Source organism: Oryzias latipes, chromosome 6 (genome assembly GCF_053564925.1).
Source record: "Oryzias latipes strain Hd-rR chromosome 6, Olatipes_Hd-rR_3.1".
Taxonomy (NCBI): Eukaryota; Metazoa; Chordata; class Actinopteri; order Beloniformes; family Adrianichthyidae; genus Oryzias; species Oryzias latipes.
The window spans coordinates 30048317-30108989 of NC_136242.1; the positions used below are offsets into that span (position 1 = coordinate 30048317).

The 60673-nt window shown below is 40.7% G+C and overlaps 7 protein-coding genes across 13 annotated transcripts; 4 read left to right on the forward strand and 3 right to left on the reverse strand.

The window, feature by feature from the left end:
- Positions 1–4026: 4026 nt before the first annotated feature.
- cd59b (CD59 molecule (CD59 blood group) b) lies at positions 4027–9645 on the forward strand. Its single transcript, XM_004070149.5, has 3 exons — positions 4027–4381; positions 7175–7276; positions 9310–9645. Exons 1-3 carry the CDS (start codon positions 4144–4146, stop codon positions 9507–9509), a joined length of 540 nt encoding a protein of 179 aa, XP_004070197.2. The 5' UTR covers positions 4027–4143; the 3' UTR covers positions 9510–9645.
- Positions 9646–11222: 1577 nt separating this feature from the next.
- kcnj11l (potassium inwardly rectifying channel subfamily J member 11, like) lies at positions 11223–16040 on the reverse strand. Of its 2 annotated transcripts, none has more exons than XM_078948969.1 (6): positions 15901–16040; positions 14005–14170; positions 12834–13073; positions 12492–12761; positions 12205–12412; positions 11223–12107 (listed from the first exon to the last, which is right to left on the reverse strand). In XM_078948969.1, exons 2-6 carry the CDS (start codon positions 14161–14163, stop codon positions 11674–11676), a joined length of 1311 nt encoding a protein of 436 aa, XP_078805095.1. In that variant the 5' UTR covers positions 14164–14170; positions 15901–16040; the 3' UTR covers positions 11223–11673. The 2 variants fall into 2 exon arrangements, with proteins under 2 accessions (XP_078805095.1, XP_011474711.1); XM_011476409.4 differs by lacking the exon at positions 15901–16040 and adding an exon at positions 14782–14921.
- A 226-nt stretch (positions 16041–16266) lies between these two features.
- On the forward strand, positions 16267–29403 carry zgc:171459 (uncharacterized). Of its 5 annotated transcripts, none has more exons than XM_078948967.1 (13): positions 16267–16408; positions 16482–16575; positions 16741–16828; positions 17522–17858; positions 17954–18047; positions 19605–19692; positions 19763–20069; positions 20357–20450; positions 20557–20644; positions 21329–21647; positions 21722–21815; positions 21890–21977; positions 29250–29403. In XM_078948967.1, the coding sequence occupies exons 1-13, from the start codon at positions 16357–16359 to the stop codon at positions 29280–29282; spliced, it is 1776 nt and encodes a 591-aa protein (XP_078805093.1). In that variant the 5' UTR covers positions 16267–16356; the 3' UTR covers positions 29283–29403. The 5 variants fall into 5 exon arrangements, with proteins under 5 accessions (XP_078805093.1, XP_020559871.1, XP_020559868.1 ...); XM_020704212.3 differs by having other exon boundaries at positions 29272–29403; XM_020704209.3 differs by lacking the exon at positions 29250–29403 and adding an exon at positions 24609–25953.
- On the forward strand, positions 29370–37482 carry LOC101161236 (protein FAM3C). Its single transcript, XM_078948971.1, has 10 exons — positions 29370–29402; positions 33195–33233; positions 34020–34103; positions 34453–34515; positions 34602–34747; positions 34894–34952; positions 35729–35779; positions 35854–35938; positions 36537–36663; positions 36776–37482. Exons 5-10 carry the CDS (start codon positions 34713–34715, stop codon positions 36863–36865), a joined length of 447 nt encoding a protein of 148 aa, XP_078805097.1. The 5' UTR covers positions 29370–29402; positions 33195–33233; positions 34020–34103; positions 34453–34515; positions 34602–34712; the 3' UTR covers positions 36866–37482.
- A 2692-nt stretch (positions 37483–40174) lies between these two features.
- On the forward strand, positions 40175–44184 carry actr6 (actin related protein 6). The gene is made up of 11 exons (XM_004069777.5): positions 40175–40381; positions 41288–41405; positions 41476–41544; positions 41628–41751; positions 42195–42330; positions 42400–42456; positions 42528–42626; positions 42747–42825; positions 43209–43380; positions 43446–43584; positions 43712–44184. The coding sequence occupies exons 1-11, from the start codon at positions 40314–40316 to the stop codon at positions 43839–43841; spliced, it is 1191 nt and encodes a 396-aa protein (XP_004069825.1). The 5' UTR covers positions 40175–40313; the 3' UTR covers positions 43842–44184.
- Positions 44185–44544: 360 nt separating this feature from the next.
- fcsk (fucose kinase) lies at positions 44545–56927 on the reverse strand. Of its 2 annotated transcripts, XM_078948965.1 has the most exons (24): positions 56816–56927; positions 56548–56730; positions 55808–55959; positions 54468–54518; positions 54259–54384; positions 54007–54079; positions 52349–52446; positions 52189–52269; positions 51927–52046; positions 50923–51109; positions 50511–50617; positions 50227–50328; positions 49955–50128; positions 49371–49444; positions 48313–48668; positions 47885–48119; positions 47642–47808; positions 47352–47579; positions 46384–46527; positions 46009–46128; positions 45724–45911; positions 45529–45628; positions 45138–45361; positions 44770–44944 (listed from the first exon to the last, which is right to left on the reverse strand). In XM_078948965.1, exons 2-24 carry the CDS (start codon positions 56627–56629, stop codon positions 44867–44869), a joined length of 3267 nt encoding a protein of 1088 aa, XP_078805091.1. In that variant the 5' UTR covers positions 56630–56730; positions 56816–56927; the 3' UTR covers positions 44770–44866. The 2 variants fall into 2 exon arrangements, with proteins under 2 accessions (XP_011474713.1, XP_078805091.1); XM_011476411.4 differs by having other exon boundaries at positions 44545–44944; positions 50938–51109; positions 56548–56883.
- Positions 56928–57526: 599 nt separating this feature from the next.
- Positions 57527–59448, reverse strand: pclaf (PCNA clamp associated factor). Its single transcript, XM_004069793.5, has 4 exons — positions 59288–59448; positions 58303–58386; positions 58049–58229; positions 57527–57727 (listed from the first exon to the last, which is right to left on the reverse strand). Exons 1-4 carry the CDS (start codon positions 59331–59333, stop codon positions 57685–57687), a joined length of 354 nt encoding a protein of 117 aa, XP_004069841.1. The 5' UTR covers positions 59334–59448; the 3' UTR covers positions 57527–57684.
- Between the last annotated feature and the right edge of the window lie 1225 nt (positions 59449–60673).

Sequence of the window (60673 nt, forward strand, 5' to 3'; positions counted from 1 at the left end):
GCCTCAAAACTCGTCAGAGAGAGAACAGAAATGTGGAGAACACATTTGGAACTTTAAATTTCATTTTAAATACGTGCGGCAAACAACAAAAACCAGCCTTGGACGCACTTAAAATGCACACTGGAAGGGGGAAATCACAGAGGGTGTGCAATGCGCATGCGCCATTTTAACGTCACAAAAGCTCATTAATTTAAATGGAGAGTCTTTGTGACCGTTTGATTGACAGCGTTTTAAGAGGAGAAATACTCAGAAATGCAAAAATGAGATGATTTCTTTATTACATTTGTTTCGCAAGAAAAATTCCACACGTACATGTAAAAACTCAAAGAACATGATTTTCTTTAGAGGGGGGCTTTAATAATTAAATCATTAAATAATCAATTTTGTAATGATCCACAAGTGATCGAAAACATTGGTAACTTTGTACATCCCTATACAAAAAAGAATCTAAAATATGCTGTTTGGAAAATGCATCCAAACACAAAAATACGCACAATAGGGTTGTTAAATACTAATTCATATTCAAAACAGGCATCTTCAGTGAACAAAGATAAGTGTTTTAGCATGTTTTTTTCTTTTTTTTTGGAACTGTCTGTGTGTTCAGCTGATCTTCATCACTGTACACTGTTTGTCCTTTGAGCTGCTGTCATTTGATAAAGCAGCGCTTGTTGTCAGAATAATGGACAGTTGGACCAACTGTCACCGCTGAGCTGAGCCTGGCACAAACATGGGAAGCATCAACATGACAGAACACATGGAACTTCCGATCATGGACTCTTGAAGGAATTTTCTTGCTCTAAAGACAATTTCTGAAATGCACAAAGCAGAACGTAAAGATTCTGTGTCAACATCCTGCATCCATCTTTGTTTAGCTGTTTGCTTTTTGTTTTTATTTCGCTGGTCTCCTCTTGTTCTGGTAACCCATTTTGAGCTGTGCTTTGGATTTTATTAAAGACAATAACGTTTATTGTTGGTTAAATTATGTTTTTACTGTTGTCTAACTAAAACTTTTATCACACGTTGCTCCTTCTGCCTCACCAAGGTCTCTTTTAAATCTGTTGTGTTTGATTTAAAGAAAGGATATTACGGTTACATAACCACAATTTTTTAGATTTTGTTTTGAGGAATTTAGATGGAAGCTTTTTTGATACCCACAGGCGGAACGATCCAGACAGAATAGACCGTTCCGACTATAAAAAACAAAACTTGGAGGCATCTTTTCAGCATTAAGACTCTTGTTTAAGGAACAGAGGAGAGTATAGATAACCGGGCTGAGGTCCCCTTTTTGGCAGGACTGTAACTGATTTGAAAATAAGTAATACATAACCAAAACTTTAAGTTGGTATTGTTATTCAGCTGCTCTGAACTTCAAGTCTGAAGCTTAACTGTCAGATGCGGAGCTGCTCTTTTGTCCAAGATCTGTAGATCCGAGATCTGTGGGGAGACCCTCGCAGGTCAGACACTTTTTGGAGCCAAGTGGCTGTTTTACAAAGAACTCATGCATCAAAGCCTAAAATGATTTGATGCAAAAGTTTGTCTCCCGGAGATGGAAAGCAATATGTTTTCATAAATGAAAGAAGACTGTCAGCTGTTTGTGAACTAGAAAGAACCGAGCTGTGAAGAAGGGGTCGGGTCAGCCAGCAGTGGGTGGAGGACGGGATCTGAAGCTTTTTCCATGTGAAAGGAAATGGTCCGAGCAGTCCAAAGACGATTGTGGGGCTGGCTATCGGGCTGGGTTTTTTCCAAATGTCTGGTGTGGGGTTTAAATCCCAGGCTGGATGGTCTTTGAGTCTTTCGGCAAGACACTTAACCCCAAACTGCCCCCCAGTGGATAAAACCGTTTGCTAAATACTTTTTTTTTTAATTTGAACTCAATCTAAGTTTTTAATTTTTTTTTTCCCATTGTTGGTTTGCATTTAAACCAAATATTTGTCAGATTACAGCTCCTCTGTTACTGTGAGGGAAATCTTGTGAACAAACAGAGCAGCAGACAGTGAGCAGCTTCAGGCAGCAGCTGCTGGCAGACACTCGCTGCTCTGTGAGCTGCAGATGACGGTGCTGTCTGTCACCAGCTGGACCTGGAGTCTGCGTCACACAGCTAGCGGCTTCCAAACCGGGACGTTTTCTGATAGATGCTGACGAGCTGTCACTCTGAATGACGCATGTGAGCAGCAGCATCGTTCTGCGGTCGCTTTGGCTTCACGTGCAGTTAAATCTTTGTTTGTGTGCAGCTTCATGAAATCCCTGAGTCTTCATCACTGCTGTCATGTCAGAGAAGCTTGACTGTTTCAATCAATCCTTTTACTATTTGATTGCTAGTTTAGATCGTCAACCTTTGAGCTGGTCTGCGCACTGCAGACGTGGTTAGCAATCTCTCCACACAGTGAGAAGACCCTGGTTCAAATCCCATCTTGGTCCTTTCTGTGAGACGTTTTCCTTGAGCATGTTTGTGTTTTCTCCATGCATCCAGGCTTCCTACTATAGTCCAAGGTAATGCTTCATGGGTTAATTGTCTATATTGTTCCGTAGGTGTATTTGTGAGTGTGCGTGACCCTGGGACAGATTGGCGAGCTATCCGTATTGCACCCTACCCTTCCCAAACAGTAGCTGGGATAGGCTCCAGCATCCCTGTCATCCCAAAAGAGATTAGCTGGGTTTATGCCGTGGTCTAGGCGAATACTCAATTCTAAATGACTGCAGGGTGTCCATTAACCCTTGTGCTGTCCTATGACCCCACCCTTACATTGACATCCCTACCATGACAAAGGTGTATAAAGGTGAAGAGGATTTCATGTAATCCATGGACAGCAGTGAAGATCACAAATCATCGAAGAAAAAAGGTTCAGCGCACTGTCTAGTGGGTCTAGATGACCCAACTCCCAATGTTAAAGTGCCTAGGATAGCAAAAGGGTTAAAAAGGGATATTGGACATCTCCAAACGAAGTTCTGAATGTTCTATATTATTGTGGCAGCCTAAATGCTAGTCAGTCATCGAAGCAACAAGTAGACAGACGTTTTTCCCGTTTAACAGTAAAGAGGATCGCTGCTCTTCAAATGTCTCTATAATGGACGTGGCAGGATCTCTATCAAATGTTACCATCATCTGCAATGCAAATAAATCATGTTTCAATTGTTCTTACCTTATTGCTTGCCATCCCTCTTCCTCATTTCTCTTCTCTCATGTGAATAATTTATTGACACCTTGAGGGTAATAATGCGATTATTTTTATAAAAAAATACTTTGTCCCATTGATGAAGTCAGCTCCATGCCTGCACAGAAGGTCAAGGTTTAGTGTTTATGCCTTTGTCTCCAGAAGATCAGAAGTACTCGCATACCAGAGCATTGCCAGCTTCTCCCACACGGCAGAGGTGACAGCTGAAGAGCTGCTCTGTCCTCAAAGGACTCCCAAACTCTTTCTGTGAAGAAAAGATGCTTCAGGGACAACAGAGACGACTGAAGAAGAAGCATCTGAAGATTATTGCACACCTCCAACCTGAACCAAAATAGCGAGCAATATTGAAGCGATCAAGCAGTACAAATTTAAGCCAGATGCCAGCTCAGAAGAGGAAAACAAAGACGTACATGTATTTATTTGTCTGCAAGTGGATGCATCAGAATAGAGCAGTAAGCTTTGGCTGGGTAGGTCCTATGTCACACTGACAAGCTGGATTTTTTCCGTCTTCCCCTGATTTACAATGATTTAAATAATAAAATACTCAAAAATGCTATTTTAGTCTTAATTTTCTTTATATATGCCATCCATTATGAGGAAAATGCTACAAAAACACGTTAAAAACACCAACAACACAATTGTCACTGGATCTAAAGGTCAAACTTGAACAACGTTCGGTTTGCGTATGCTCGTTAGTGTCATGGGTGAAGCCACGACGAGATGAAAACAAATTAAAACAGAATGGAATGAAGAGAAAAAAAAACGAACAAAATGCAAGACACATTTAAAAAACAGAAAAACAAAAAAGTTAAAAAAGGGAACAGAGATAAAACCTTTAAAAACAAACAAACCGTGATGTAAAAACATGAAGTCCCAGCTGCTGTTGTAGGAATACATGTTATGTATTAATTCAGCACAAAGATGAGAAGCAGTGTAAATAAAGAACATAATAAAAGCCTTAGAGATTCAGATGCTGAGTGATTGTTGGCAGAGGGTTTGCAGAGACAGTGGGTCTTTGTGGACCGTGTGGACAAAGAGCTGCTGTCAGCTGAGCTCCATGCGTCGGGTCACAGTGGAACAGACCCACACCGAGTCGGACGCTCCAACGCTGCCGCCTGCTCCTCTCAGCTGCTCCTGTCCTCTGGCTGCAGGGATGAAGCACCTCCTGGGATCGATCCTTCTGCTCTGCTCTGTGATGCTGCACGAGGGTGAGAGCCGCAAACGCCACACGAATATCACTGTTATAGGAGTTTCTGCAAAGGCTTTACAATGAATAGTGTTAGCCCACCACATCAGCCTCCCCCCTTACTACAGTTTTCATTCAAATTTTAATGTGAAAAGAGTTCGAAAAGGTACTACTAAAAGCAAACTACTTTCTTTGACAAGTAAAAACTAGAAATTATGATATTTAAAGAATGAAGTTAAGTTGAGTGAAGAGTCAAAGCTAAATCATTTTTAAAGAGGTCGTGTGGTCAAATCTAGAAACCATAAAGCAGTCAGCATTTTATTTCCAGACTTGTCAATATAATCCAAATGTTGTCTAATTATCTATAAAAAAGTATGTCAGATTTGAAAAGCTATTAGTAGACATGATACAAAACCTTTCCGATCCCCAGTTCTTCCTCATATTCAATTGCTGATTTTTTTTATTCTTCCAGATTTTGATTAGAATCTTTTTGATAGATAAAGGCCAGACAACTTTAACCTCATAAGACCCAAGCTAACATTTGAGCTAACCTTGTACATATTGTACGTAGTCACAGGGCCTTAAGCATGCAGGAATAACTACTGTGGTAAAATAGCCTCATAAAACTTTGCAATTTTTACTCACACACAAATGTTTTGAGAGTATTTTCTGTCTATAAAATAAAAACCCAAATGTTGTGTTTATGCATGTGGATGCCAGGTTTTAAGAAGCTAAATAGATTTAAGTCTCAAGTTTAGCTTTAATCTTCAAACTGAAGATGGGTTGTTTTGGTTTTTTGTGCAATGCGAAATCCAAAAACGACATTTAGTTCTTCCAAACATTCAGAAGATCTTTGAGAAAGCCTTATAGAGTCTGTAAGAAGGCAAAACTCAGCTGCAGTTTTTTTCGTCTTTAAATCCAACTTCTTTGATCCCACTCATCCTCCTCCCATCGTTCTTATTCAGTATTAAGATCTCCTTCAGGTTGAAATGGAAGACAACAACAGATGTGAGCAGGTTTCTTCACAGGTTTAACACGAATGAGCAAATCGAAGCTTTTTGATTGATTTCAGAGTCACAGCCCCCACACTTGAGCTTTTTAACCCCCCTCCTCGAAGCTCTACGGGTCACAGGACGGACTGGGTTGTTGGTCAAGGTAGCGAGAACCTTTTGTTGGTCATTTGTGAGCACTCCAGACTCCTCTCCTGTGATGTCTTTGGAAAAAAATGCACTCTTCTTGATCTTCCTCTTCCACGTTGTCATGGTAACTCAAACAAGGAGCCACAATACCTCAAAGATCCCCAAAGTTTATTTCTATTTTTATGTCAAGTGACGGATCACTGTGAACCTTACAAAGGAGGCCGTGTCACGCACCCACTACGTGCATTTTGTGCATTTTCCAAGTATGAAATTTCGGTCTTTTGTGATATACGTAATTCATAAGTCTTTTTTTGCGTTTGTCATTGGACAAATGTCTGTTGAGGGTTTCGGCCGGAGGGTCTTTACATGACTTTGATTTAGAGCTGTTCAAAGTTCTTTGTTCAGTTGAGAATTACACAGTTTACGCATATTTTATATAGTTTATACGCAATTGTTACATAAATCGTATGCAATTGTGCCTGATTTTTGCACATGCATATGCGAATTTGTGGCTTTCCACGACCGTTCCACGTATCACACATGTACCACCAATGTCTAACTTTGATATTGTCTATATGGCGCACATATAACATTGAAATTACATAACTGACACATAAGTAACTGATGAATTGCATATATACAGCACAATAAACACGCATGGTTCATGTTTTTCATTAATTTACTTGTTCTTTGCCTGGTTTATTCGTACTTCTTCATCTGTGAAAATTTCACGTAAACTTTTCTCTCTTTTTCCACGTATATCCACGTATGACCAATTTTCATCCCTCCAATATGGGTGCGAGTGGCTGTGTGACACAGCATTTACCACCGGGAGGCAGTATCACTGGACCGCTTGTTGCTCTCTGTCCCACTTGTCTGCACAGAGCTTGGGAAGTAGGCTGTTGTGCATGCAGCTCCCTTGGGCTGGGACTTTTTACAAAAAGGTTGGAGACTAAATAACCTGCAATCATACGGGTCCTCAAAGCCAAGCTCAAAGAAAAACAGAACTCCACAAAATGATTTTCTTAATCACCCTTTCATTTTTTTAATCCTTCACTGTTTTATGGCTCAGTAAGACATTGTTTAAATGTTTTATTTTCTCAATCTTTTAATTTATTTTTGACCAGCCCTGTCTGCCTCTTGACCAGGACCCCTTTGTTAAAGAGGTTTGTAATCTCAATGGGAAAATTCTGGTTATATAAAGGTCAATAAATGAGTAAAGCAAGGATTCAGCTGAATTACCCTTACAAATTTGGCAGGAAAATGTGAAAAATGTGCAAAAACAAAGCTGACATCCATCATTATCATTACTTGTGACAGACGATCCACATCAGAGCTGCTCATCACTGATTTGTGCTTATTTTTCTCTGAACCTTTTAAAGTTTTCTCATTGGTCTGCTGTGTTTTACTGAGTTTGTTCTCATCCAGTTTTTCTTTGGCTGTCTCTTATGTTAGTGTTGTGAGTCTATGCAACTGTCATGACCTTTGGTCACATGTGCCACACTGTTGATGTTACCTAGCCTGCCCGAGTTAATACATCATTTAATTGTTTATTTTATTCGTTTTCATTCCGTTTCAGGAGAAAGCACAGACTTTATGGTTTTACATTGAATGCTGAGCATCTGTGTTTCTTCATCCACTGAGGGGAAATCTGCTCTTTTCCTCTTCTTCTTCAGGTTCTGGACTTCGCTGCTACAAATGCTCAGATTACACGGGACGCTGTGAGAACGTGCAGGAGTGCACTTTTGAAGACTCGTGCATCTCCCTGAGCGAAAGTGGTCAGTTTTTCTTGTAACAGAAAACAGAAAAAAAGAGAGAGGTTTTATTGAAACAGCTGTCTTCTTTGGCTAAATGCACAAAGATTAACACACAAACACACAAGAGCGGCTGTTTGTTTTCAAAAGCTCACTGAGGAATCAGCGCTGCTGTGTGTGTATTTGTGAGCAGAACTTTTTCCTTTTTGCTCTGTTTTTATAGTTTTTGCATCTGTGTTTTGTTAAAATAAGTTAAATCAAATTAAATTAAACATTTTTTATGAAGCAGTTTTCATGGAAAATGTAACACAAAAGTGCTTCTGGCCCCTTTTGCAAAAAAGTTGGACACCCCTGGGTAGTATAGTAGACTTTCTATACTTATATGCTCACTGTACACTCAAGTATACTTAGTAAAATAAATGTCAGGTGTACTACTTTTTGCCAAGGGAAAACAAAGATACACAAAAAAATTGTAAAACACACACAAAAGCCCACAACCCCCGACCCCCACGCACACAACATGAGATTTAAAGTTGCATTCAAGTTAAAGCCCCTTTAATGAAACCCAAAGACCCAGTGCAGAAAATAATAAAGAATACTAAAAAAACTTGTGAAACCACATTTTATGATGGTTTCTATTTTATTTTATTCTATTTTATTTTTATTTATCTTATTTTATTACTATTTTTATTCTTTGATTGTTATTTTATTGCTTGCTTCTTTGCACTGTCATGCTATAGTGAGAAACAACATCTCGTCCCACCTGTGTATTTCTCTGCAAATACTATGTGTGGAATGACAATAAACCAAATCCTGAATCTTGAATTTTAAAAAGCAACACAAAGATTAAATTAATATATGATCTGTCATTATGAAGCAGGAGGACAGTGGCAATTAATCTGCTGACCCTGAAGTTTATTTTGATTAAGTAAACCTCAGTAAATGTATAGCAAGGACTAAAGTTTACTCTCTGGGGGAAATAGTCTTTTTTAAACACCAAAAAGTTTAAACAATGTGGAGTTAACCTGTGGAGAATAGTACAGACATTAACTAACTTAATATCAAACTTAGAAAGAAGGTATTCTTAAAATATATGATGGACGAACAAAAATGATGAAATATCCAATTATTGACTGTGAAATGTTGATTGTGGAAAAAGAGAATATATAATTGTTTAAAATAGTATTGATTGATATGTGAAAAGTAGATAAAAGGATAGCATTGGCTTCTACCTATCCCCTTATTTTTTATTCTGATGGATACTTTGTTTTTAAAGTATTAAAAAAGGTGGTCATATTTGGATTTTTTTTATATTGTTTTCTATAGTAAACTTTTTTAAAAAAGTTTACTATAGATGTGTAGTGTAGGAAGTAACTGCATGCTTAAGACTAAATTGGAAAATTTCAAGTTTACAAATATGATAAGTGAACTTAGTCTACGTATACTTAGTATGGACTAAGTTTACTTAAAAAGAACACTTTTTGCTGAGGGCATCTAAACAGATTAGATTTAAACTACTGGTAGTTTTGTAAAGTGACTGAGTCCATGTCACACAAATGTGTGGAGGAAGAGCATTCAACGCAAAGTATCTTCATCATTTTATGTGAATGTATTGTTGTCATTCTGCTTCTCACTCGTCTAGTTTTTTAGACAATATTTGTGTTGTTACAACTTTGTTTTGTGTTTTCTAGTCTTTTTTGTTCCTTTTAGTTAGATTTACTTTTCAGTCAGCTCTGTGGATGTGAAATGTTTTAAAAATATTTTTAACTTGGACTGTACAGCAGCTGATCAAACATAAAGGAAAGGCGTTAAAGGTTTTTTATGCTAGACAGTTTTTACTGTTACAGTGGTTATTTTTTGCTGTGTTTTTGCATTTTTTTCTTTGTCCCACCTTTATTCTTGGACTTTTTATTGCTCATTTTACACCTTCTGTTCCAAAACGTTTTTTTGTTTGCCTGTTTCTATTTTTTAGACCCGCTTCTGAAATTTTACCTATCGCCTTTTCATGGTTTTGTTGAATTTGTATTGTTTTTCTTGCTCTCCTCATTAACCTCCAGGTGGGAAGACGATCCGTCAGTGCATCAGGTACACGGACTGTGACATTTCCCGCCTCAAGCAGATGTTTCCGGCGATATCCAGCTTCTCGTATCGATGCTGCAACAGCAACCTCTGCAACTCAGGCAGCGCAGTTACCATGGCAACACCTGTCCTGGCCCTGATGGGCTCCCTGCTGAGTGTCTGCTGGTGCTGGCTGTGAACAACCGCTGTCACTCTGCAATTTTAAAAAATCGATTATCTTTAAATAACATCTGCTTCTCAGGTCTAAACACGTGTTTTTATATTTACTTCCAAATTCCTATTTTGTGGGTTTAACAATAAATGAAGAAGTTGAAGGTTTGGTGTGTCTTTCCTTATTAAGTCGATTTGTCGGACATAAAGTGAAAGAAATAAAACTTGGAGGATGGTGGAGTTTGCATAAACCTGAAATTCAAAAACTGGACATTTGGGTATTTTGAATGTTTAAATTCTGTCTTTCAAAAGTAAATAATCAAAAGAAAGCAGATCTGCTCTTTGCAAGAGCTGTGAACAGTATTATTGATGAAGTTGATCAGCTTTCCCCTAAGTGCTCCTCTGTCTGACTGATAATACACTAACATTGGCATCCCCTCTGCACAAAATACAGATGAAAGAATTCAGTCTCTTTAAAGTGTCCAGTTGGCATCATTCCTCCACACACTGCAAAAACAGGCCCCTTAAAAAGTAGTCAAAAATTCTCACCCCATTGGCAGATTTTCTTTAAATATGCAAAAAAAAAGATCTGCCAATCAGGTATAAAAGTCGTCTTACCTGGAATTCTTATTTTACTAAAAACAAGTTGAATCACTGGGACACGTTTTTCTCTAAGGTTATTTTTCTTTGACAGAAAACAGGGCATCTTTCCTTGAAACAAGGGTCTTTTCACATTCTTAAGATTCAGTTTTTAAAGGTCTCCCGCACATCTAATTGAAGCCATTTAATGTTGGGAAATTTTTAGACGTTTATTAGAGTACTTTTTAATTTAATTTTATTATACTGTATTTATCCCACGGGGGGAGTGGTGAGCTTGGGTCTTGCCCAAGGACCCCCACTGGGCGATGTTAGTTACTCGCCATTGATATGGTAATTGCCCCCAGTACTATTGTTCATTCCCCTCCGGGAATCGAACCCTGTATTCCTGCGTGGTAGCTTCCCACCTTACCGCTAAGATATTTACTAGATATAAAACAAACACTGCACCACCAGATCGTCCTTTAACACTGTGGGTCTTGCAATGTCTTTTATGAATACTGTCCTCCGTTGCATTTTCAAATGTTTGAAAGATGGCCTATTAAGCACACAAAAATGGTTGTGGGTGAAAATCCCAGTAGATCAGCAGTTTTCTGAAATCCTCACACCATCCCATCTGCCACCAACTACCATTCAAAGTCCCTTCAATCACCTTCCTTCCCCATTCTGATGCTGGGTTTGAACTGCAGCAGATCGTCTTGACCATGCCTAAATGCATTAACCCCTGTGCTATCTTAGATGACCCCACCCTTACATTGACGTGTTCTCCCTACCATGACAAAGGTGGATAAAGGTGGAAAGATTTCATGTAATCCATGGACACCAGTGAAGATCACTAATCATTGAAGAACAAAGGTTCAGAGCACTGTCTAGTGGGTCTAGATGACCCAACTCCCAACGTTAAAGTGCCTAGGATAGCACAAGGGTTAAGTTGCTGCCATGTGATTGGCTAAATTGAAATTTGTGTCAACGAGCAGCTGAACAGGTTTTGCTTAGTAAAGTGGCAAACGAGTTTGTAATGCATATTTATAGCTGAAAACATCGAAATAGCCAGGATTTAGAAATCTAATACACGTGTCCATGTCCAGTGAGGTATGTTCGGGTCTCTGACATCCTTAACCCTTAACTTTAAAAAAACAGCAGGGAAAATCCAAAATGGTTTTATTAATGTCACAAATATTATCTTAGAGGACTAAAATACATTTTGCAGATCTTTACCCGGTCAGAGCAGCAGGAAACAAAAACAGACAAGATGAAAAAGCATCACAGAGGAACGGTAACAACATTTACCCAAAAACACAACATGTACAATAACTGGAGGCAGGTGAAATTTGTTTGGTTTGTGTGCTGTGTTTGTGTTTTAGGCTTTTGTGTCTCTAGGCTATCCCTCAGGCTGCTCAGCTTTTATTACTTTTTTGATAAATTTGTCCTTATTGTGAGTTCCTGACTTTAAGGCTGTCTGGTCATTTGATAAGTTTGTGTTTTCAATCTGACAGAGACACATTTCCTTCATTTGATAATTGCATTGTGGGACGTGTCCACGAACATCCTCCCTGCCCACCTGAGTGGGATTCTATGTGTTCCTGAGTCTGTCTTCAGTCGCTTATGTCCTCCAGGTCCTCCTCCTCCTCCGCCTTTGGTCCAATCACCTCCAGCCGCACCGTCCTCTTCTGTCCCTTTAGCTCCACCTCTGGCTCCGGTTTCTCCGATTGGGCGTACCAGGGATGCGGGGCTGAGCTGCTGCAGGCCCGGGCTCCCCTGCGAAAGCCTCCTCGGCCAGCTCGGACTAGCCCCCACCCCTGCAGGTTAGCCTCCACCCCCCCGTCCTGGACTCCTTTGGTCTGGTCCAGCTCTTTCGCACTGAGGGACGACATCCGAACCGGAACCGTGTTGCCAAATTTGGAGTAGTTAACGCAATACCTGCCGTCCTCCTCTGTGATGATGGAGACGAAGCGCCGCCCCCACAGGATCTCCTCTGGGATGTAGGAGGTGCGAGCCTGCATGGTGATCCCTGTGGTCTCCACCACACCTAGAAAGTGATGAAAAGTGACAGACTAATGATCTCCTGAGCAACAATGATTTTTGCAGCACAGAATGGTTCCTAGGATCCAGAAGTTCTGACTGACCCTCTAGGATGACGATAATCTCCAAGTCTTCGGAAGCCAGCGACTGGGCGGACAACTCGTAGAGTGGGCTTCCTCGCTCCATGGTGTGGCTGATGATGAGAGGAGATACCAGGAAGATACCATTACTCCTCAGAGGGTTCTCCACCTGGATGTCCAACTGGCACACTGGGATCACCTCACCCTCTGCTGTCACCGTCCGCCGGATCACCTGAGGAGAAACGACGCAGCTCGGATTAACCACAACCTCTTCAGTCGTATGTTTTGGGTCTCTGTTGCAGTTCTGTCACCTGAAGCTGCACAGTGGCTGAGATGATCATGCTTTTTCTCAGGTCTCCAAGTCTAAACATGAAGGTCGGTCGGCCATTTCGAGGAGCGATGACAGCATTTCTGGAGAATATGAGCGTCTCGGCCCGCCGGTTGGCCTGCGCCGTCTTCATGAATACACAGCCGAGCATCACCGCGTTGATGATGAGCCCCAGGATGTTCTGAATGATCAGAACAACAATGGCCGCGGGACACTCCTCCGTCACCATCCGGCCACCAAAACCGATGGTTACCTGGAGCAACAAGAGCGTTACCAAGGCACCGATGGCTCTGCCAGCCTTTGAGCAGCAGTGACCCTCCCCTACCTGGACTTCAATGGAGAAGAGGAAGGCTGAGGTGAAGGAGTGGATGGCAGTGACGCAAGGAACTGGTCCAGGGTCACTGTCCGGATCACTGGGCTTCAGGTCCCCATGAGCAAATGCCATGAGCCACCAGATCATGGCGAAGAGCATCCAGGAGCAAAGGAAGGCAGAGGTGAAGATGAGGAGTGAGTGCTGCCACTTCAGATCCACCATGGTGGTGAAGACGTCCTGCAAGAACCGACCCTGGAAAACAAAACCATACACAAATTTAGTCAAGAAGTTTTATAAAGGGATGTCCAGTTCCAGATGTGACTGGTTAGTTACAGCTCTCAAAGAATGTAGAAAGAAGTGAAGAACACCAGTTACACAACAATAGTTACTAGCTGTGCAGAGGGGAGATGCAAAAAGGATGATCCTCTCTGGCAAAGGGAGTCTTTTATTTTGAGAGTAAGTCGTAAGAGCGTCTGTCATAAGTAAAAGACCATTTGACATTTTGAGAAAATGCTAGTTTCTCTTTATATTTCTGTTTTTATTCATGCTAAAAATGAATATAATTCATATTTGTTATTTAAAAAATAACAATGTAATGAATGCAAAGCTGTATCAAATGTTCCTAAAGGGTAAAATATGACTTTGCGGCTCAGATTAGGTTTAGATCAGTAAAAAACAGGCCCAGATGGCTTTTTTACTGTTAAAGGTTGCAGACCCCTGCCCTAAAAGCAGAAAAGGCATCTGATTGGGTAGAATGGCCACGTCTGTTTTTGACATTGGAAAAATTTGATCTGGGAAATACATTTAATAAATGGGTTAAAAAAATTTAAGTACAATCAATGACAGCAGTCTTAACTAATAAGGTTCAATTGAGAAATGTTGACGTTCAAAGAGGGGATAGGCAAGGATTATGACTTTCTTCAATATAATTTGCAATGGCAATTGAACCGCTAGCTGAGGTGGTCCGTTCTGATCCCACAATAGCCGGATTGGTTGTTGGTCAGAAGTTTCACAAAATTTTCTCAGATACATTTATAATTTTATAAAATATTTCAAGAAAAATAAAGACGTAAAAGCTTTTTCAGTTCCTGTGAACCTTTTATTTTGAAGGAATGACATGGAGCTTCAGTTCTGTCCGTAACTGTATGAACACCGTGAAGGATGGAGTCCGTGTATTGCTCACCTGCTCCCTGATGTTCTTGTGAGCCACATTGCAAGACCCGGTTTTGGTGATGAAGCGGGGTCTCTGACACTTGGCCCTGCTTCGGTTCGGCTGGTTCTGGTCCTCCGCCAGGCGTGTCAGCAGGAAGCCGTCAGGTAATAGGCCCTTCCTGGCCAACATGGTGGTGCTGCAGAGACACACAAGGACATATCTAGAACTGGATCCAAGTTTTTCACAAAGAACTTTTTCAGCCGATTTAAGTGGATGTTAGGGCGGGGGGGGGGGGGGGGGGGGGGGGGTTTAAAGGTGGTTGGAAAAAGTTTTTTTATTTTTATTTTAGAAATCAGCTGTTTATCTGTAAAGAAGCATAAATTATCACTCTGTTGTCAAATCTTTCAATTTGACTCATTCATGCATAAAATTAACAACTATCAAGCAGAAGGTTTTCTTAAATAATAATTTGTTTCCTTTTTTCTAAATTATCTGTATTTTTTGCACCACGGAAACACATTTTCCTGCAGTTTTAAACACAATCTACAGTGATATTGCACCTTGAAGCAGAGTAACGTGGTAACGAAGTACTGCTTGTGCGTGTTTTTAGTTGTATTTACAGGTTCCACCAAGCAGATCAACCGGAAAAGGTGCGGATGAATTTCAGGTGAGGTCATTTGAAAGGTTCGATGTGAATTTCCGGTCACCTTTCAGGTCACCTTACGTTCACATCACAAAAACACGAGCCTCATCCTCCTCCCATCATCATTAACCTTTATCACAAGCCACAAGGTCACGTGACGTTACCTGTGCAGGTACCAGCTTCGATATAATCGGGGGGACGTGGAAAAACTCCCAGTGGACTACGTCGACGTGTACCGCAGCACAGACTCCATCATTTACCGATTACAGTGTTCACACAACCGGAGACAGAACATGATCGACAATGTGATACAACACCGTTTCCGGTTAGTCCTTCAAAATAAAAGGCTAACATACTCTTCTGTCAAGCTTTCACGTTTTGTAGTGTTTACGCAAATAATATATGCAATTATAATTGTATCGGAATACATTTGCAATATATAGATTAAGTACCAGGAATATTTTGTATTATTGTAATTATTTGAAAATTTGGACTTTGTGGAAACAAAGCGCTTTTAACATTTTGAAAGTCCATTTCCGACAAAAGTGTAAACTTGACCACGCTTCAGGATGCTGTGCGGTTTTTCTCCAGATGTGCTCTAATATCAGCTGGTTTCTATTAAAGTTTTCCTCCGGTTATTTGATTTTTAAGGTTTTACTTCTAGGAAAAATGCGAAGCTAAGAAAGATTGCAAATGTGTTCTATTTACAGTTTCCTTTGAATACATTTTACATTGTAACACCTATTTTAATGTTCTTTTTTTATCATCTTCATTGCCTTTAAAGTATTTCATGGTCAAGAGTATCAAAATAGCAAAAATCGTAAAATATTAATGATAAATTACCATGAAATATTGAAATATAATTCTATTCCATAATAACTAAAATCCATTTTGACCAGCAGAAGGCAGCAAACTCACAGCTAGTGAAAGTGCTCAACATTATTAATATTAATGCTATTTATAAACATATTTAAAAATGGTAAAAGTATATAGAGACTAATTTCAATGTCACAGATCGATTCTTTGAGGAAATTATCTTTTTTATAGGCGTTTAGGGTTGGTTTTTTAATTGGTACTCTATTTAAATGATAAAAAACATAAAAATATTGGACTGTTACATATTATTGGACTGTTTAAAGTCCGCATGAAAGCGCGTGCTTGTGTTGAAGGGGAGTGGGTTTAGATACATTTCTTTTATTTGTTTGGTTTTATATCCAGTTCCCGCCCTTCCATGCTGTTGGTCACATGACGGTAAAAAGGCCTGGTGGAAGTATGGAACGTACCCTCTTCTTAGGGCTGCAGATTGTGGAAGCTGTTAAATCCCGGTGACCGGATCTGATTTATTTATATTTCGCGCGCTGCGGGCGCGATGACTTAAAACTCCCTGTGGAGCGCGGGCGTCGTGACCGGCCGCAGGCGGCGGACAGAGGCGTGGCCGCGCAGGGAAAACCCAGCACTGCTCCGTTTTTTAGGCGCTTGGTTAGCAACCTGGCTAAGTAGCAGCCCACTCGTTTTTAACGGTTCCAGTAGGCCGCCCTCGGAGAACGCGGATAACGGCTGCCCGGTAGGAGGGGCGGCACCCGCCTCCGGGACTGACCCCGCAAGATGGTTGTTCGAGCGCCACTGATGGGGAAACGACGCGGTAAGATGCGTTAGGTGGTCGTTAGCTCACGGCCTGGCGGCCAACAGACACCGCCCCCCTCCCTCTTCTCGTTTCCTTCCCGGCCTCCGTCATCAGCATGGAGCAGACCCTGAACCCTCACCCGCAGCTCCCGGAGGGCTCCTACAAGAGTAAGTATCTGTTGTGCTTCTTGGCTGACAGTCAGCGCTGACCTTTGACCTCTGACACCACCGAACCATGCAGTGACCGAGGAGGACGTGAAGAGGCTGATCGAGTTCAGGGCGTCCAACGAGACTTTGTTTACAGGAAAGAGGAACTCTGCCAAGATTGCATGGAGGTAAGATCCTGCATGGACATGATGGTTCTGTGAGGATACTAACATACGAAGCCAATCAGGATGTTTCAGAAGTAAACAGAATCAATCCTGCATTTTCTAACCTTAACCCCATGGTGAGGACAAGCTTTGCGGGTTTGCATCAGCTGGGTCTTGTTTGTTTCTCAGCACTATCTTGAAAGGACTGGGACTGGAAGGGAAGCTGACCGCAGAGCAGATCGCCAAGAAATGGGACAACCTGCGGACGAAGTACAAGGTGAGATGTGAAGATGCAACAGGTGCGGATCCAAAAAAGCTTTTTCTGTTTGGAGACAGGAGCTTAAACTCAGGCTCTGTATATACCCACTCAGATGAAAATCATATTTTGACATGTTCTGGTGGCATTTTTCTGATGATGGAGGACATTTATGAAGCAAATTCAGTTTAAAATAGCATTTCTGACTATTTCTTAGTTCACATTGTTGTGAATCAGGAACAGACAATAAAGCATTTAGAAAAGGATCTTATTGGTGACTTAGAGCGCTGGGCAGGCCCAAAGCGTTCTGCTGTGCTCCGCCACTTGCAGACAAATAGATCCATGCACGTCTTTGTTTTCCTCGTCTGAGCTGGAATCTGGATCAAAACTGTACGGCTGGATTGCTTCAATGTTGCTTACCAATTTTGTTGCACCTGTAATGTTAGGTTGGGGTTGTGAGGGGCTTTAAGTTAGCAGGAGAGTGTGTAAACAGATGTGTGTTGGGAAATGGGGGTGGGCTTACTCTGCACCAACAGTTTTTTTTTTTTTTAATTTTGCCTAAAAACGGCATAATCCTAATTAAAAAAAACAACTAGGAATGCTTTCAAAATAGATTAAACGATGATCAGAGTGGTGACTTTAAAAATGTGATGTTCAGACAGACTGTGGACCTTCCTTTATCAGCCTGCAGGGGTCACTGTTTGTGCGTTTCAGGACCTGAAGCAGCCTTATCAAGGCCAGGACCCCACCGGGGGTGTCATGGAGTCGTGGCCCTGGTTCCACATCATGGATGAAGCCATGCAGGGTCGCCTCTACAACACCAACCTGGTTCTGAGTCCGGAGAGCGCAGACAACGGCGCACAACACAGCAACGGGCAGCCGAACCAAAACCAGGAGAACACAGACATCCTGGAGTTTCTCATCAAGACGGAGATGGAAGACACAGTGGCAGCTGAATCGGCAGAGAGTGATGTGGTGGTTCATTCCGAGGCCGCGCCCACTGAAGGCGTCCCAATGGGGTGGAGGAGAATGACCGAGTGCTCGTACAAAAGTAAGCAGCTTCAGCTCGTGGGAACACGGAGTTCTGCTGATGTTCACGTGGGCTTCCTCGTCTGATGTGTCAAACTGCTTTTCCTCTGCCGACAGTGACTGAACCGGAAACGGAGAGGATGATCAAACTTCGAGCAGCAAACGAAGCGCTCTTTACCGGCAGGAAACACTCAGCCAAGCCCGCCTGGAGGTGAGCTCACCAGGTTTGGAGCTGCAGGCCTTCATCAGGTCAGCAGATGGAAATGCTGCTCTGACGAACTTTCAACAAATTTATGAGGATAATTGAAATGCAGATCAAGCAGATGTAAAAAGTAATCAGAATCAGATTCATTATTGTCATTTAAAGAATTATGCTTCTTTATAACTGAGATTGGTTTAAACTCCCTCTCCAATCCTCTTTTGATCTATTGTAAAAGCGTTCCCAGTGGTCTTTTAGTTATGTTCATGCCGTTTTGACTTTTTGGATGTTGGATTTGATGATGAATATTTTTAAATTTAAAGCTAAATGAGGCGATGCATGGTTCCAGCAAATTAGGACTGTTCATGTAATTGTATTGGCAAATTTCTAATCACAGAGGCTTTGCTTTTGTTTTGGTCACATGACAGAACTGGGACTAATTAATAGAGGAGACGTCAGTTTACGCACCAAATCACTGGTCCCCAACCTTTTTCAGGCCACAGACCAGTTTCATGTCAGACAATATTTTTACGGACCGGCCTGTACCAGGCTGGAGTGGGCATCGGATTTTTTTGGTTTTTATTTATAGCTTCCAGTTTCACTTGGCTTTTGAGGGTAACGTTTATCTTCCTCCTCTGTAAAGTATCTATATTTCATGTAGGAACCATTCAAATGTGAAATATATTTTCCATTAACCCATAACTGTCAAAGTGGAAGCTAAAAAATCAGACTCCAAATTTAAGCACATAAATACAAAACAAAAACAGTCATTAAAACGGGTCTTTATTAAATATAATAATCCAACATTTGAGCAACTTTATTAGTAGAATCCTTCTGAGGTTAGACAGCTGGTTGCTGGACATTCTGAATTATTATTATTATTATAGTCTGTGGGAACAACGGGACCAATAAATCCTTATTTGGAGTTTAAACTTCTGGTTTTGTCTGTTAAATGCAGCTTTCTTTTATTTTGAAGTTGAAGGCTCTTCTTCTGTTTCCTCACTGGCTCTTTTCTGCCAAAAAAAAACTTTCCAAAATACGTTTGCTTTTCTTTTGTCAACTTTTGGGCAGTTGACGCAGCCACTTTTAAGAAAGTAGCAGATGGACTTTCAGCACGTGTTCAAGCAATTTACATTTGGTGTGGTGGAGAGAATCCAGTAGTTTTTCAAAATAAAACGCCCCTCAGAATCAGATCTAAAATGTAGGTTGTGTTTTTTTGGTTCTCAGTGGCCTGATACCATGTATTGTGTCCATTGGATGGGTACCATTCTGTGGCCCTGTGGTTATTGACCACTGTACTATACCTTGTGCCATCCTTGTCTCCAGTGGTAGAACGCAGGTTTAAAACACGAAGGTCGCATCTGCCAGAATTTTAGGTGAGCTAATGATCACCTGACGGGGTTTACCAGGGCTGCAGCAGGGGAACCAGATGGACGCTCCACCACCTCAGTCATTGACACCCCCCTCTGAACTGCTGTGTCCTGCTTCAGTGATGCCGAGCGCGTCAAAGTGCTCGGCAATCAAAGCTGCTGGTAAATTAAACATCTGCTCTGTTGATTTGTTCTGCAGGGCCATCCTGTTTGAGCTGGGTCTGCAGGGAAAGCTGACCACAGACCAGCTGGCCAAGAAATGGGACAACCTAAAGAGGAGATACAAGGTATACCCTGGACCTCAGTGTCGGCTGATGTTAGTGCAGCTCAGTTTCAGTTCTTCTGTTCCTCCTCCAGGAGCTGAAGTTTCCCTCTCGCGGCGTGGACACCAACCCAAGCTCCTGGCCCTGGTTCTACCGCATGAACGACGCCATGGAGGGACGCTTCTCCTGCGCTGCGCCCATCCTCACTCCCATAGTGGAGGACGAAGACGATGACTGCGAGCCACTCTCCCCGACGCCAAAGAAACGAGCCCGCCGGAGCCGAGGAGGGATGGCGGAGTTCCTGACGGAGTCTGAGATGGATCTGCTGGTCGATAACGAGGACAAGAATGGATCCACAGCTTTAGGAGATTTTCACCGACTCACAGAGTTCTCCTACAAACGTGAGAAGATTGATAATCTCATAAACTCAGATTTCTTTCACAAAACTGAACATACAGCTCTTTAGAGGACCTGATTAGACTTAAGCGTTCTTGAAAGAGCTCAAATTTGGTCTGGAAATGCATTTGTAACCTGAATTTTTAGTTCAGATATTTATTCATTTTGTGACTACAATTTTTTTTTTTTATTCAAAAAGAACTGCAGTGTTTGTGTGTTAATCAGACCGAGGTTTTTCTGTGCGAAAGATAATGTTCTGGTTTGATCAGAGTTCTCTTCTTTTTGTCCGCAGTAACAGACGAGGACACTCGGCGGCTGATTGAACTCCGAGCCTCAAACGAGTCTCTGTTCACGGGGAGGAGGAACACCGCCAAGCCTGCCTGGAGGTGAGGCAGCGCTCCCAGCATTCCTCTGAACAGACTGGTCTGCTCGCTGGAGAGCAAAGATCTCCCGCTGACGTGCTTTCTGTGTTTGTGGTTGGCTCTGTCTCAGGGGAATTGTGAAGGAGATGGGTCTGACGGGGAAGATAACACCTGACCAGGTGGCTAAGAAGTGGGACAACCTAAAGACCAAATTCAAGGTTATCCATGTCAGCAGTTTGTTCTGCAGGCTAATACAGAGAGCAGCAAAAAAAACTGTGCATGCTTCCACTGCGAGGGTCATCATACAGTAGCAAGAAAAACTACGGATTTACTTTGTTTTCTGGATCAATTTAAAAAACATGTATTCTGATGATTATCTAGATTACAACATGAGTGTTTAAACTAATACCACACAAACATTAAATACCCACTCTGATAAAAATCATGTTTTTAACATGTTCTTGTGAGATTTTTGTTATGAATTGAGGTTAAAACTGCATTTCTGATTATTTCTTTATTCAAGTTGTTGTGAATCAGAAGCAAATGGCATTTGAAAAAGCTTGTAGGTGTGACGGAGTAGCTACAATCGACAAGCTCCCTGCTCCGCTCTATTCTGATGCATCCACTTGCAGACAAATAGATTCATTACGACTTTGTCTTCCTCATCTGAGCTGGCATCGGGATCAACACTGTACTGCTGGATGACTCCGATACTGTTCATACTGTGTACTGTTATTTGTCAGATATTTCAATTTAAAGAAGACAATATATATAGTATCGTAAAGTTGAGAAAATGCGCTTTTCAAACAGAAAAAAATGTTTAAAGAAAAGACTAAACCTTTAATATTTTACAAGTTTGATGATTGGAGGACAGTGTCGTTTAAGCTCTGTTCTGTCTGAAGGACTTGAAGTTCCCTCCGCGGGGGATGGAGGGGCAGACCAACCCGGCCTCCTGGCCCTGGTTCCAGCTCATGAGCGACGCACTGGAGGGGCGCCTGGTGGGAAAAGCTCCCAAAGTAACCCCCGTGTGGACCAACGATGAAGACGGCGTGTTTGTCTCATCTCCGCCCGTCGACAGGGATTGCTCTGTGGCAGACAGGAGCAGTGTGTCGGAGCTGGACAGCATGGTGGGCGGAGACAACGGCGAAGCTGACGGGAGCATCACGTACATTGACGCCAGTGGAGAGGAGTGTTCAATGCCGTCAGAGCTTTCGTATAAAAGTAAGAGCTAACGCTTAACGATGCAGCGTATCTGTGTAATGGAGGCACCTAACATCTCCGCTGCTGTCTGACAGTGAGCGACCAGGACACCAGGAGGATGATCAAACTCAGAGCCTCCAACGAGTCGCTGTTCACCGGGAGGAGGAATGCTGCCAAAGCAGCCTGGAAGTAAGACCCTTCTGCATGTCGACAGTCACCAGCAGCGTGAGCCGTGTTCATGTCGTGTTCTCCATTCACCCCAGAGCCATACTGAAGGAGCTCGGCCTGCAGGGAAAAGTCTCCACCTACCAGATGGCCAAGAAGTGGGACAACCTGAAGAGAAGATACAAGGTACGTTCTTCATCCTATTGCACAGGTGTCAAACTCCAGACCTTGAAGGCCGGTGTCCTACATGTTGTCCAACCAACCTGCAAATGAAGGTCCTTAGTGGCAAAACGCACCTGATTCAGGTAATGAGCAGCAGATAAGATGAACAGATATGTAAAAAAACTAGCATGATGTCTGCCCTCGAGGCATGGTCTCTGACACCCCTGTTGGGCGTGCTCAGGGGACTGGAGATAGTCTGAAGATGATTAAAGACTCAAGTTAAAAACCCTTCAACAGATGTGTCACCATTGACACCTAAGTAACGCACGCTCTTTGATTTACCATAAATCTTTGACTTTTTACACAAGCAATCAGCTGATTCTGACGCAGGGAGGCGTCCGATACGTTACCAACGTAAAGTATTAATGCCGCAAAGACGCTTTTCTCCATGACAGAATCTGCTGGCTTACATCAGTCGCGTGAGCACTTTACTAGGCTGCTTTTCTACGCTTCAGAATCTGCTAGAATTGTGTTAATTGCATAAACGGTTAAAGAGTCACAGTAGTCAAAAGAATGTCAACATTGGAACTAAAGCTCTGGTGTTAAAGAGTCAAAGTTTTTGTGTTGGATATGATTTAATGTCAAAACCATTTTAGTAGAACTGCTAAATAACAGGCTGCAGAGAACTAATACATATCTGAGACAAGCTGACCATTATGAGTTTTAGAAAGTTGGCCCGATGGATGCAGAACAGTTCTGATCATTGACTGTATCTGAGAACTGGACCAAGAGAGTGTGACGTCACCCACAGAAAAGGACTTACTCTGGCTCTATCTAACCAAGTCTTTTCCGCCTCCTTTGTTTGTTTTTTTGCGATATGGACACTGCCATGTTGGAGCCAGATGTCGTCAGTAAGCAGTGATTGGTCCCAGGTAGTCTCCAGCAACCAGTTTTCGCCACTCAGGAGTGATCTTATTGGAAGTCCACACCCCTACTACTTGAAAGAGAGCTAATCTGTCAATCAAACGTTTCAGATGCTGTTTGTGGGGGCCAGCAGGCACCACCTACTTTTAATTGAGGCATCTTTGCACTACAGAAGAAAATATCATGAAGTAAAAATGAAGATTATCAAGATGTTTTAAAAATAGTTATCGGAGTAAAAATGGTTATTCTGACCAATACAATGACTGAGTTGTAGCTGCCTATGTCTAGGAGTCCATGGGATTTGGCTTCTTAGAACCAGCGGGTACTTCCTGTTTGGAGCGCCAGGGTGAGTAGGAGTCACTGGCTATGTCCAAACTCTCACCCTAAAGGCCTGTTCACACCGGGACGAATTTCGCCGGCGATTTTCGCCGACGTTTAACGCCTCGTGACTAAACAAAGGGCACCAATGAAAGTGTGCACACCGACGCGAAAAAACGCCACGCGTCAAAGCGTCAAAAAAAAAAAACGCCTCTGGTTCGTTTTTTTTTTTTGACGCCTCGCGTCGAAATCCATTCGACCAATGAGAATGGCGCTTTTGCACACGTGTCTGGAGCTTCTGAAGTTACAGTAAAACACAACTTGGGGGCGCTCAAACACAAAACTGCCTTGCTGAGCACACATACCAGCGAAGAAGATAGACGCCAAGTAGCGTCTACACTGCCGCGAAGAAATAATGACGGACATTCTAAAATATCCCCGAACCAAGCACCAGTTGGAGCTACTGGTGCTTGAAATATTCATGTTTTCTTTGTATGATTCTGACAAGCGCGTAAATACTTGCTCTCTTCTTCTGAGTGAAAAGCGACTTTAAGGAGCGTAAAGTTGCGCAGCGCCACCTTGTGTACAGGAGTATTTCTGTTTACATTAAGCGCCATCTAATGTCAGGGAATGAAATTGCATGTTCGCTCGGCTCATCGTCAGCGAAAATCGCCTGGGTGTGAACACAAAAAACGTGGCGAAAAACGCTGGCGAATAACGCCTGGCGAATATTCGTCCCGGTGTGTACGGGCCTTAACCCCTAACTACTAAAAAACGGTATAGTGCGGGACTATGTAGTGTCCTATATTTTAAAAGCAATTCGAACACCATGCTCACTGCTCCAGTGTCTTCTGAAGATGAAAACGTTAATGGTTTAGTTAAAAAATACATTTAGATACATTTTTTTGGCACAAATTGTTCCGATGCAATGCATTCTGGTGTATATTCGCCAATCTAGTGAGCACCGATGCACACTGGCTTTTTGCAGAGACTTCTGGTTAGTTTTCTAGGGCACTCGATTTTATGAAATTTAGATTCGGACATCACTGCAAAATGGTGAACGCACTATATAGTGAGTAATGAAGGAATTTTGATACAACCACTCTCATAAACAGTCTATGGTTGTGATGCTAAGGGAGTGAAGCATGCTGGGTAAAGGTCGCCTGAAAGCCTGACACTGATAGCGAGGTGCTTGTGTTTTTAGGAAATATTTAAAGCAGCTTTTTTTCCTCGGATTCTGACATTTGTACCTTTTAAGGATAATGGACTTCAGCAGGAAATGTATTTATTCTGGAATTCATCTCAAAAGTTTGTATTAAAACAGTATTTCTGTGTAAATGCTGTAGACCTCAGCTTGGCTGCATATTTGTTGGGATGAAGTTGATGTTGAAGTCAAAGGTCTCCTCTCCTCAGGACCTTAAATATCCTCCTGTTGGGATGGAGAGTGTGGTGGATGGCGCCTCCTCCTGGCCGTGGTTTCACCTGATGAATGAAGCTATGGAGGGCCGCCTGGCGAACAGCGCCCCCCTCCTCACCCCCGTCACTCAGGACGATGAGCAGGCCCCTGACCCCGTCCCCAGACAGAGGCCCCGCCCTACCCTTCCTCTGCCCCCCTCTTCCTCCTCAGACTTGGAACAGGATGCGTTTGGGGACAACGCGCAGCCAGACCAGCGGAGCGTGGATCCGTGCGACAGGCCGCTGGGGGAGCTGGACCGGGAGTGGGAGATGGTGGAGCGGGAGCGGGCGGCGCTGGAGAGGGAGAGAGAGATGGTGGAGCGAGAGAGAGCCACAGTGGAGAGAGAGAGGGCAGCGGTACAGGCGGAGCGGCTGTGGCTGGATCGGGAGCGGGCGGCGGTGGAGCGCGACCGCGCCATGGTGGAGCAGGAGCGGTTGGCGCTCGGCCGAGAGAGAGACGTCCTGGACCAGAGGGCGCTGATGCTGAACTCGGTGGGACACTCGGGTCACCTCAGCAGCCTCATGTAGAGCTCATGGGGGCGTGTGCTACCCCAATCCGAACGTCCTATAACAGGAAACGGATCCTGCTCCTCTGCAGTACCACCAGCTGGTCATGGTCGAAAGCACGTTTTAGTGAGTGATGTGAACAGGTCCAGGTCACACCTTCACACCCGGGGCAGAAGTTTCTCTTTTGGACCTCTGCCAAAGACTGGATTCAGTTCAGAACCACAGACGCCACATGCCGACCAGTAGGGCAGCGTTTGAGGAGCCTGGGCTTGAACTAGTTTCTGCACTGACTACCAGACCCAATGAGTCGAGCTCAGTGAAGATGGTGCTCTCAGGGAGGAGGTTTGTGAGGAATGATTTCAGAATCAGACTCTGAGGAACCGCTACGATTGGCTCCACCGTGTGAAGACAGGAAGTGGTTTTGCTGCAAGCAAGAAAGATGCAGAACTGTATTTTATTTACAGACGCACTGTTACTTCAAACCAATAACATTCTTCAGCATTTTCTCTCAGCTCTCCTCTCGTCACTTCATGTTGGATTTTTGACGGCTGACATGTGATGTACAGAAATAATTGGTAATGACATAGTTAATATATAAATAAGGTCATTTTATATAAAAATCTAAAAATGTATAAAAATCTGATCATGATTTCACATTAAATGTGTTTTTTTGAAGATTTTTTTTTTACTTTGAGTCATTTTACTCTGAAGTGTGGCTTCACTGTAAATGTAAAAATAAATTAAACAAACAAAAAAGAATCACTGACCGCAATAAACTTTTAAATTAGCATTGGAACTTGTTTTTTTTTTTTTGCTCCCAACATCTCACTCCTTATAGGTCCCCATGATGATGGGAATACAACATGTGTTTAGTCCAAAGCTATTTTAATGCCATAACAGAAAGAGCTGCTGAATATGAGCCGCAGCACAAGAATGTTAGGAAAAACCGGTCCGTCTGGTTTGAACCTGGGCCTGAGTGTAGATCTTTTGTTCCCAGCTGGAGAACTGCCGTTTGTGATTTGTTTTTTTATAAAATCACCCTCCGCTGTAATTACGTTCACAGTTATGTTTATCTATCTGGAGTAAAATTCAGTTGCATATAAAAAAAAACCCAGCAATAATCCTCCTCTGGTCTGCAGTGCTTCTGTGACCCTGCAGGTAAAAAAAAAACTCTGAATGTTCAACAAAAAATTAGGGGGGTGACGATTCTTTTTAACGATTTGATTCAGATCATAATTGGTGGTTACGGAAACGATTCAGTCATTGTTGGTTTATTTTGAACGATTCGATTTGATCCGTTTCACTGATCTAAAATGGATCCAGGACATCTTTAGCCAAAACTTCAACCAGTGTGACTCAGAGATAAATGCCTGGTACTGAACAGTGCAGGAGCTGAAGGATTTCTTAAGAGAGAATCAAGTATAAGTTAAATATGTGCACAAACAAACAAGTAAACAAGAATTAATAACAAATCCATTCACATTTTAGTTTCCTAAAGTTCTGTTGTTTTTCCCACATCAAAAGAATCCAGAGGAAACATTCTTAGAACATTCTATCACACTGTATGGTCACGTCTTTGCTAAATTCAAAGTGTTTTCACACATTTTCTTGATGTTTTTTGCTTATTTGTGTCAAATTAATTAGTGCAGGATTAAACTCCTAAAATGGTTTAATTAAAATTCATGTTCATTCCTTTATTTCGTGCACTTTGACATGAAACTATCAGCTGCGTGCAGTACCACGCATCACCTGTAGAGGGCCACCGCAAGTTAAAATAAGGAGCAGATCATATAATTACTGACCTCCAGTAATACATGAAGTGAAAATAAAATCTTCAAATTATGATAAGTTAGGGGGCCGAAGTGATGAGAGGTTAGCCCAGATTCCTCTGCAGTGATGTCACATTACAAACCCTGCAGGTATAGTGACCTGTCCTGTCACTCTTGATGCTAAAGATAAAGGTTGTAGGTTCAGCTTCACCTGAGCTCTGGGAGTGGTTCTCTTAAAGTGGGGCAAAAATGTACAATACTATATTTGTCAGTCACAGATTCTGCAAGTTGACCCCTAAATAAGAGAAGAGAGGTCTGTAGCGTTCATTATAGATGCACTTGAACTTTGAGAAAATGTTTTTTAAAAATCCAGGAAATCCCATTGTTCAATTTTTTTAAAGCATTTATTTGCGTAATGGTGCAGAAAATAAGTATTAAGTTAATAAAAACAAGCAGGAATTATATTACTTCTTTAGCTTTTCTGTCCTCCACTCTTTACCTTTATTTATGTCAACTTTTTGAACTGGTTATCTGTATAAAAGACACCTGAAGAATTGTCTTGTTTTATTTTGTCCAAGTTAAGTATTGTGTTAAAGAGTTAAAAACAAACAGCTACGTAGATCTGAATCATTTTTCTATAAAAGAATGAAACCAATCATGCCCGGAACTTGTAAGGATTTGCTCCAAAAATATTTCAAGTTCTCTTTATTCTGGGTTTGCAGTATTTCTGAGAAGTCCAGAACTTTTATTTGTCATTGTCTACTCTGAGACTGCAGACCAGTCTGCCATTTCCGGACCAAATCCCGCCCAATCCAAATGTTTTGCACTAGAGGAATTGGAACAAACACAACCATCTTTGTTGTTCTCATCCTGCAGTGTCAGTCCAGCTCGTATTTCAACATTGTATTCACTGAGAAAGTGACGAACCCATAAACCTTGTCTGTTTTTATCTCACTTTAACAGTTGAAAATCTGTTTTCAAGCCACTCCACCAACAACCCCCATCTAGATAAAATTTTTTAATTAATTATCATTTGACATCTTTGGATCAGTGATTCCCAAATGGATCAAAGAGAAGCAGCTAATATTCTTCAACTATGTGCAAACAGTACCGTTTTTTTCCAGCTTGGCTCTTACCCACCAATTTATTTATTTATTTTAAAGTATTTTCACATTTCCCTTGTGCTTGTATCTATCTCATTTTTCAAAATGCTGAATGGCAGTATAAGGTGTTTTTGTTGTAACTGCAGCACAGTAAAAGTACATCGTGCTATTATGACTACAATGGTTACTTCTAGGGGTGTAACAATTAATCGACTTAATTCATGAATTGATTTATAATCCTACGGTCAAACCAGCTCAACCTGTCTGAGGCAAGTAGTTCATCGAATTGAATAGATATATAAAATTATAAAATCTTTTGAAAATGAAATTAATTATTTATGTTAATCTCAGAAAATACTATTCGGATTGAGACACATTAGGTTTATTTTACTATAACATAAAAATGACCAAGTTCCATCACAGTGGACAACACATATGTGATGACAACAAAACTTCATCATTCGTTGGACTGATCCATATTTTAGTCATGTGACCATACAGATCAGTTTCTACAAGAAGATTATACCTAAATTCAAATATAATCTCAGAATTCTGTTCCGGAAAAGTTTTGCTTTGATCATCAGTTTTTGCTTTCATGTATTCTTTTTACACAATAACGCTTTTTTTGTTTTCAACCTTACTGGTCTTGTTTGGTCCTTATTTCTGCTGATATATATTTATTTTTTATCTGCCAGTCATTTTCCGGGGTGTCCACCTAAAAAATATTGACACCTGTCAAAAAATTGTTCTGATTTATAATGAAGATAGTAAAAAATTATACATACATGAGGCTACAATTTAAAGAGAAGAAAACCAGTATATAAAAATTGCACACAGAAGCTTAACAATGATATGCACGCACCCTTACACACCCAAAATAAATGCATAGGGACGTAGGGAGAGGTTCTTTTTCATCTGAGGTTGTATTTGTCAAACAGTTACAATAATCCTATAAATAAATAGATGCTCAGTTTCTGATCACATCAGTAAAAATGATCAGAAAATGTGGATTTTAGACTTGAAATCTTTTTTGTGTTTGTTTTGCCAGCAGGGTTTTGGACACATTCTGTATTGGGATTCCCCTTGAAACTGCTTACATGTCAAACACTCTTTTCTGTTTAATGTTTGCACACAGTCTTCAGTTTTTCCCTATAGAGACTTTTCAAATAAAAATGTTTGGCATCTTACTGCATTTGTGTGTCTGTTCTCTTCCCTGACAGGCTGTCACATTCTCTTGTCTAGGCTGCTGTTGATTGGCTGCCGGTCGCTTGGAAGAGGCGGAACAGGATCAACCTGTTGGACTTGGATAAGTGCTGCAGCTCCTAGGTGTGAGTGCCAGTTGGATGACAGGGACATGCTTTCCATCAAAGTCGGTCAGTTCCTTCCTATTTTCTGAGCTCTTTCTCTTTGGGTTCTTCTGACCAGGTCCAGCTGTGTTTCTGTTTACGTTCCAAACTCTAACTAGGATGTCAGAAGGTGTTTGGTGTTCGATTCTCTTTCTTTGAACTGTAATTGAAGGACTAGATAAAACACTCTGTTCTGGTCCCTCTTCAATAGCTATAGGTTTCTTTCAAGAATTAAATTATTTCTCTTTCAGCTGTGGGTTATATTTAGATGTTCTGTTTAAAATTCAGCTTCCCTGTAAAGACTATACAGTCAATGCTTCTGATATGCTATTTAGAAAAAAAACAACGTAATTTTTGAAATAAATTCCTTAAAAAACCTTTCTCTGGAAAATTGCAAGGTGTTTGCTGGAATTATTTTGTTTTTATTGTGTTATATTTAAGTTTAAAGTGTTTGTCTGATCTCTGAAGTCTTAGATGTATAAACTTTGACACTTCCTGGACTTTTTTTCTTCATTTTTAGAGGCAGTAAAGGGTTGACAGTGCGTTTGTCATGTTGTGAGGTCAGACTGTTCTCAGTAGAAGGACTAAAGACGAGGGGAGTCAAAACACAGAAGACTGAAATCATTATTACACTTCTTTATTTTCTGAAATCCACCATCGTTGATCTTTTCTTACCGTTGCTCTGCCGTCCTGTAAACACAAGCCTCCCTGGTTCACATGTGTGAAAAATGGGAAAGAAACGGATGAGGATTTGGATTCTGTTTTCACTTAGTGCAACCAGATCTTTAACAAATTTCAGTGTTACTAAAAGAGGTTAATCATTTAGTTGCTCAGTAAAACTCAACACTCCTTTCAGAGAAATGTGAGAACGTTTCAAGTTTAACTAAAGGTATAAACCTTAGAGTCATTTAAAGACTGACAACAAGTACATATTTCACAGAAAATAGAAGTAAACAGAACAATTGAGCCAAAAACAGGAACGGACAGAACTGCATTTTCATAGGAAAAGATTTGGATATTTTCTGATGTAGTTTGGTTTGAGTTGCCCGTTTATTATTAGGAGTTTGAAAAGTTGCTTTATTTTGTAATATGTTCCCATGTGCTTGATAATATTTTCCCTACAGGAAAGGATGAAGCTTTAACCAAATACCTGTTTGGGTTCCTGACAGTTGAGCCCAGAAATCTCTGCGGTTTGTTGGACAAATGAATGTTTTTGGACCGCGACTATAAGCAGCTTTTTTTACTGTTTAATCATTCAAGAAAAATATGCGACAGCATTTTTTTTAATCAAGCAAGATTTTATTTGTCTTTTTATTTTCATTTTTTATTCTGTATATTTGTATTCATTTTTATCGGATTTTGAAGATGACGTACTGATGTGACAGGGGCATTTTTCTGCTAAACTTTGCTAAACCATCAGAATTAGAGCTGCAGCTGTCGTTCAGATAATCTCTCTCTTCCATGCAAAAACTGCAGTTTCAGTTTAGAAAAGAACTTCATGGGTTCCTCTTCTGTTTTCTGGAAAAACACGACTTCATGTTTTAGCCTCCCTATCCTCGTAGATAAGTTCATATACCAATACCCTACCTTCAGCCTTTTTCAGGGTTGAAGTGCTATTTAATTAGATAATATTCCAATTGACATAAACGTGTGCAGCTTTAGTTCACCTGACTGTATTAAAATTGTGCATTTATGCTAAGTGTCCAATTTTGTATATAGATATATAGTTCTGAGGCGCCGTACATTAAAATATTAAAACATTAAAAGCAGAATTTAACAAGTTTAAACCATTTAAAAGTATAAAAGTAAAATTGAAAGTAAGTATCATAGTAAAACTAAAAAAAACGTTTAAAAAAAAAAGGCACCAGCAGAGCCGAGTTTCATACTGTGTCAAAAACAATTTACATCTTTTTATTTTATTTACATTTTTTAAATTCACATTTCATTGGTAGTTAGTCCTTTGGGTTTAAAAGTTGAATAAGGAAGCAGTTAAATCAAAATATCCATATGTAGATTTGTAGAATATAAGGATACATTTCACTTAGAGTAAGGAATAACAGCATGCATTACTCAACACATTTGGGAGAGGACATTCCACACTAAACATCTCAGTGGAAAACCACCTTAACACTTTAGTTGCAAGACAAAAATAAAAAATAAAAGATTTTTTTTTCTGCTCCCTAATTCCTTGGGGTGGTAATACAAACAATGACTGTTTTTAATCCACTGTTTATTTTTATTTGTACATGTCCTCTACTGTTTGGTTGAGCTGGGAGTTAAAAGTTGACCACTTCTCTCAGCTAAGGAATCGCTCAGAGGCTACAGAAAGGAGCTGTGCTCTTTCATTTTGAGTTACTTTCTCTGTTTGTTAGTCTTACCCCTCATATTAGTTAATGATTTCACACGTGCCGTATCGCAGCCACCCCTCCCTGTGCACACTCCTGAGTTTTATTTGTTCCTCCATAAAGGATCTTTGTTTTCCTGCACTTCACAGCTATTGTTTCCTTGTCTTCGTTGTTTAACTAGTCCTCGTAAACCTTCTGCTGTCATCTTTCCTCTGATATCATCTCCTTCACAGCGTGAACTCGCCTCAGCTGTATAACTGTGCCTCACTGACCCAACTTTGCTTCACTATGAAGCTCTTTCTGCTTGTGTTTAAATGCCGACTTCCACACAAAAAAGGGTTTTGGGTGTTTTTAACATGTTCCTGTGACATTTTTCTGAAATAAAGAAAATAAAGACATAGAAGATAGAAGCTCTCTGCTCTGCTCCATTCTGATTCATTCATTTATGGACGTCAAGATCCATGGACGTCTTCTTTTTCCTCGTTCAAACTGTCATCTGGCTCAAAACTGTACAGCTGGATAGCTCCAACGTTGCTCTCTGTTTGTGTTGCACCACTAATGCTGAGTTAGGGTGCGAGGGGCTGTAAGCTAGCGGGAGGGCACATAAACAACTTTTCTACAATTAGTGAAACCTGTTGAGACAACTACGTTGCAATATTGGGCTGTATAAATAAAACTGAATTGAATTGATTTAAACAGAGAGCTTTCAGAAATAGACTTGGGAAAGGGGGAGGGGTTGCTCTGAACAACAGTCTCACTCGGAGGTGAATTTCTAATAAAATACTGCCACTCTGCAGAAACTAAGTCATAGAAAAGGATAGTTGTTATTTTATTTTATCCAAATACATCATAATCTTAATTACAATGGATCAAAAGATGATCGGAGTCTGACTTAAGTATCTATTTAACTACTGTCCAGATGGGAAACCCCAGATACTAAATTTCAGTTTTTCTTCTCTAATTATTTTAAAAAATCTCAAAGTTTTACCAAAGAAGTGATTTAGTTTAAACCTTTGACCCCTGTGTTTAATCACTTATTTAATTCCCAATCCAGATTGTATGAAGCAGCCCATGAACTCTGGATTAGCATGCTAGATCTCCTTTAGACTCATAATGTGTCTAAAGAACCTTAACTGGCCTTAAACGTTTTAAAAAAGAAAGTAACTAGTCTTGGCACAAAAATCATAAAACGTGTTTTGTGGATTTCTTTCTTCTAACGTCTTTGTCCAAAGTGGTTTCTTTGGAAAGGCTGCTTATTTTCCATGTAAATGGTGCTGTTTTTGTAGGGAAATTGTTTTTGGGGAATGAGGAGCCGAGCAAAGCATGTTGGTTTTAGCATTGAATCATTGTACAAACGTTTTTCTCATTCTACAGTGAGAAATAGAAACACCTGAAGCCACAGAGATGCAGTTTGTAGCTTCTGGATGCTGCTGTGGTGACATCTTCACTGAATCTTCTTGTCTGTTTGCTTTAGGAAACAAAATGGGACGGAAAAACTCCAACTATGGAAGATGTGAGTTGTCTTTCAATCCAGAAGCATTTGAATGGAGTTTTTACTTTATTATTTTCTTTGATTGGAACAATACACATTTATAGAAACTCATTTTAACCATTTATCATGTTCTGGGTTAAACTTACCCTTCTTGAAATTTGAATATCTAAAAAGAAAAAAAATACTTACAAAAATTTTTCCACTTTGAAACTTCTCCTTCTTGGCTTATTCAGCGTGATCAACATTTCAAATAATGTATGGTTCAGTTTCTCTTTTTGTAATTCAAAAAGAAGTGTCTGAAAGATCATCTAAATGACACTTTAGATCACATAAAAACATGGGAAAAACAAGTACAATTTGGCTTTGCTGACTGTTAAAGGTGAGTTTAAAGTTGTTAAGATTGTTTTTTTGCTTTTTTCACGTGATCTGTTTCAAATTGGATATGAAATAGAATTTTCTTTCAGACGTCTCTGCCTTTTGCAGATTATAATAGGAGGAAGGTAGCTCTGTTGTTCTACTTACCCACCCTTGACTGGAGCTCTAGTTGCAGCCAAAGTGGGCGGAGCTTCACCAGAACAAGAAATTTTCCGCTAGTAGCTTCCATTGAAGCGTGAACTAAACCAGTAGAGATAGTAGAAGAGAACAAACCTCTTCTGTGAGTCTTAGTATTTCCAAACACATTAATAAAAATGCAAAAAAAAAAATGATTGACATCTGTGGTTTTAACTTTAGAGAAATTTCGGCAGCAGCTGTTGTCAGAACCTCATCTGAAGGTAAACTTTGCATGTTTTTGGTCTGATTCTTTAGGGATCCTGAGGGCATCAATGGTGTTGTTGCCAGTACTGATTATAGTTATTGTCCTCCTGCAGCTGAACACCAACCCACTCAAAGGTAAGGACTTCTATCCATCCTCGCTTCCTGACAGATTTCAGGCTCCTCCATCAGATCTTTTTGGTACAGTTTGATTTTATGTAGCAGCAGTTTGAGGGATGTGGATGTGGGAGGTGTTTGGGGGGGGGTCACTGGGATTCAAACCTGTAGAGGACACAGAGGATCTGTGACAGGAGTACATGGCCTCTAATGGAAAATTCCCAAAGTGTTTCATCTAAACATCAAACTTTAAATTCCTAACAAGAATTTTGACTGGACCTGAAAACTGATGGAAAACGTCAATTAAAGTGTTTTCCCTACGTGACACAGGAACACCCAGCCAACCAAACCTGTCATCTTGTCTTTCCAGTTCTAAGCAGTGCAGACTTGGAGTTTGCCGGTGAACCCACCAATAAACACGTCAAGAAGTCCGGTTAGTGATCCTGGACCTGATCAGGAATCGCTAAAGTTGATTCTTCATGAGATGGTAATTCGTGTCTTCTTCTTCTTCTTCTTCAGCTGGACCATGTTCTCCAAGGAAAGAGTGTCCAGAAGATCATTTCAGCTTCATTGTCCAGAGCGGAGCTGCCAACGTGGTGGCCCCAAAAATCTGCATTGAAAACGACCTGTATGAACTGCCGCTGTATTGGTTTAGAGCTTTCTGGGTTTGTTGGGTTCCCTCGTCTTAGTGCATGAAGAGTTCCTGTCTTCTCTTGTTTGTTCTTGTTTGTGTTTTGTCCTGTCTTTGGCGCTCTCCAATGTCCCCGTTCTCCATCAGGCATTTTTCTTGTTGTTGACTATGTTTTCTTAGGGTTCTAGGAACTGTGCTGAACAATGTGGGAATTGGAATAAACACCGTGTTGGTGGATGGTGAGTAAAAAAAAAAAAACAGCAGTACTGTTCATAATCATTTGAATCACATTTGATACACGGATTTCTAAAACCACCGTCTCATCAGCATGATCCAAACTTTCCATAAAAACCAATTGTACATAACTTGATCCATGTTTCCCGCCCCTGTAGTGGATTATTATAACACTAAAGGCAATAGAAGGGATTTTCCTGCTCTTTCCAAAATAGCTGCTTCCATGAAATCTAAAAACACTTTTGATGGGAAAAGTTTTGTTAATTTTTAAAACCTTATGGTGAGAACGACTCATCCAATATTATTCATTTTATTAAATGACTACTTCCTGTTTTGGAAAAAAAAAAGCAAAATTGATAATTAATTCTTTATAATACAATTACACCATGTTAAAAATGTGTGGATCAAATTTGACTGTGGATAAATAAGGTGATTTTTTCCCTGAACACTCATGGAAATATTTTTGCATCTAAGGCTAAAATTGTGTGCAAAAACTTACCAATTCACCTAAAGTATCATAATTGACACTCTCTCTATCCAAAAAACGTGCTAAAGTCTTTTGTGGATTTCATCAAAGGTTTTAAAAAACACCCTAGATCCTCTAAAATTGAAATTTTCTGTTAATTCGTTGATGTAGTATGCTTTACAGGGTTAAATCAAGTTTATAAATACAATCTTAAACTATTGAATATGACAGGTTTATTGTGCGGCCTCGGAGAGGAAAGTTGCTGCCCTCGATTTTTGGCTGCAGGCTTTTCACACCTTTGCCCTTCTCTGGCAGGTAAAACAGGAAAAGTTCTGAAGACAACATACTTTGATACTTACAGTGGTGGTGAGTACAAAGTAGAGGTTCTGCTCGGCCAGATGTGGACTGAACGTTTGAGTAATGTATTTGTGTTGTTGCAGATGTGAAATATATCATCGACTTCTTGAAGGAAATGAAACCGGGTTCTGTGATTCTGATGGCATCCTTTGATGAACCGTCCTCAAAGTAAACATCTACTTTACTTGGAATAAATAGTTCACAGAGAAATATTTTCCATCAAGGTTTGAGTCAACCTACTTTGAGAATGTCATTAGTAATTTGAGTTGTGGACGGGACCATTGGCATTGAGTAAGCCTGCCCCCAATTAGCATCATCTCCCACTAGCTTACAGCCCTTCACACCTCAATCTAACATTACGGGTGCAACAAAAATGGCGAGCAATATAAAAGCAGTCCACCTGCAAAGTTTTGAGCCAAATGCCAGCTCGGACGAGAAAAACGACGTTTACAAGTGGATGACACCTAATTCAAAATGGAGCGTGGCAGGGAGCTTGTGGCCCATCCAAAGTATTTTCTACATAACAAATAAGCTCTTTTACAAACAGCATTTTTGCATCTGCTTCTGATTCGCAATGATTTGTATAAACAAATACTCAAAAATGACATTTCTAACTAAATTTTCGTTGCATATGTCCTCCATCATGAGAAAAATGCTGCAAGAACACCAAAACCACAATTTTTTATCACTGTGGGTCTAGAAGTTCTTGAGTTTGGAAGGTCAGGTGATGCTTGTCAACTCTTTGATGTCTGATGTTCTTTAACAGGTTAAATGACGAAGCCCGGAATTTAATTGCTGAACTGGGAAGCTCGTCAATCCAGAAACTGGGATATCGAGATAACTGGGTTTTTGTCGGTGCGAAAGGAGGCTTGGTGAAGAGCAGCTTTGAGAAGGTAAAATTAACTTTACTGTTGAAATTTTTTTCAAAGTTCATCAATTGACTGTGAAAAGAGAAGCAAAAGCTGTGTTCACCTGAAATCTTTGTGCATTTTGTTTGTGCTTCAGTATATAAAGAATGACAAACCAAATAATAAATATGACAACTGGCCAGAGCTGATCGACCTGCAGGGCTGCTTCCCCAAAACCCTGGAGTGAAACCTGCAGAGCAGAAGCAGACAAACTCTGGAGCAGCATCTGACTGAAAAGGGAAAGGATCTTGGTAAAACACTGAGATCTGCTTCCTCCTGTGAACTGCTGGTGATGGCTGTGGGGAGGGGTCAGTTTTCTTTTTTTGTGGTGGAGGTGGGGTTTCAGATGTCTGCTATTGAGAGAGTCCTTGCAGCTTCCGGGGAGAACGGAGTCCTCTGCAGGTTACCAGCATCCCGCTCCAGGATTTCATCCTGAAAAACAGGTTGATCTGCAGATGCTGTTGCATCAACCGCCGTCCTCTTTTGGGCTCCAACCTCAGCAGAAAACGCAAACAGGAGTGAAGGACAATGACTTTGTAAACCAGAAAATCTGAAAACACGTAAACCCTCTTCCCTACCTGTTTTTTTTACATGGTAAAATGAGGTGTTTTTAAATGTTTTATAGATGGTATCTCTACACAGGGCATTTCAGGGAGAATAGATTAATTTATTTATTCATCCTCACACAGAGGATTCAGAGAAAGGATTTATAAAGAGTCTTGTTTCTTTAAAATTAAAAAGTCTACAAAATATTTCTTTTTAATATTGTTGTATTTGAAACAATAAAAGTTTAATGTTTACAAACTGCGGACCGGCTATCTCTGATGTGAATGTTTGCAGGATAAGACAGAAAAGATTTTACTAACCTGTCAGTCGTGTAAAAAAATAAATGTCTCAGTCATCACCGAAAATTCATCATGAAACAATGAGGTCTTTGAGATAAGATGAAGTTTATTAATTTAAACTTTATTTGTTTTTAAAAGCATTTTATTTTATTTTGTGGTTTAAACTGACGAGAAAAATCACAGTGGAAAAATTAGATCTTCCCTTTACTCAGGTCTTGCTGTAGGAATAAATGCGTGAACTTACATCTGTGTCACTTTGAGGCAGGTGGAAACATGAAACAGGTAAAGGTGAAAAAAAGGCAGTTTAACAAAACTGCAGTAGCTTCAACTAACTAGAAATTCAACCAACATCAATCTTGTTCCATCTGAGTCATTGCTGGAAATTGGCTTAGTCAGGTATTTCCACATTTTGACTGACAGGACACACCTGGTTTGGGTAATCAGTGATGAAGTGCAAGCAGAGCTAGAATTCAGAGCTAGAATAAGTCTTCCACACTTTTGAGCAACCCGAATGACGTCTAAGCTTAATCAGCTTCTTTACTGGACATGTGAACATGTATGTGCAAGAATTTGATTCTTCTCTAACAGGGGAATTCATGCACAGTGAGAAAGAACAATGATATCCGATCTGAACCAACCCGACTGCCCAGAAGAGGGTGTGGGCGTGATGACTTTTTACAGAACACCTTCTGCCTCAGTGCATTTAATCTGTGGTGCTTTTATACACGACCTTTTTATATATGACCATCTCAAATCCAAGGTTTGTTGTTGATTTTGACTCATCACTCAGCTTAAGATCATTCAATTTGATTATTATTTCAAATTTTAATTGTAAAAAATGTTTCCTGAACAGAATTTTTCACGTGAAGAAGTGAAGGAAGAACTGAGATGTCTTCAAAAGTAGGCAAAGGGATTCAGAGATAATAATAATAATTTCTCTAGTTCACCTGAAAGCCATGAAGTTTCTCCAAATATTGACATAAAACAGTTCAGATGTTGCTTCAAGTCAGCAGCGGTTGTTATCTGAACCAGGAACTCACATAAAAAATGTAGAGGGTAGGATATTCCTGATGATTGTGTGATAAGTACATTGTCTGTGTTGATTGAACAAACATTCTGCAAAGATGCCTCATTGTTCCGTATCAACACAACTGTCTAAACTCTACTCAACCTGAAACTTTTAAAAGTATTTACACAATAAACAGTAGAACATCTCATATTGTTTCTAAGAAAATGTATCCAGAGATGATAAACAAAAACCACACTGTTCATGACCTGCAGAAACAAGTCACCAGAAACATGAGAAATGAGAAAGTAAATCGGTGTCAGCATTGCTTTTATTTCATTGATTTTCAACAGCAAATTTGAATGACTGCTCTTGAGGGTGCTTTTTAAAATTCATATGTTCAGACAGGTATGCTAGAGTAAACAGTGACACCGACATCATGTGTGCCCAATCAATCAGAAGATATAAGTGTAGAATTTGTTGAAAATTGTAAAGACCCCAAATTCCCACTTTTGGAATATGGAATGACGTCCAGCAGCAGGGTAATGGTACATACGCTTGTTCTCTCTCCAAATGTTTGGCCTCAGATACAGTCAATGTGTCTGTTTTTGGAGGAAGTCATCTTACACATTATTTATGTTGAAAAATAAAAATCGGTCTTTACCACAATAAGTCTGTTCAATAAACAAGGTCAAAGAAATTTAATTTACACTACTGGACAAATTTTATCCCGCAAAACATTATCTAAATTTAGAGTTGACTTAAACAACAGCTGTACTTTCTGACAGAAAAATCCTGAAACATGTTCTCATTTATTTTGGTCATGTGAATTTACTGACACATTCTGGAAAAAGAGCCACAAATTCATTACTGACTCTGTTTTTGCTGATTTTTAACTTTATTATAAAAACGTGATTTTTGGTTTTAAACAATTTAATCACAAAGATAGTGGTTCTTTCTTTTTTCTAACTGTGATTCTATTTCTGGAAAAATTTCAAAATCTCAAAGGTAAATTTTCTAATGAAGTACCTTAACTTTTCTTGCTTTTCTTACTGAAAATGGAACTCCAGCAATAAAATGTATTCAATAAAACTAATCTAGTTCCATTGTGGTTTTTTTTTCCTTTCTCTTTGTGGATTTTTTCTTTTGATATACTTTGATGCTAATTTTATAAAATGTTTTTGTTTTCAACAGAAGCTAAAAACGTAAATAATAATAATAACTTCTATTTTGGAGTTGTGTTATGTTCTTACATTGTACTTTTATAGTGTTATATTTTTGTACTGTATTCTTCCAGCATTCAATAAAAAAAAATTAAAAATAAAAAAATAAAAAAAAGATGAGAAAAAAGGCAGATTGTTTGCTAAGTTTGTCAAATCTTCCTATTTGAAGAGAGTCCTAATTTTTTTTAATCATGTTTTTCTTTAATTACTTTATATAGAGAGAGGCGGGGACATGTTAATAGCGTATTTAGTTAGTTTGACAAACGAAAAATTCATTTATGTTAAAATATCTAAAAAGTGGAACTGTGACAGGAATGTGTTTCTGCACGAGCCACTTTTTCAGGAGGTACTTTGGCTTGTTCTTTGATTGGCTGAAAGAAAAAGATTACGCAGATGTGATTGGCTTTCCATCGTCCGGAAGAAAGATGAAAGACTGAATGTGATTGGCTAGAAGGAACAATTCTGAATGGTGGCTGATTTAGCCCGATCAGTTTACAATGTGCTTTTTGTGTAGTTACGACTTAAAAAACTAAATAGTTATTTAAATGTTTTTCTTCTAAAATGGCTACCTTAGTTTTGGATAATGGCGCGTACACGGCGAAGATCGGTTACAGTCTGGAGAAAGTCAGGTGAGGTTACTTTGTTTTAGCAAGGCTAACTTCACAGATGACGATGATGCTTTCAATCAATATTGCGTTTTTTTTTATTTCCCGAAAGATTAAAACCTCATTCCACTGGAAAACGTTTGTTTGTTGCACTGTGACATAAAGTCATGGGACTGAGTGTAGGGGGGTAATAGCAGTAAGCTATAAACGTTACAACAGAGATTTACCCTCGAACGAATCGAATGCGGCAAAATTGCTTTTCTTGTCAGGCAAACACATTATGACTTTTACTTTGGTAAATCAAAGAACAATTTTGCAAAAATGGACATAGGAAAACAAAAGGTTTTTTTTTCCAAGTTCTTTTTGGTACTCAAACCTTAGACTTAGAATACTCCAAATATTTTGTCTGTTACAGGTACTATTAGGTTACAGGTTCCCCTGTTTCTATTATTGGCAACAGTTTTTGTTTGTTTATGCATTTGTGATCTGAGTTTGTGCTAATCTGGTAGCAGAATCTTCAGATCCTAAGATACTTTTATTGTTCGCAAACAAAAGTATTGTGAGGATGTTGTGAAAATATTCTATGTAATAAAAAAAATCTAGCTTTGCATGTGAACACAAACTTAACTTTGTTAGGAAGGGAAACTGTCAATATTTGTGTCGTGATGTTTAGTCTCCGTTATGTTTTTGTCTACTGAATTTCATCTACAAAAGTCTTTGTTTTCTCCATTCTTCTGATTGAACCAGTAGAAGATTTAGTGACACTTTTTTACCCTTTTTCTTCAGATGTGGGAAGTTTATTTAGGTTTTTTTTCACGTTTTTATGCCAGATCTCTAGCATTTGTGTGGGTTGAAGATCTTACTGGATGTGACGTTTTTACATTTTGTTTTTTCCAATTTAACTTGGTTTCTGTCTTTATTTTTCTTCAGCGTGATTCCCAACTGTCAGTTTCGCTCAAAGAATTCCCGGCTAAAAACGTTCACGGCGAATCAGCTGGATGAGATCAAAGATCCGTCGGGTCTCTTTTACATCCTCCCCTTTCAGAAGGTGAGGTTGCCTCTGCAGGTCCAGTGCAGGTTGGGTAACAGTTTCTTACTAGGTGCTCATGTCTGTGCAGGGTTACCTGGTCAACTGGGATGTTCAGAGGAAGGTGTGGGATCACCTTTTTGGAAAGGAGATGTTTAAGGTGCACTTGTCCGTTTTTGTATGTTAGTCATGCATGTAGTTAAGTAGGCTCTTCCAGCTGCTGACTATGAGTTCCTTGTGTAGGTTGACTTTGCAGACACCAGCATCATCATCACAGAGCCATACTTCAACTTCACCTCCATCCAGGAGTCCATGAATGAGATCCTCTTTGAAGAATACCAGTTTCAGTCTGCTCTTCGAATCAATGGTGAGTTCATCAAATGACCAGAATATCAAACAAGCGCATTTAAAAAGAGTTTATAGGAATATGTTTATCTCAAAGAGTCATTTTTATGTAGGAAAAATAGGTTTTGACAGGGAATTTAAAAAACGTTAAGAAGAGAGCATTTTAAAAGTTTGAGCAAAGTTTTAACACAGGTTTTGAAGAATCACGCAGATAAATACTAAAAGATCATTAAGTAAGAACAAGCATCCTCTTTGACTTACAAAAAAAGATTTCCTCCTGGTTTCAAAATAAAAGCAGACATTTTCATTCTGTGGTCCAAAAACGACCACAGTGGCTGCAATGATGTCTCACATGAATTGTGCTGTTAACTCGATGCTCAGACAAAATCAAGGTTAGAATATGGAGTCGTTTTGCTCTAATGAAAGAACAGAGATTTGACATTTACTGCCTTTGTTCTCCTCCAGGTGGCTCTCTGAGCGCTCATCACTGCTTCCACTCCAAACCGTCTGAGCTCTGCTGCCTGGTGGTGGACTCTGGGTTCTCCTTCACACACATCGCCCCCTACTGCCGCAGCAAGAAACTGAATCATGGCATCCGCAGGTAAGACTGTGCTGTCTTATGGCCCTTATGACCGTGAGAATACCAACTGTAAACACTTTTGTGTTTCAGAATCAATGTTGGGGGAAAACTGCTCACCAATCACTTAAAAGAAATCATCTCCTATCGGTGGGTTTGTGTCTGCAGCTTTACGTTTATCAAATAAGTTACTGAATAATTCTTTGCAACGACTTCTCCAGCCAGCTGCACGTGATGGATGAAACTCATGTGATCAACCAGGTGAAGGAGGACGTCTGCTACGTCTCACAGCAGTTTTACAAAGACATGGAGATCGCGCAGTAAGACAGATGCACGTCTATTGTTGCTGGTCCACCTGTGTGATGTTAAACGTGTCTCAGAGACATTCACCAGACTTTTTAAAGAAAAGGAGAACCCTTTCACATTTACTGTGTTTGCAGACTGAGAGGTGAGGACAACGATTTGATGAGAGACTATGTTCTTCCTGACTTCAGCGCCATCAAAAAAGGCTTTTGCAAGGTGAGATGCTCTCATCTCCTCTCCTTTGTGACATAACGGGCATTCAAAATGAAAAATAACCCAAAAGAATATCCATTATATTAATATTTAAACTGTTGCATTGGTTTTCTCTGGGCACTCCGGCTTCCTCCCAGTCCAAAAACATGCTTCAGATGTTTATTGCTTCAGATGTTTATTTGTGACTCTTAATTGCCCCTAGGTGTGCATGTGAGTCACCATGTGACTGGTGACCTGTTCAGGCTGTAGCTTTGCTCCAACAACCTTGTAATTCAGTGGGTTCAGACGATGGACGGATGGACTCCTAAACAATATTTTCATTATGAAAGGTTCATGATGAGTGAAGCCTGTAGTTCTTACATCTTATCATCTGATCTGCCCTTTAGCCACGTGAGGAGATGGTCTTCAGCGGGAAGTATAAGACAGGCGAGCAGATCCTGAGGTTGGTCAACGAGCGATTTGCTGTTCCTGAGACGCTTTTCCACCCGTCAGACATCGGCATCCAGGAGATGGGGATCCCAGAGGCCATCGTAGACTCGGTCCAGTCCCTTCCAGAAGGTCCGTTCCTTAGAATGAAGCCAGCTGCTCTTGGGAACTCAGTAACCGCTTATGTCTGTCCACAGAGATGCAGCCTCACTTGTACCAGAACATTGTTCTGACTGGAGGAAACATGCTGTTCCCGGGCTTCAGAGAGCGTCTGGAGGCGGAGCTACGGTCACTTGTCCCCGCCCACCTCCCAGTATCAGTGCTTCTACCTCCAAAGTAAGAGTCCAGGTTTGCAGACTGTGTCATCATGATATTGCAAATATCTGATCCAGGTTGACCTTGAGAAGTGGTCTGACATTATAGGTTTTCTCAGGATTTTCTCCCGTGTTCTTCCGTTTTTCAGTCCAGTCTGCCACGCGTGGGAAGGAGGGAAGCTACTGGCTCACAGTCCGGACTTTGATGAAATGGTGGTGACGCGGGAGGAATACGAGGAGAATGGACACTGTGTTTGTGAAGACAAGTTTGACATCTGAGGAAACGACACGCAGATGCAGTGTCGAACTGTTTTCCCCGTTCACATGAATCCACTGAATGGGGAACGGGTCAGAAAAGGCGTTTTCTTTGAGCAGCTTCATGTTCCTGCAGGTCCAGTCGAACGTCTCTGAAGGTGTAAAGGTTCAGTGTTAAATCATTCCTAATGTGAGACGATCCACTTCTTTTGATTTTTGTCAAAAAAAAAAAGGATGAACTTTTTTAAACTCCGGCTCCATTTTTATCTAACTATATACCTAAATACCTGTCTTCTATACACGGTCAGAAAGACCCCCCCCCCCCCCCTCTCCCTCATGTAAATATAATAAATGGTAAATGACCCGGTTTGTGTTCTGGCTGTTTTTACCTTAGAACCTGCCCCTGGAGACTCGATTCTAAAGGGATTGATCAAACCTGACAAATATAGAATCGAGATGAAGAATCTTTAAACTATAAATGCTTATTTTTGTGAATGTGATCACCAGAACGGTCACCTGAGGATCCATCAGAGATTAGAAGAAAGAAAATGTAGAAATCTCTAATCTCAAAAATAATTTGAGCCTCCTCATCTTTCATTGAACGCTTGATTCTCTGAGGTGGAAAAAAAAATGTGATCAGAGCCAGAGGAAAAGCACCGCTGATCTCCGCTCTGACCCTGAAGCTCCTCTGCTGATCCTTAAAAGGAAAGGAAATGATTTGATGCCGTCAGGTTAGATAGGAGTTTATTTGATCATATCACAGATGCTCCAGATCAATCCTGGACAAAACATGTATCCTAAAATAGAAACATGCCATCACTATTATCAAAATAGATTCCAGAAATATTTAAAAAAAAGACACTTTTGTACTCAGAACAACTTTGGTCTCCTCGTCATCGCTGTGTGTTTTATCATATTGATCAGCTGTAAAACACTAGTAAAAAACCGTATCTTCCATCATTAAACACATATTGTGTACTTTTATTGTTGGCTGAAGTATGTACTGAAACTGATGAGCTGGAAACTGTTAATCCATTAGGCTTTGGGTTCTAAGTGTCTGTCGGCTGCACCACTGTGATCCCGTCCATGTCCAGCTCCACATAGTGAACGCTGAAGTCTCCCAAACCCTGAAACACATCAGTCAGGATTAGCAGGAGCGGCACAGGTTGACAAGAACCCACTGATTCATTCCTCATATCCCTAAAAGATCTTAAAGAACACAAACATGTGGGCCAAAGGAACTGAAAGCAGTTGGTGGTATCAGCAATTTATGATCTAACTCAGACGCTCAAACTGTTGGAGCGCTCTGCTGGTTCTTACCGTAGTGTTTCTGAGGACCTGCAGCACCACTTCCTGCTGTCGAGGTTCTTTGGTCAGCAGGTACAGGAAACCCCCGCCTCCGGCTCCAGCCAGGCTCTGACCCAGGACGAGGGGCCTGAGGGCGTTCATCAAGACCCGAACTGAGGCCGGCTCGCAGCCGGGCGCCATCAGCTTCTTGTGCTGCCAGGAGCGGTCCAGACACTGACCCAGTCTGGACAGAGAACCTGAGGACAAAGGGCTTGCTAGAGCGGGAGGTGTCTCTGCTGACGTGTGATGCTTTGCAGAAAACTTAAACTGGACACAAGACCAGGACTGGTAGCCTGGTTTAAGACTAGCAGGTCATTTTTTTAGATGTTTGATTGTCGTGCCCCATGTGACCTTTCTATCTCACCGTCTGAGCATGCTCGGGCGCACTCCTCAGAGTTAGACACCAGCTGCTGGGCGTTCTGGACCATCGCCGGCAGACGGCTGTACCAGCTGCGGACCACATCCTGCAAACACACCACATTTTGAAAATACGCAGCCTTTAATATGAGCCCAAACCAGGAGCTAAAGTCAGAACATCGGAAAAGTGTCGAGTAAAAACCTGCAGCAGGTTACGAGCAAGCCGGGTTTTTCCGGTGTAAACCAGCAGGAGGTGCTGTTCCAGAGACGCCAGGAACTGCTCCCTCAGACTGAGACGCTCCACTTCCACCCGAAGAGGCAAGTGCGCTCTGGAACGGCCCACCTTGACTCCGCCCACAAGACCCCCAACTTGGTCCTGCCAGCCCCCACCTGGACAAGAATCAGAAAGAGAAGGAGGCAGCAGAGAAGGTCAGGGAAGTCTAAGCTAAAAAAGAAGCTGGTGTTCAGGAGGCAGGAAGTCTCCGACCTGTGGTCAGAATCTGCTCCAGATACAGGACTGCATGGATCAGGGAGTCCGTGTCGTACGTCTGACCCGTACATCTGTACACTGCAGCCAAAAGTGCCCCCGCCAGGATACTGCTGGTACCTGCACGAGAAGCCCAGCTCTCACAGTCAATTCAGCATGTTCCAGATGTAGTTTTTTTTCTTCTGTTTTGTGTTTCTGGTGTTCAAAATTTTGGATGTTTGTTTTTCTGGATCAATGAACCTCATTTTATTTTGTTTACCGCACAATTTACAGATTTTCATTTATTTTTTGGGCTATATCTAGAGGCTTTGGGAGTTTTTGTGATTTTCTTTTTCTCAGCTGTACGTATGATTTTTGTGTTGGTCAGTTTCTCACCCAACCCAGATCCGGTAGGCAGCTCAGACCAGCTGTGGAGCTCCACCCCTCCACCCCACCTCTGCATCAACTGATGCTCCAGAGGATCCTGGGAGGACAAAGACACCAGACCGCTGCAGACACACACTGCTTTCAGCAGAGCTCCTGCAACAAGAAAACAACTCAATCTTTTTAGGGGAACAATGGACCCGTTTCGCATTTCATTCTTTAATCTGTATTATATCTTAAACCCTGAAATTTTAAACAATGATTTGTCTCTTGTTTAGATCTCAACCTAGCTGTTGTAGCTGCTTCACACTTCCAGGCACTCCAGTCTGCTTATTGTGAAGGTAAATCACACCAAATTGATGGGTCTGAAAATATTCTCACTTGTTCAAACTGAGTTTATGCAACTATTTTGGTGTGATCACAGAAGTAAACCTTCAACAGTTGGTGTCCTGAAGGCTCCTAACCTAATGTCTTATCTGCCAGAGTGATTGCACCCAGAACTGCTCGACTTTTGCAATGAGCTCAGTAAATTTGCAGACACAAGCCCTGTTCTTCAAATCTGAAGGTTTAACCAAATCAGTCTGAGTCTGATGTTTGGAACGAAACGTTTGACTGAATCTGCAGAAGTTTTTCCTCTAACCTATTCCTTAACTTTTGCCGTATCCAGCCGTGCAGTTTTAAACCAGATGCCAGCTCGGATGAGGAAAACAAAGACGTACACGGATCTATTCGTCTACAGGTGGAGGCATCAGAATGTGCGGAGCAGGGAGCCCGCATATTTTCTACGTCACAAATACAATCTTTTTCAAAGGGCACTTTTTTATTTGCTTCAGATTCACAAGGTTTTGTATAAAAATACTCAGAAATGCAAGTTTAGCCTAAATTGTCTTTATATATGTCCTCCATCATCAGAAAAACGACACATGAACCTTTTTAGAAACAACATTTTCATCGGGACTGGAAGAAGCTTGGTTCCGTACCCGGAGCGTGAGGCTGGCAGTAGTCCTTCAGATCCTCCAGGCTCTCACACACCGTCTCCATGGAAACCCTGCTTTCTTGCCCTCCAGAGTAACTGACCAGTCGGAGGTGAGGTTCCAGGATGCGTCTGGCTTTGGCGCCAATTGGACGCCTACCATCGACCTTCACTGCAATGTTTGTCACAGAACCGCCGTGCTCAAAGGCGATGGGTGGGGTGTCGCTCCAGCCACCTAAAACATGAAGACTAGATATCCATGTACTCCGCAGCTTCTAGCCCCCCCCCCAGACACACCTGCTAAGTCCAGCCGGGCTGGACACTGAACTTCCTGCCACTGCTGAAGCGGCGGGACCTCCCCCTGTCCAATGGAGATGAACATCTGCGATGACATCACAGCTTGTCGCAGTAGCACCTGTCCAGCGCCCTCGTAGTGCCGCGCTGCTCTGACCAGCAGGTCGGGTCTGTAGGGGGGCAGCACCACAATAGCTCATGCTCTATTCCTTGCAGTAATGAAGAGGCTGGCGGGAAAAGTCCCACCTGCTGAGCCACAGCTGCCTCTGCACGGCGAGGGCTTTGACTCCGCCTTTTAGATCCCCCTTCTCCAGGAGAGCATAGGCTGAACTCCAGAGCTCGTTAGCAGCTGGTCCACTTCTCAGACCCCCTTTGCCGCCCGCCATGCACACCAAAACATCAGCAATGCAGGACAGACAGCGAGCGGCCGCGCCCAGCTCTGCCTTAGGCTTCGCCGTCTGCCCTTCACTTCCTGCAGCGACTAAAATCAAGGGGAGCCATTTCTCTCAGTCTAACAACCACATCTTTTGTTTCACATGCAGAGGGAACATCAGGGGTGCAGTTTGGGCTTTTAGGGACCATTGTTTGACACAAATCTCCTACACTGCAAATGCCTTTATTCATCCATATTTACTCTTGAGACTTTGGAACTGAACTTTCCCACAAAGACTCACTGTTGTCAAGAGTCTCCAGCAGCGCCCCCTGATGGCCTCTCAGCACCGCGGCTCTGAAGCAAGGCAGCAGGCAGACGTTACTTCGACTCTGCAGGGCATCAGTTACTCGCTTCCTCCCCGCCAGGAACAGCAACTCCTCTCTCCACTGGAGCTCCGCCTCCTGACGAGTGAGGGACAGCACCTCTCGCAAGGAAATCCTCCACGACTCCCTCCACCTTTGCAGGGAGCCAGCCCCCCCCAGGAGCCAGCCAGCACCCCCCTCAGCATTTAAAGTGCCTGCTCTGGGGTGGAGGACTGGGAATAACCGAGCATCCAGGAGGGAGCGCTGTACTCCTTTGACCCACAGCTCCTCAGGCCTGAGGTGGAGTTGGAGGGGCAGAAAATGAGGTGAGTGAGCAAAAAGGATGAGTAAAGGAAAAACATGAGCAGAAATGAAAAGATATCACCTCTGAGCCAAAATTTCACTCCTGTAACAAACTCAAAAACCAGGGTGGAGATTTGCATAAACCTAGTGAACCCGGTGAAAATGAATATCAGAATTTTCAACATGGTGATTTCTATCCAAAAACATGAAACGGGGGCTTGGCGGCTATTCTGTGGCAAAATCTATAATTTGACGATTTTCACATTTTTGCAAAAATATTGGAAAAAACTCTGGCTTAAGCGGTCTTCACAAAATGTTACATACACACACACACACACAAAAGTGCCGTTTCCCTGTTGCTCGCACAGTTTTCACTGGAATGTTGTGAATATTGAATACATGAGTCATTGGTTCAAGCTGAACGAAACAACAAAAACATATTTGTTTTTCACAAAAACGAATACCGGTACGTTATAATAAGTTGATGTTATAAGTATAATATCACAAAAACTTCCACAAAAACAATGCCACTTGAAGCTTTAATTGATCTTACTTTTACTTCTTTTAGGTAAGATGATAAAAAAAAAATAGTATTACATTTTCTATCAATCCAAGTATCACAACAGTTTTTGAAGGCTCTAACCGTTCGTGAGCTATGAGCATGAAAGCCTCCTCATGTGGTTTTAGTTCTTACTGGATTCCTGTTCTGCAGAAGAAGATGCTCCACTTCTGGTTGAGGAAGGAGGCACTGCTGTCATCACATGAGACCTGACGGATAGAGAAGTGACAGAGGGAAAAACGTATTAAATTCATCTTTAGCCTGTGAAAAAACAGAGGTTTTCAGGAACTTCCTTCACTTTCACATGTTTTGTAGACTACAGAATCTCTTTTCTACAGATCAAATGTGTCACCCTATCGTAAATAATCTGTTTTTACAGCCTTAAGTTAGTTTTATGTCCAATTTTAATTGAAAGGAACATTTTTTAAACAAAAATTGTTCAAACGTAGTGCATTGTGGTCTATGCTCTCCAATCTAGTGAGGATCGATGAATTTTGATGATTTTTAAGCTGAGACTTCTGGGAAATTTCCAGGAAACTAGATTTTGGAATTGTATATTCAGTCAGCCTTACAAAATGGCGAACGCATATATTTGCACACAACCTTAGTGTCTAAAATTTACCATAACAACAGCATAACACCCCTTCCGCTGAGGAATATCTCCACAAAAAGTTGAAGGTTTCAGGTGTGGTGACCTCACAGTCGCTCAGTTTGCTCACCTGTAGGTCGTCGTGAGCGCCCATCACAGTGTGCACGGTCAGCCTCAACTCGCCCAGCTCAATCCGATGTCCCTGAATGATGATGTCATTTCCCACAGCCAGTTGCCTGATGAAGGAACACCCTGACGCCTCCAGACCTGACAGCAGGCACCCTGATGGGATGTCCAGAGGACCCTGAGGGACGCCAGAGGAAACCGCACAAACTCTTATATTCAGAATTCTTTTTTAATGAACAAATAGATTTAAACGCTAAAAAGAATCCTAACCCTAACCTGTAGGTGGCAGTGTTGCACCACCGCTCCTGTTGCCACTGCAACATCTCCCTCCACAATGCTGTTAATCACTTGAGCTCCTTCACTCACCTGGTTGAGCATCTGCAGAAAAAAACCCACCATCATGAGAGGGAACAGGAATTTCCTGACTCCTCATCCTCATCCTCGTTCCATCCTCAGAATGGAACGAGTACGAACACAATGAGCTGATTATCTCTGTAAGTGTTTTCAGGATGTTTTCTGTGAAAAACAAAACAATTGTTACTGAAGAGTCAAGGAGCCACCTGGATGTGAGACAGAGTGTTTCTGCTCGTCCGATCATGGCTTAAACGCTCTACATGCTCCTTTCCAGACAGAGTCAGGTAGTCATAGCAACCACCAGGGACATACACTGAGGATGAGAGCAGAGACATATGAAAATTCTTGATGATGTAAACAGAGGTGTACTTGCATGTGTGATTGCACATGAAAAAAAACTCCTATAAGCAGTTGGTCAAAATACTGTGGAGCTGAACAAAACCCCTCTGCAGCAAATAAATGATTGACAGTTCAGTATGTTAATTTTCAGATCTTGGAGAACGTCCCCCTGCTTTTAAAAAAAGGAAATATTCACTTAGCCTCTCTACAGCATCAGCTTTGGATTTTTTCATCCATAAACCAGTCCGAATTGCCTTCCTAGATGAATAAGTTGTTTACAGAGCAGCAGCTGACCAACAGAGAGCGGAGCTCCTCTCAGGATCCTCCACAGCTGTGCCCTGCCGCTCTTCAAGGCTGCCCCCTGTGGGGGAGCTGTGGTACTGCATTCGGCTTTCTCATCACCCACAAACTGATCCAGAGTCAGATCTGAGCAGAGACACTTCAGCAGGTCCAGGAACAGGGAGATCTGTTAAATGAAGAGCGAGCACCAGGATGAAGTTTCGTATAAACATCAGATCTTTTTCTCCAAAAAAAAAAACAGATTCAATGTTTGGCATCATGGCAGTTTATTAAAAAAAAAACTCTTCTTCACTCATTTCCAATTTCCAATTATATTTTACCTCCTTTTAAATGCAGAGTGTGTTTGTGGTTACCATGGTGACCAGGTTCTTCTTTATCCAAACAATATTCATAAATATTTAGTGGATCTTGTGTTTTCTGTCTTATAATATTTCAAAATTGAATTCACCTGAGGTTTTTGAGTAATATCAGGTTTTCTTTAAAAATAAAATAATTATGCACATTTGGAGAGTGACTATAAAAACCTTTAGTTTACATTTGAAATGTTTGTAACTAGTTGTAACTCTTCTCAAATATTCAAAAAAATAATAAAATCAAGGCAAGGTTTAACCTTTTGTTATAGATCTTTGTTTTTGTAACATTTCTGTAAACAAAACAGAAAACAAAATTAGTTGTTCTTTTTTTAACATTAAAATAAATTTAGAAAATTGTTTTAAACTACATTTAACATTTTATGTCTAATTTTAAATCAGTGTTAAAAGTCGTTTTACCTGACACTTTGATTTAAAAATATAAATATGTTTTATGTAAAATGTTTCTTTTATTTCAACTTTTTTTAAACTATATATTTTTAAATAAAAAAAACTTCATAAATAAGAATATAGTGTTTTTATCCTGAAAATCTAAATCAGGAGGGACGTTTTAAATAACTTCATTGTGATGTGGCAGGCGTGCCTTCCAGGTGAGTGATGTGTCAAGGGCACCTGAAGGGGCGGGGCTCCAGAGTCCAGGCCCAGGTAGGTGCATCCGTCGAGGGGAGGTGTGACGTGAGTCTGTAGCAGCTTCTCTGACACTGACCTGCAGAAGAAGACCGGGCCTGAAACCTGCAAACACACGTCACACAAAAAAACAAACATAGATGAACTTCTGATCAGAAAAAGGTTCACAGCAAAAAGCTGCTCCAGAACCTGAGGACGACCAGACAGGTTCAGGTTCTTATGGATCATGATATCACTAAAGACGTACAAGCGGCACTTTCCCGTCAGACATCAAAGCCTGTTGGATCTGCTCCTGGGTTCCCCTGTAGATGATGTTCCTGACCCGCCCCTGTAGACGACCCCATCATGAGTGAAGCAGCAGCAGAGCAGACAGGTGTAGTAGGAAAACCATTGGACAAGGAGCGCACCTGCGGGTCGGTCAGGTAGACACCGTGATTTGCTGCATATGAGACTTCGCCCGGCAACGCCAAAACTCGAACGCCAGAGAAACCCTCCCAGGTCAGAGCTGCCACACAAACACACAGACCCGATTGGCTGTCATGGTTAATGTGTTCTGGTGTTAAAACTACTCAGGTGTAGCATCTTTGGAAACAACAATATTTTTATACACCTTGATGTTTTAAACTTCATTCAAAAACAACAAACTCTGGCAGTTTTATTCTGAGGGGTCTTAAAGTCTGTTTTCAAATCATTCCCAGGTTTCTTTTTTAGTTATGATTGTTGGGGTTTATGTAGTTATCATTTGTTTACACGCTATTATCGCTTCAATATGATGATGTTTTAGTTCTTTCAGTAAAAAACACAGACGTGCTAATTATACAAGATATGATGTGGTTCTCCCTGATTGAATGACCCACTTTTATGTCATCAACCCCAGCTCCCAATAAAACCAGAAGGATACACTGGGACATGATCACAAAGGAGCTATTCATTATTGTAGTTTGTTTCTGGTTGGATTAATATGACTCCATTTATAGGAACAGAGCTGTGAAAACAAAAGGTCTGAAGCAAGAGTTTTTGGGATTTGCCCCGTTTTGATTTTGCGCACCGAGCCTCTTCTTATTATAGGCGCCGGACCGGTAGAGCCCGGAACTTTTGGAGGCTATACCGCCTATAAGGTTACTGTTGTTCTTTACAATCCCAATGCCTGGCTGATGGTTAAAATAATTTAAAATGACAACAACAACAAAAAGACACGCGTCGACAATACCACATTAGCATTGACGATTTTTATAGTCGATTAGTCGTTGACGGAGCAGAGCAGGGAGCGCGTGACCCTCCGACTGTAGCAGCAGCATCACAGCTACAGGCTTTTTCAAACACCATTTTTTCAACACAATTTGAAAAAGAAATACTCAGAAATGCAGTTTTAATCTTAATTTTCATTATATATGCCTCCATCATTAGAAAAATGCAACGAGAACATGTTAAATACAGATGATTTTCATGCGAGTGGGTCTTTAAAGGGCCTAAAGTTTAGGCCCTAAACCATGCAAAAAGTGCACAGAGTGATAACAGCCCCTCCCAGGGAAGAGTCTGCACTGCCAGCACCGTCCCCAGGCTAACAGACACACCCATTTTCTCCACTGAGCTAGTGGTAGTCGGCAACCTGTTCCACTCAAAGAGCCATTTGGATCAGTTTCCCATAGGAATTAAAGCACAGGGAGCCGCAACACTAGAGGTGTTAGGAAAAAAATTGTTTCACCGATATATGGCGATAGTTCATTTGGAGATCCTTGTATTGATTCAAAATGCTGTCAGGATATTTATTTAATTAATTATTTTTATTATTTATGAGCATGAGGTTTCCTTTGATCTTTTGTCCATTTGACACAACCTTGAAAATACTTTTTTCGTCTGTCAAACACCCAGAGGTGTTTGATGAGTGAGATGATGGAAACAAATTCACTTTGATGCAGACTCTTTTCTATTTTTATTTCTTTAAATCCAGTAAACCTAATAAAGTATATGAATGAGGATCCTACAAAAATCCTGATCCAGATTGTCAGATATTGTTTTAGATTCCTTTTTTATCAGAGACTGAATAGTGTGTTTTGGTACAAACCAAAGTCAGGTGGAACAGTGAGGATCATGTCAGTGCTGCAGACCCACACACCAGGAGGAGACCCAGGACAGATCTGAAAAACAAACAATTTAGTGTTTATTTCTAAAAAATTACCATGTCACCCTGAATAACTACAAAGTCACTACAGCTGTAGGTTTCAGTAAAATGGACTTGTTACAAACATTTCTGTATAATTTTTATTTCTTCAGAGGGTTTTGAAGTTATGCTGCTGTGAGGCAGCTCACAGCAAACCTGCATGTTCAGACAGTCCAGCAGCAAGTCCAAGCAGCAAACTGGAGCCTGGATCTGCTGATCGGGGTTCTCCTGGGGCAGCCAGCAGAACGCTCGGCTGCAAGAGCTCCAGGGAAAATCCCGGCCCTGCGCGACAAAAAATCCAAAGTTTTATCCTGACACTCCCAAGGATCTTCCGGAGAAAAGAAAAATCAAGCTACTGGACTCACAGTGTGTAGAATGAGGATGTGGGCTTCATCTAGGACATCAGCTGTAACCACCTGAAGAAAACAGAAGAGGAAGATGGGTGGGTCCTTCGGGCAAAAACCTTCTCCATGTGCCTTGAAAATACAGGGTTGTGTCATGAAAGGCCTCCAGCCTAAAAATTCTCAAACCACAATTGAAATCTGTGAAAGCTGCTGCGCTGTAGCAACCTAGTGGGGTAAGCCGAGAGGTGAACCATATAAGTATCATCACACAGGGTAAAGGAAACTATCAAATCTACTGTCTTGCTGTTGTGATAAACTGTGGGATAAGGATGTCAACAGATGCATAAATAAGAAGTCTGTGCTCAATATTTTTTTAATTGCTCAGAAAGTCTTCCTACTGTTTTTTCGTGTGTTTAAATTGGAGCTTTCTGGACCGGACTGACACCCTCGCCTACAGCGAGAAGGCCCTGATTTGAATCCCGGGCTAGGTCCTCTTTTTGTAGACTTTGCGTGCTCTCCTCCTCCACGCTGTGACTTTCTGCAGGCACTTCAGCTTTCTCCCACATAATAAAAAAAACTTGCTTCTTAGGTGAACTGGTGATTCTAAATTGTCTCTAAGTGTGAATTTGTGTGTGTGATTGTGTAGCTCTGCGACAGACTGTCCAGGGTGTACCCCGCCTTTGTCCTACAGTAGCTAGGACAGGCTCCGGGAACCCCGTGACCCAAAAAGGGATTAAGCCGGTTTGGAAAATGGATGCATATCCATATCTGGAAAAATAAAATCATGACTATGTGACACACATTGCTGGAGTTAAGGCAGTTTATCGGAGAAAAAGTTGTCTTTAAAAGAACCAGAAACGCCAATTTCAAAGGACTGGGTCCCTAACACCCCCCCCCCCCCCCCCTGCACACTCTAAAAGATGATGTCACCATTCTAAACATTGTTGACTTTCATTATAAATCCAGAGAATGATGTAAAATTTCTATAATATATTGGAGCTGAAAAACTATATATATATATAATACAACTGAAATTGTCCAACATGTGCTGAATAAGATAAAGGTTGAAAGCTTTTCTAGTTGAAAGTGTGCAGTTTTGAAAAGGCACAAAGTTGGACAGAGCTGAACACTAAAACTTTAAAAACATAGGCAAAAAAAGTACAAGCAGGAATCTCCAGAATGAGCTGAACATTTTGACACCAAAATGGCTGAAAGTGTGGAGGAGTTATAGGCCAATGTGGCATGAAAAAACTGCTAGGTGGAAAGAGATTCCCAAATGTGTGAACGCTTTGAAGCCTTCGTGCAATAAAAAACTTCAAAAGAGGAGCGTGGCAGACATGTATGTGCGTCCATAAACTCACGGTGTGCCCTGCTCTGCTGCTCAGGTGCTCAGCAGCCACCAGCAGAGCGTTCAGAGTCGCTCCACCACTGCCCAGCGGCTCCTGGCGGTCCCGCACAGTCAAAACCAACGCACTCTGACAGAGAGCGCCCCGCTGCTGCCGCAACTCCAGCTCTGGACAACACATGTAAAACAAAGCACACGTACAAAAACACCATAATATATTCACAAAGTAGTAGATCTCCTATAAAGCAGTGATGTTTTGGGACTGTTGCTAGGCAACACAGACTTTCAACTCCCGCCAAAGATTTTCTATGGGGTTGAGATCTGGAGACTGGCTAGACCACTCCAAGACCATGAAATGCTTCTTACAAACACCACTTGCACAATTGGTGGCTGACTAAATGCTTTTTGCTCCACTATAAGCAAGGAAATAAAATATAGTGTAGAAATTTCTAAAATATGACATGTGGGCCAACCGAAATGTGTATTAATCCTATACTACTGCCCAGTCTACATTTACTTAACACATTGCAACATTGCTTGGGGATGCACTTTTACTACTTATTTACACAAAATAATTCTATTACAAAAAGGTTTGCGATTTACAATGTTCTCCAAATGGAACAAACTTAGTGTAAAAACATACATTTTAGATTTAAAAAAATAGTTATGTTCATCAGCGACATCTGCAGGCCGGAAATAGTACTGCAGGTTAAAGCAGCAGCGTCAGAGATCGTTTATTATGAGGATGATCCTCACCTCTTTGGAAGGCGTACACGCTGTCTTTGTGCTGGCAGGTGAGAACCACCACCGTCCACTGGAACCGGCTGGGCTCCGACATCTTTCCGCAGCACTTGTTTGCTAGTTACTTCCTGAATGACCCCAGACGTCGGGCGCATAACTCGTTTTGCAGCCCCGCGACGGCCTTTTAACTGAAAACGTCTGAAACAAACATCAGCGAAGTTAACACCGATGCCTCCTACCTTAAGACAGAAACCAAACAGGAAGATAACTTAACTAAACTAACACGGCTATTCAGGTTTTACGCATTGAGGCAGAAGTCTGACTGAGCGGGCTTCCGTACTTGCATACTATGACGTAGACCTGTTGTCAACTTTGGCGGAAATGCCTAGAAATAAAAACAGATGGTTGTAAATCTTCTTTTCTATGCTTTAACCTCAAAAATATGTTTGTAAAAACAATATTATCTTGTCTATATGTTAATTAAATTTTAAGTTAGCGGGATGTGCAGTTTATAATTTATTAAAAGATTCCATTAAGTATTCTGTTGTTTTTTTGGTTGATTAGAAAAAAGTCAAACATTGAGGGGAAAATTATCTTCTGATCACATTGAATAAACGCTAAAAAAATGCTAATAGTCTGCATGTAACTATAATTTGGTAAAGAAAAAAAAATCTTTTAAACCATTTGTTTAAAAAAAAAGAAGTTATATTTGAGTCTGTTATTAGGCTTTTACCGTAAAAAATTCTACATGTTCTAAATAAACCTCTAAGAAATAAAGCAGGTTCTGTCAGAAATGCCATGTAAAATTTTGCCACGAAACCATTCAGAATCTTGTTTAATCAGAATGAACTGAAAGTTCTCCATTGTGGAAATTCAAAATATAATATCTGGAGCTGTTATGCTAATATCTGAGGTGTTTTTAATTAAACGTTTTTCAAAAATTGACTTTAAATCAGAATTTTTCCATCATAAAGAAAATCCAACAAAAATTAGGTTTCGTGTTTAAAAGTTTTTTTATTAGAAAATGGTCCAACTGATGACAAAGTTCATTCAAACACCAGTCCAAAAAAAACGGTTAACTATACAAATGAATTCGGTGTAAATTATATACAGATGTACATTGAAAGGGCCAAAACAGAAACAAAAGATGGATCAGTCATCATCCTCTTCATCTTCAGGAGGCAGAGGTCTGGACCTGCAAACACAGGAACAGTTTACAGCTTTTCTAATCTGCACTGCATGCTGGGATTGGATACGAACAATCCCTTTTTGAGGTCATGGAGTTGCTGGACCATACCTCCGCCACTGTAGGTGTCATTCAAAACTGCTGCTATATACATTCAATGTTTATGTGGCTAATTTCTCCTTAGGGTTTTTATTCTAAAGTCATTTTTTTTAGTACTAACGGATTACTTTTTCCCAGTAGAATCTGAGGCAGCGAGCGGAAAAAAAAATCTGACTGGGAGTTTTTAACCAACAGATTGTACTAACAATGCAGAGAACGCAGTAAACATACTTCCTGCTGGCCTTCGTCATCCCACTGCCCCCGGCCTCTTCACCATCCTCAACCTCTTGAGGTATCTGGTTTTCCTTCTCTGGCTTCCTGGGAGGTCCCCCAAAGAAGTCCCCGATGCCCTTCTGCCAGGTTGGGGTAGGGCGAGGGCACACAGGGTTCCCGCCAGCATATTTGCTCTTAGCTGTGAATCACAATTTGACATCAGTTGGTCTGAATGAGCGGGGAACCTGGATGCTTGCGCCCAGAAGGCTCACCGGGGGTGGAGGAGCCACTGCTGGAGGAAGGCGAGTTGGCTGAGCTGGAGCCCAGAGACTTTCGGGGTGCAGACGCTGCAACCGCTGCAGAAAGACATCGCAAAACAGATGAGCGATAAAACAAGGAGGAAAATCCTGAACAGGATATCAGCACAAAGCAGATGTAAAGTGATAGTTGCATAGGAATAGTTTCTCATTTTAAGAATTGTATGATATTAAAATAATAACTGAGTGGCATTTTAACACATTACAGTTTATGTGAAAGAAATAATTAAGCGATGTATATCTTTTATTTAAAAAAAAATTACAAGGAAAAAACGTCTGATTTTTTCGTGAATGCTATGTGTTTTTTGTGTGTGCGTCTTTATAAATAAAGTTTTGGTGCCTTTTTTAATTTAAAGATACTCAGGAAAATTCGATCGTCTTTTTTTTTTTACATGATTACAAGCAGAGGGCCAAGAGACTAAAATATACGAATCCACAATATAATTAGATTATTTAGTTTAATAATTTCCAGAAATGTACGTCTTGATTAAGTTAAACAACTAATCTCGGTACAGCCGCACCGCGGCGCTATAATCTGGCGCCAGCTGCCTCCAAAACTGCATACGACCCTTAAAAACCCAAAAAGAGACACTTTCACTTGGACATTTGTGGCACAGTAATGCTTTCAACCGATTGAACTTAGTCATAAAACTGAATCTAATAGTTGGAGGAGGAACCAGGAAGGCTCCGGCGCCCAACTTGGCGGGAGGCTGCCTACGGAACAACAAGCCGCCTTTTTTTTGACTAATAACATTATTTTCACTGATCCATCGATCCATTATCATTATTGAAATAGTTTAAATTGTTTTTAAAAATGACATGTATCTCAAGGTGAAGCTGATGGCTCTGGCCGAAAAAAACTCCACGACAGTCTTGTTGTTTAGCAGACTTGTAAAACAGAAAATGGTGCAAATGAGATATACTTAAATTAAGGTTTTACCTTTTCTGTAGGATGCAGGAACGCTGTCAGCTTTTGTTCGAACCATATTGGCCAGGAAAAGGTGAATCAAGCTCTAAAGAAGCCTAAGCTCAGGTACAGGCGTCCCGCCTTGGTTTAAAAAGTGGAGCGGATGGGGCGGGAGTTTTCTTCTTCACTGTTTGTAACCAGCCAGACCTAGAAGCAGAGTTGTGGAAGTCTGCCATCAAGTGGCGAGTGTTGGAACTCACATTTTTTCCTGTCTTCTCATGCTTCATCTGTAGTGGTTCTGCATTTGTTCATTCGGGCTGTAAATACAAGTTAAACCATGTTTCGTCATGTTTGATCGTTTCATAGAAAAAAGGATGAAAAATTAAATTAAAAAAGTAATTAGTCTTTTGCTTTGTACTTATGAAAGAAAAATGAAAACAAAAACATTAAGTGAAAAAAAGGAAAATTAAAAAAAATTAAAATTGAACAATTTTTGTTATTGTTACAAAGAACTGTAAAATAACGTGTTTTGCAGGGATTGCATTATTAAAATAGGATGGTCTAAAACTAATAATATAACTGTAATAAAGAATTGTACTTTAGTTTGTGGTAAATCAAAAAAATTGATCAAATATCACTTAATTTTATTAGTCAAAGGTAAATAAAACAAACTTGTGTTTCAGTGTCACAATATGTGTGAATTATGGGGGAAGAATTGAATGCTTCTTTTAAAAAGTATGTATCATCTTTTTAAATAATGTTTAAAAAATAAATTACTGTAAATTAATATTTCCACTAGAAAGAAAAATACAAAAACAAGAATTGATGGTAAAATTGTTTACTTTTAGACGAGTTTTAGTTCCACACAATTACTAAGAGGGGAGAAAAAAATAACATTTGAAATAAATAAATTAATTAATAAAGTACCACAGAAAAAACAATAAAGCAGAAATAATAAAAAATAAATAAAATAATTGACATACTCAGTCCATACTCAAAGAAATCTAAACAACAGACATAAAAGTAATACAAGTAAAAAGAGAAAGATGTACAATGTGACACATCATGAAGACAAACTGTTTCCAAAAAAAAGGGTTGCTAGAGGTCTTCTATCCGTCATTCTAACATCTTTCACTACATTTAAAAAATTGCTTTTGGATTTTATTTGTTTAGGGATGAAAAGAAAATGTATTATTCTTTCATAAAAACATCAAACTCTGTAATGTGTTTAAAAATCTGCTTTTATGGATACAAAATTTGTTCAATAATAACATTGCGTTGATACATTGTGTCAGTTGTTTTAATGATAATATCAAATATAAGGTTTTCTTCAAAATGCCAGGGCTGGTCAAGGAATGAGGTGTCTGTTGTGTCAATATGTGAGTCACAAGAAAAATACTGTAATCAAATAAAAAAAAT

Bases quoted from the DNA above. Each gene is read 5' to 3' on its own strand.
- cd59b (XM_004070149.5), top strand. From the start codon at position 4,144: ATGCTGAGTGATTGTTGGCAGAGGGTTTGCAGAGACAGTGGGTCTTTG. The intron at 4,382-7,174 runs GTGAGAGCCGCA...CTTCTTCTTCAG, and splicing joins CTCTGTGATGCTGCACGAGG to GTTCTGGACTTCGCTGCTAC. The intron at 7,277-9,309 runs GTCAGTTTTTCT...ATTAACCTCCAG, and splicing joins CATCTCCCTGAGCGAAAGTG to GTGGGAAGACGATCCGTCAG.
- LOC101161236 (XM_078948971.1), top strand. From the start codon at position 34,713: ATGAACTGCCGCTGTATTGGTTTAGAGCTTTCTGG. The intron at 35,780-35,853 runs GTGAGTACAAAG...GTGTTGTTGCAG, and splicing joins CTTTGATACTTACAGTGGTG to ATGTGAAATATATCATCGAC. The intron at 36,664-36,775 runs GTAAAATTAACT...TTTGTGCTTCAG, and splicing joins TGAAGAGCAGCTTTGAGAAG to TATATAAAGAATGACAAACC.
- fcsk (XM_078948965.1), bottom strand. From the start codon at position 56,629: ATGTCGGAGCCCAGCCGGTTCCAGTGGACGGTGGTGGTTCTCACCTGC. The intron at 51,110-51,926 runs GTGCCCTTGACA...TTCATTTAACAG, and splicing joins CTGGAGCCCCGCCCCTTCAG to ATCTCCCTGTTCCTGGACCT. The intron at 46,528-47,351 runs GTACGGAACCAA...TTCTTGTTGCAG, and splicing joins CTGCCAGCCTCACGCTCCGG to GAGCTCTGCTGAAAGCAGTG.
- actr6 (XM_004069777.5), top strand. From the start codon at position 40,314: ATGGCTACCTTAGTTTTGGATAATGGCGCGTACACGGCGAAGATCGGT. The intron at 42,457-42,527 runs GTGGGTTTGTGT...CGACTTCTCCAG, and splicing joins AAAGAAATCATCTCCTATCG to CCAGCTGCACGTGATGGATG. The intron at 43,381-43,445 runs GTCCGTTCCTTA...GTCTGTCCACAG, and splicing joins GGTCCAGTCCCTTCCAGAAG to AGATGCAGCCTCACTTGTAC.
- pclaf (XM_004069793.5), bottom strand. From the start codon at position 59,333: ATGGTTCGAACAAAAGCTGACAGCGTTCCTGCATCCTACAGAAAAG. The intron at 58,387-59,287 runs GTAAAACCTTAA...GTCTTTCTGCAG, and splicing joins TCCTGCATCCTACAGAAAAG to CGGTTGCAGCGTCTGCACCC. The intron at 58,230-58,302 runs GTGAGCCTTCTG...TGTGATTCACAG, and splicing joins CAGTGGCTCCTCCACCCCCG to CTAAGAGCAAATATGCTGGC.
- kcnj11l (XM_078948969.1), bottom strand. From the start codon at position 14,163: ATGTTGGCCAGGAAGGGCCTATTACCTGACGGCTTCCTGCTGACACGC. The intron at 13,074-14,004 runs GTGAGCAATACA...TTTGTTTTCCAG, and splicing joins ACAAGAACATCAGGGAGCAG to GGTCGGTTCTTGCAGGACGT. The intron at 12,762-12,833 runs GTAGGGGAGGGT...TTGTTGCTCCAG, and splicing joins TCTTCTCCATTGAAGTCCAG to GTAACCATCGGTTTTGGTGG.
- zgc:171459 (XM_020704209.3), top strand. From the start codon at position 16,357: ATGGAGCAGACCCTGAACCCTCACCCGCAGCTCCCGGAGGGCTCCTAC. The intron at 16,409-16,481 runs GTAAGTATCTGT...CGAACCATGCAG, and splicing joins CCCGGAGGGCTCCTACAAGA to TGACCGAGGAGGACGTGAAG. The intron at 17,859-17,953 runs GTAAGCAGCTTC...CTCTGCCGACAG, and splicing joins GACCGAGTGCTCGTACAAAA to TGACTGAACCGGAAACGGAG.